This window comes from Neofelis nebulosa, chromosome 12 (assembly GCF_028018385.1).
Source record: "Neofelis nebulosa isolate mNeoNeb1 chromosome 12, mNeoNeb1.pri, whole genome shotgun sequence".
NCBI lineage: Eukaryota > Metazoa > Chordata > Mammalia > Carnivora > Felidae > Neofelis > Neofelis nebulosa.
In genome coordinates, this window is record NC_080793.1 from 47,501,466 (window position 1) to 47,573,554 (window position 72,089).

The 72,089-nt window shown below is 41.7% G+C and overlaps 1 long non-coding RNA gene across 1 annotated transcript; it reads left to right on the forward strand.

The window, feature by feature from the left end:
* Positions 1–33,463: 33,463 nt before the first annotated feature.
* LOC131491826 (uncharacterized) lies at positions 33,464–50,728 on the forward strand. The gene is made up of 5 exons (XR_009251668.1): positions 33,464–33,603; positions 35,671–35,857; positions 36,552–36,737; positions 48,865–48,956; positions 50,171–50,728. It is a non-coding gene; the product is annotated as an uncharacterized LOC131491826 (long non-coding RNA).
* The last annotated feature ends 21,361 nt before the right edge of the window (positions 50,729–72,089 follow it).

Consider the following 72,089-nt stretch of genomic DNA (forward strand, 5'->3'; position numbering starts at 1 on the left):
ATCGTCACCTGACCCTGAAACCTGGGATCTTCAGAGTGAGCTCACGAAAGTGGTATTGCTTTACAGTGTGGTAGCTCTTCTGGGCTCACACCTGGCTGTGCCATTATTTCTCACCCTCAAGGGTGAAAAGTACATAAAATGAGAATATTTGCATCATAAATTATTACTATTAAATCCCAGAGTCAGTTTGGGCTGGCGACATTGCTGACTCTTCACTGTGTACCAAGCTCCATGCCGTTAAGGCCAGTATGTGGGAAGGTTTCTACCTCTTTCATTGGAGTTTACAATCTTCAGAGAAATACAGGACAGCTATTTATTTTTGTATTTATGCAAATTATATATACATATACAACGTTAAAACATAAAAACAACATATGGTTTAGAAAATTTCCATCAGTGCTCCAGGCACCTCCTGACACAGAAATAGCATGGTTGCTAATAACATGGGTTCATCAGCGAGCAGATCTCATAGCCTCAGCCACACTCAGAACATTGGAAGTGAGGGCCTCTTCTGGGGATGGGTCCAATTTCTGTACTCACACTCTAGTTTCCAGCTTCATTCATGATAAACAATTGGATTTTAAAGAAGGTTGATCAGTGGTTAAGGAGAGAAACCTAGTCAGAGGAAAACTCACTTGTAGGACCCAGCCTGGCCTTTTGGGTTGAAACCAGCCAAAAGCACTGATCTATTTCATACAGCAGATTTGACACACCTAGCAAAAATTTAGGCTCGAGGTCCTAAATCAGAAACAGAGGACAGCATAGAGTCCTCTAATGAGCCTAATCCCCTCTCGTGCTAATCAGGCAGAAAGGAGAAGGCATTAAAGAAAACTGAAGAGGGAAGATAAGAAGGAAGAAAGGAACAGAGTTCTCTATGTGCCAGGGTTGTGGTTTCCTACAGTCTTCGCAACAACTAGGTGGAGCAGATACTGTGCTTAATTCCGTGTTTGTTGGTGGGGAAACCGAGGTTTCAGAGTTTAAGGGATTTGCCCAAGATCATGCAGCCAGGAGATGGTATACTCAGAATCTGTATCCAGCTCTTTCTGACACAAGGAAAAGCTTGTTCTTTTTCCACCCTGGCGAAAAGCTTTCCTGAAAAACTCCAAATCACTTCCAAATGGCATTTGCAGTCTTTGGGTACATCCTGCATTGATACTTGGCAGAAAGCGCGGAAAGCAAAGGTGAGCAGTGTGGCGAGAGCACAGCTGGGGACTCTTTAGTTGTCTCTCCTCCCAGGCTGCTGGACAGTAAGCACAGTCCTCGCTTTACACACCAGTCTTCATTTGTTCTTTGTGCCACAGTGCGGTCCTAGGGCCTATATGCAGGAGACAATTAATTTTCCCAATATCCTCTAATTTTTGGCCTGTACTGAATGCATCCAGAGAGACTAAGCCAGGATCGTATCAAGGACTTCTGCCTGTGTCTATGCAGAGGGATGTGCAGTTGCCATAGCAGCAATCAATCTGCTAAATAACTGGTAGCATAAACTGATTCAAAGGCAAAGACTGATTTGGGTCAGAGAATCGCACTCTGTAAAAGACAACTTCTCTGTGACTTCTGAGGATTTTTTTTTTTTTTAGCTTTTATGGATGACTGTAGAAATGCCTAGTGAGGGACCGCTCAGATGCAAGAGGGGTGTGTGCACCTCAAGAGATGAGCGATATGCTGTTCGCAGGCAGTTAGAATGGGAAGTTGCAGGGAACATGCCGTAACACTGCCCTGGCACATCAGTTCCCAGAGGCTTAGGATCAGTAGCAGAAATAATAGTATCCATTGATTGAGTTCGGTCCATGTCCTGGGATGCTTCTCTTTCTTGGTCTTTCATGAAAGGAAGGGATATTTCTGCTTGGCCACCTACATGGAAGGGATTGTGGTGTTCTGATTCTGTTTTATAAATTGTGGAATGCTGCTAATTATTTTTAACCCAACATCAAAACTAGGTATTGAGTCGAGTGGACTTGGCATTCCCAGAAGTAGCACTGACCAGTTTGTGATTCAGGTTATCGTGCTGAAAGAGGAAAAAACCCAAAAGCTGTTTTTTTCTTTTAGAACTGTACGAGGTAATCTATTGTCTCCGTTTTGGTCTAGCCTAGTTTTTGAGTAAACTTGGCTAGGGAAAAAGCAATTGTGGTCTATAGTAAGAGGTAGCATGTTATAAAGCAGAAGCACTCGCTTGACAATCTGTGTTCATTTATGGGCCCTGCCACTTTCTAGCTGTGTGATCTTGAGCATTTTACTTCTGTCCTTTTGGCCTCTGTTGTCAATACTATAAAATGGGAATGGTGATGATGGTGGTGGTGATGATGGTGGTGGTGATAATGGTGGTGGTGATGATGGTGGTGATGATGGTGGTGGTGATGATGGTGGTGGTGATGATGGTGGTGGTGGTGATGATGGTGGTGGTGATGATGGTGGTGGTGACACCACTTAACTTTCAGTTGCCTGAAATAGTTTCTGGAGTGAGACAGAGGTGAAACTTGCCTCGCAAGCTTAAAAAGTAAAGATGCCTGCAGATTCCTTTGCATAAGGGGGTGTATTCTCTAATTCATGTATCTTGATTTTTTATTTTGGTGATTACCCTTAGTGGCTCTGAATTCAATGTGTAACAGAGTACTTGGCATGTGGCTGTGGTTTAGTGACTATTAGTTTCCTGTTTAAACAAAGCCTGAAAATTATTAGATGATCCTTCACCTTTATATCTTGTTTTCAGTCACCATACTTGGTGCCGCAAAGGGGTTTAGGCCCCAGCAGCCTAAAAGAAGGAGATTCAGACTCCCCTCTATGTTTCCTGTTCCCTCTTTCTGACCCTGTGACTGAAAGTCAGGAGGCAAGGCAAGCACTGTGGGCTGAATTCCTGTCTAGAAGCCTCAACTTGCCAAAGTGCTCAGCCACAGAGCTGGGTCAGGAAGCTGGAAATGAACTGTATGCAGTGTGCAATTTGACTCAGCCGTGCCAGCTGGAACACACCTCTAGGAGCTGAGTAGGTGAGTTCATTTGGGGGATCCTACTGTTTTTCAGCCTTTCAGCGGAAAGGATGGTGATTTCTGATGAAAATGTAGTCTTCAAGCCAGCTCTTTTCGCATGGACAGTCAGTGGGTTATAAACATCATACAGGCAGGACTGGGCTGCATTTTGAGCTTGTGACCTGGAGGTGAAAGTTCTGCCCATCCCTTCCAATCATCCTTCCCCATGAGGTGGTATTTTTGCATTGACCTAGAGCCCCTCTACTGGTTTTCTGTGCATGGCACTGCTGTAATTTGTGGCTTCGAAATAAGTGCTCAATTTTTTCCTGTGTGTAGACATTGATTTTTCTTTTTAAACCTAGAATGCAGAGGGAACGGGTGCCTGCTATCTGAATATCTCTAATTAGACTACTTGTGCAAATCTACCAGTTGACTTTAATAGGTTGAATCCAGGTCTGCAACTGTTGGAGGGGAAAGGATTTTTCTTTGCCTCCCTAGTTATCTTCAGTACTTTGTCTAAATACAGACAGATTTCCCAAATTCGAGATACTATGGTAGGCAAGAGTTGCCGAGAGCCTGGAAGCAGGATTTAATCATAACACAGGTAAATTATCTCTGCCATGAGAGAATCAGAGCGGTAAATAAAACATTAGTCTACTTCACTAGGAGGTCATGTATGTTACAGTGCCACACCAGCCTGCTTCCCTGATTATAGTTACAGTCAAGTCTGACATTCAAGCCATCCTTTTTTTTTCTTTTCCTCTTTATATTCTGCTGAGCTTTGTTTACTTCAGCTTCTCTGCGTTCTACCAATTAAGCCCAAAATTGCCAGTGAAGACAAAATACATATGAAAGAGAGGAGGCGGTGAGAAAATGGACAAAAGCAATGGAGAATAAAGTTGAAAATTGCTCATTTCTTCCTCTATACCTCATTCTCCTGGCAGCTGTGTTAGTAAAGGAGAGACTGAGGGTTGCACGGTGGAGAACCAGTAATTTACCAGGCTTGAATCCCTGGGCAGTCTTAAGTACAGTAGCATCCCCCGGATCTGTGGTGCCACTGTCCATGGTTCTGTTTTCCTTTGTTCTGCTTTCCTTGGTTTCAGGCACCCCATCAACCACGGTCAGGAAGCAGATGATCCTCCTTCTGAGATATCGCCAGAAGGTCAGTAGTAGCCTAATGCTGTGTCACAGTGCTTATGTCATTCTCCTCACTTCATCTCATCATGTTAGGCATTTTATCATCTCACATCAACCTCAGAGGGAGGGTGAGTGCAGTGCAGTAAGATATTTTGTGAGACTGCACTCATATGACATAGTATATTGTAATTGTTGTATTTTTTTATTAGCTGTTGTTAATCTCTTACTGTGCCTAATTTATAAATTTGACTTTATCATAGGTATGTGAATCTAGGAAAAAAACATGGTGAATATAAGGTTCTGTAGTATCCTTGATTTGAGGCACCCACCAGGGGTCTTAAGAAATATACCTCGTAGATCAGTGGGTGGAGGGGGGGTCTTGTAAAAATGTGGGAGGCAAAGTTTACTGTTTGAGCGTATCCCCTTTGCATCTTACCTCAGTGCCTGCTTCTCAAGTTCTGGAGCACACCTGGGCTCCTCCTCAGGTAACATCACTGGATAACGGTTATCAGAGTTTACTCTACACCAGCCACTGTTCTAAGCTCTTTAGATGGATCATCTCATGATTATCTTGCAAAAACCCTAAAAGGAAACTCCTACCATTGTCATTTACAGGTGAGTAAGCTGAAGCAACAGCAAAGTATAATGCTTGTCTGAAGGTCACACGGTTTCCATAGGGAATAGGATTCAAATCTAGGCAGTCTGACTTGCGAGCATTCTTGCATTACTTTCTAATTATAAAAGTACTCTGTGTTCATTGTAGAAGACCTGGAAAATATTTTAGAAACCTAGAGAAGAAAATGAAACCATCCCTTTTTTCAACTAGTCTGATAAAACCACAATTACAACATTTTGTTGCATTTCATCCCATTGTTTCATCTAAGTGTTAAACTGTGCTTTATATACATTGCTGAGATCAGACTTCAGGTAAACAGCATCTTACTCTTTTTTTTTTTTTTTTTTTTGCAGTCAACATTCTAGTGAATGTTTTCCCATGCTATTGTTGTAAGTTCTTCTCTTAGAATTAACCCTGATGTAATTAACCATTCTTCTATTGTTGGACACATATAGAATCTCTAATATTTACATTTTAATGTTGGGATAAAGGCCTGTGTTGCTTAAGGGGAAAAATGTATCTTTTTAAAGTACCAAGGCAGGAAGGAGTGGCATTTGGCAGGGTCAACAAAGTCCTTTGATCCAGATTTATTTTCCTATTTCAGATGGTCATTTTCCATTTTTATTTGTATACATTTTCTAAAGCTTCTATTCAAGTCTGCATTCCTTTTACACCTGTACTTATGGACAAGTGTAATTCAGCCTTAAGATGGACCGACTGACCGTCTGTATAGCAAATCTTAATTCAAGGGCTGCAGTGGGCTTCTTTTGATGGCATATTTCTTGCTTTTCTGGAAAACCTTTAGGGTTCCACTGTCTCCAGTTACATTTGTGCTGTACACCCCAGGAAGCTCCTTATTTTCAACTAATCATGCACCTATTGTTTGATGTATGTGGGGGGTGGGGGGCTCCGGGTACTCGACTGGCCACAGGGAGTGAACCAAGTCACACATGGTTCTCATCACTGAGTACCTGTGAGTCTAGCCAAGGATGAGAATGAAGAGCCAGAATTATAACTTTGATGATTAAGTGCTGTGATACATACAGTCAGTGGTCATAAAGGGTTATGGGAACCTAGCTTAAGAAGCGGGCTTCCTAGGGAGAACAGATTTCAGCCAAAGCCATGAATAAGCAAGATGTCTTTAAGCTTAACCTGGAAGAATGATTATGAATTTTGGAGGCAGATGAGGCAGGCAAAGGGCATATATAGAGGAACAATTATGCATAAAGCCATGGAGGTGGGGCTTGTTTAGGATACACCTATAATGCAGGATGGGTCAGCAGAAGATGGATAGTGGTTGAAGATAAAGAGGGAGGCAGAAATGAATCATGGGGAGTTAAGTGCCAGCTTTAGAAGTTTTGATTGTATTCTGTAGATGCTGGTACGTGAATGAAACATTTAAGCTGAGGGCGTGATCTCAACTCTCGCGAACTCACAAGCTTGGAAGGGGCATCTTAGGTACCAGTTGGGCTACCCATGCTCATATTTCCTTCTGTCCTCCTCCTGTTTTAGAACCTGATTCCTTTTAAATGCCCTGGCCTCTGGAAGGTCATTTGAAAACTTTACAATATCAGAACATGAAGCTTCTCAACTCTCAGTGGCTGGTGGAACCATTTAGGACACCTGCAGTTAACCCATTCATGGCCTGCAACATTATAGTCTAGTCTAGAGGACCATTTCATTTCTGCCTTTGGTGTGTATTAGGTTCGATCAGCTGCTGTTAAAACAACACCCAAAGCTCAGTCACTTAATGCATTTGCTCCCATTTTAGTCTCAAGCAGATCAGGGCAGATGTGTGTGGAAGAGTAGCATGACTATGTTCCATGCAGTTGTTCATGGTCCCAGGCTTCCCTCGGAATTCCACTCGTGTTGCATTGGCCAAAACTCTGTCGTAAGGCCAAGCCTGCTCTAGGGGAGGCTGGGAATGTGGAGAGGGAAGGTGGCCCCCAGGAGAAAAGAAATGTGGTTTGGCGAACACCCAGTTACAGTGAACATGGATAGGACTATAGTTACGAAAAGGTTTTGCTTTGAAAGAAGGCGTCACCAGTACTACAAGTGGGGCTTTCTGGCTTGGGGAAAGCCCATGGTTACAGCTATTTAATCATTTATGAAATTTAGCTAATTCGGTTTGGGCTTATAGTCTGGCTTATGTGCCCAGATTTTCTATTTCTGCTTTTTATCTAGAATTTGTTTTTCATCTTTGTCTCTACTTGGTAAAGCTCTTACAGAGTAAAAGTGTTTTTACCTTTTACTTTCCCTCTAATGTAGAACTGGTGATTGTGAATCAGCCTTCAAGTTGTAAATGCAAAATTGAATATTCTATCAAAATAGTTTTCTCTATTAATTTAGTGCTACCTTAGAAGGTAAATCAGAAGCCTCTGAAAGCCTGAAAAACAGTAAGACAGTGTGCTCAGGCGACATTTATAACAGAAGAAACTGAAAATTATTTTCAGTTTGATTTTATTTGTCTTTATAAAAGTGTGACTCTGTTGTACTTTTTGTCCTAATCTCCATATATAACATTTGCTGTTTTCACCCTGTCCCCCACCAGACGGATCAGTCTGTCATATAAGTCATACTCTGTTTTGTTCCGTCACCTCCACACCTGCCTTATTTAATTCTATGCAATCAGGAATATGTTATAGAGAACATAATTAGCACTGCCAACAGACCAGCAATGAGGCTGCACATGTGTGTTTGTGTGTGTGTGTGTGTGTGTGTGTGTGTGTAAGACAGAAGAGATGCTGCTGGGTAAGGAAGTACATTTTAGTTTCAAATTACACAGGAACTGTTGTAAGCCCCAAGGATAGGAGTTAGAACACAAAATATGTTTTGATAATATCATTGACGATTAATAGATTTTTTTCGGTTTCTCCCTTTATCCCTTCCACCTCACCTCTCTCTTGTTCCCTGACAGCCCGCCCATCAGTCTAGGACAGTGAGAGATGAGGCTCTGGGCAGCCCCCTTGCCATCAGGTTAACTTCCTCAATAACTTCCCCAACTTCAGGTCTCCACTCAAATGACATTGCCCTAAGGAAGTCTTCCTTGACCAGTGAGGCTAGGCTTGGGACTCCTACAGTCTGCTTCCTTAGCATTCACATGCCTTGTCCAACACTTATCATGCTTCATTGTATCATAGTTCTCTTAAAATTCTCTTCTGGTAAATTATCCACTGTAATCCTGACACTTTAGCACAATTCCTGGCACATAGTTGACACTCAACGACTATCTGTTTGGAGGGAGGGAGGGAGGGATAGATTTTTGTAAATGTAAATTTACAATGTAAATGTAAATTCTTGGGCCATACCCCAGACATACTGAATCAGAAACTTGGAGATATCTGTGTTTTAATAAGTCCTCCAAATGACTCTGATGGATGGATGGATGGATGGTATAAACAGGAGAGACTGTAGAAACAGGCACACCTGGATTTCTACTTTGACTCTGCTAGTTCCTAGCTTTAGGTTTGTGGGTAATTTATTTAATCTTTTTATGACCCAATTCCCATAGCTGCAAAATAAAGATGGTAGGTCCTAATTGCATGGTTGTTCTGAGGATTAAGCAAGACAACGTACATACAGCCCCAGGAGAATTCCCGTCACGTAGATGCAAATGCAGTGTCAGTTCTGTCATCCATTGGGAACAGCGGAGGACTTGAAACAGGGCAGTGACAGACTTGTGCGTTAAGAAAGAGGAATCTGGCGGTGTGGCACAGAAGAGCTGAGGAAGAGAGTGGAGAAACTGCTGCGTGACCCTTGGTGTGAGATGACAAGGTCTGAACTTGGTGCAGAGTATAGTTACAGTCCCAGATGCTGGGTCTGGGTGGAGTGGAACACTTTGTGGCACTATTTCAGTGGTGTACAAATGTGGCAACTACTCACTCTTGGCCATTTTGCCAGCAGGTGCTGGCTTGGGTTAGTCAGGCTCCCGACCAAGTAAGGAACAGTGACTCATTTAGACCCTCTTAAAAAATGAGTTTATTTTAAGGATATCCTTCAAATGAAACAGGACGGCTGTGGGGATCCAAGACAGTTCTTCTCTCCTTAATGCTCACCACTTCACTGTTGTGATTTGCTTTTTCTTTCTCCCTGATGACTTTCTCAACTCCTTTAGTCCAAATCCCACAGGGCAGCTCTGTGTTTGTCTTAGTCACCACAACCCCATGTAGAGTGTGTTTCGCGCTAGACCAGCTCATGGGTCCTCAGCCTTGCTGGGAAAGAACATCCTTTGGGCCTTTTCCCTCCCTGAAAATGAAGGCCACTGGGGGGGTAAACTAGAAAGGGACTCAGGGATGGTACATACCATGACTGGCATGCCCAGGATGGAGCAGTTGAGAGGGCAGCACACCTTCTCTAGTGCTAGTGGAAAAACCCATCCTGTCTGTTGGCATAAACAGGCGCCTGGTGTAATGACAGGGGCCCCGTGACACGAGCAAGAAAAGAAACACGGCTTCAGGATCACCTGAAAGAGGAGGTAATAGATCATTGGACAGAATACTCCATGAAAAGTGCATTTAGCAATTCAGGAAGTAATTGGTGGTGACTTCCATGTGCCAAGCACTGTGTCAGGTGGTAAAGATGCAATGGTGGACAAGACAGAGTTCCTGCCCTTGGGAAGCTTATACTCTGGGATGGGAAGATAATGAAAAGGCAAGCAAATGAATACGTGATGTAATTTGAGGTGGGGATAAACCTATGAAGACAAATGTAGTAGTGTAAGGGGCCACTGGATATAGTGGATCACCAATCCCGTTTACTCTTCCACGTGAATGCAAAGATAGACTGTATTTTCCAACCTCCCTTGCACTTCAGCTGTGACTATTTGCCTACGTTCTGGGAAGAAACGAAACATTGAAATGTGGGAAGGAGTGATATGTGCCCCTTCCAGGCCTGACCCATAAACACTTCCCGCATGCGGTGCTTTGAGCTTTTCCCATTTTGGCTTTGGACCAGGCTGGCTTGGAAGAAGACCACTCCTGGCTTGAAAATAACAGAGCCGTGCATAGGATGGGGTACCTGAATCGCTGCATGGAGGAAAGCTGCCTGCTAGGAATGCCTAGCTGCCTGCTAGGAACAACATTTGTTGTTATATGAGTGAGAAACCAACTTTATTTTGTTAAGCCAGGGATTCCCTTAACCGGCAGTTTCGGCGTCACATGAGATCTTGTTATAGGGGTGCCTGGGTGGCTCAGTCGGTTAAGCTTCTGAGATCTTATTGTAAATGTAAATTCTTGGGCCATACCCCAGACATACTGAATCAGAAACTTGGAGATATCTGTGTTTTAATAAGTCCTCCAAATGACTCTGATGAATGCTCAAGTTTAGAACTGTTCTAAGCTGGGGAGATTCTGGGGTTTATGTGTTACATCTGCTAGCATTATCTTAACTAATTTGAGTGATGTAATTTGAGTGATGGGGTGGGGTTAGCAATTTGAAGTTTATTCATTTTCTTATTTTCTGCACTGTTACCACAGAGCCTGATGTGGGGCTCGAACTCAGGAACCATGAAATCATGACCTGAGCAAAATCTGACCAAAATCAAGAGTTGGACACTTAACCGACTGAGCCACCCAGGCACCCCAGGGTTAGCAATTTGAAATGGAGTGACCCTGGAAAGCAATTCTTTGAGCATGCCATTTTAATTAAAGGGAGGAGGGAGCCACATGAAGATGTGGGGAAGATCCTTTAAAGCACAGGAAAGCAATTGAAGTGAACTGGAGGAGGGAACAAGTCTAGTGTAGTCACGTAATGAAAAGGAGACCAATCTGGTCAGGGAAGAATGACTATGGGAAAAAGGCAGGAGATGAGCTTAGAACAGAAAACTGGGACCAGATCACGTTGGGTCCAAGAGACCATGGATAGCTTTGGATCTCTTCTAAGTGCAATGCGATTTATTTATTCAACAAGCTTTTTTTATTGTCGTACAATATACATAACATAAAGTTCACTACTTTAAGCCATTTTACGTGTACGAGTTAGTATAAGCATTAAGTGCATCCACAGTGCTGGGCAACCATCATCACTATTCATTTCCAGAACTTTTTCATCGTCCCAAATAGAAACTGTACCCATTAAGCAGTACTTCCCCATTCCCTGCTCCCTTCCAGCCCCTGTCATCTCTTTTCTACTTTCTGACTCTATAAATTTGCCTCTATGAAGTTCCTCATATAAGTAGAATCTTGTAACATTTGTCCTTTTGTATCTGCTTATTTCGCTTAACACTAGTGTTTTCTTCTCTTTTTTTAAATTTTTTTAAATGTTTTTATTTACTTTTGAGAGAGAGAAAAAGAGAACTAGCAAGGGAAGGGCAGAGAGAGAGGGAGACACAGGATCCAAGGCAGGCTCCAGGCTCCGAGCTTGTCAGCACAGAGCCCAATGTGGGGCTCAAACTCGCAAACTGTGAGATCATGACCTGAGCTGAAGTCGGACGCTTAACCGACTGAGCCACCCAGGCACCCCAACACTAGTGTTTTCAAGGTTTCTCCGTGTTGTAGCATGTGTCAGAATTTCCTTCCTTAAGGCCAAATAACATTCCACTGTATGGCTATAGCACATTCTGTTAATCCATTCATCTAGCGGTGGACACTTGGGTTCCAACCCCCTCCCTTTTGGCGATTATGAATAATGCCGCGGTGAACGTCAATGCACAGGTATCTCTGTGAGACTGTGCTTTCAGTTGTTCCAGGCCAACAAACTTTGTGAGTGTTCTGCTATTGTGTACTGGGGGTGAGGAGACGCAGAGGGTCTGACCTGGGCAAGGCACTCATTCCAGTCAATGGGAGTCAAGCAAAGATCAGTTGTGATCTGTTGGAGTGATAAAGTCGGCTCAGCAGCACACTGAAGAGGATCACCACATAGTGTCTGGGAAGGTTTCCTAGAGGAGGCGGTGCTGACTCAGTCTGAACGAAAAAATAGAAATTAGGCAGGTGCAGAAGAGAGGGAGGGGTGTTGTAGGTAGAGGGCTGAACCCGGAAGCAGGGGCAGGAGTGTGTAACCCACTAGAGCAGCCCAAACTGGGGCAGAGTGGATGACTGGCGGAGGTGATAGGAGATGAGGCTGAAGAGGTAAGCAGGGGCCTGCCCGCCAAGCACCTGGCAAGAGATGTTAAGGAGCCTGACGCTCATCCCTCAGGGCAGTGGTTCTTTATCTTCACTGCACTTGAGAATCGCTCACCAGCTTTCAAAAGCCTCCAGTGTGGAGCTTGAGTTCCACCCCCATACATTCTGGCTTAATTGGTCTGGGCTGGGGCCAGGACATTGGCATTTCTGAAATTTCCCCAGGTATTTCCAGTGTGCAGCCAGGGTTGAGAAGTATCGCCTCAGGCAGTGGGAAAGCTTGCGGAAGGTTTTGAGCAAGGGAGTAGCAAGATCAGATTCTTTCTTAGCCACCTGCACATATTTCAGCATAAAGTGAATTTTATGGCTGATGAGGCCTCCTTGGGGAAAGAGGCCCTTCTCTGTTCTCCGAGACTCAGTTTGTTCCACTAAACTTCACGAAAATGAAGATACTGCTCACATACCTCAAGGGCTGTTGTAAAGATTGCGTTTCATCCCTGCTCAGAGTGGACGGAGGAGACCACGTTTTCTGCTCAGAGGCGAAGGCAGCTGAGGAACCGGAGGCAGGGGCCCCTAGTTCGCAGGGTTCTGAGTGGCCACGGCTGCGGCCTTGGCATTCACCTGAGAAAGGCAAAGGCAGCCTCCCATGTGCGCGGCTGTCTCCTCCCGGGGCCGAGAGAGCTGGCTGGGGGTGCATAGCCTCTCTGGCCTTGGCGCTCTGCTGGGATCAGCCAGAGTCTCATTTCCTTAACGGGAGACTTCCTGATGAGCGCGATGAATTTACAGTTTGTTTGACTGGAATGAAAAGTAAAAGCTGATGCAGCTGTGCGTGGTACGGATGAGGGAGAGAGCGCGGGGCACCTGCCTGCTGACTTCATCGCCGGCTCCGTGCTGTGGCAGCAGAGTCCTGTGGTGTTTGCTTGTTTCCATCTCTTTCTGGAGCAAAAAATCCTATAGCAGAGCCCTTCACCTGCTCCCTTCCACCCCTTCCCAGGAGGGAGGTGCGTGACTGGGTTCAGACAACAAAGAATAAGAAACCGGATTCTGAGCGGTATCTTTTCTTAGGGCACAACAAGCCCTTAATTTTCAGGAGCGGGGGTTGTCTTTTCCTTCGCCTTTACCATCCCTGAGGGCCTGAACCATGCCTTTGGTCATTTGGAGCCTTGAGCACATTAGGTGGACCAAAAAAAAAAAAAAAAGTGTGTTCAGTTGCCTGAGGGTCAGTTAGGATGGATTGTGCTAGGAAGTGGGGGAATGAGGGTGACTTGTGTAGCCTTGAGACCTAGAGAGAAATGCAGGGGGCAGTGGGTCTCTGTGTATCTCTTTTCTTCTAATGCAAGTAAGCAGAAAGATCTGACCACTGTCCTATGTGCGTGACCATTATATGAAAGTTGCTCCCAGAGAAGTGAAATCCCAAGCCTCTCCTACCCCATTGATAGTAGAGCCACACCTGATGTGAGGTGGGGCCCCCAGGAACCCCCGCACATTGGAAAGAGTACACCAAAGTCTTGTTTGCATATCCTTGACGCTCTGCATTGTGATGTGACATGTAGAATTGAAGTCATTGCACATCTCTGCTCTCTTCCATTCTTGTCGGTAATTTGAGTAGTTGATGTCAATTTGGGGGGATTCTAGATCCAATGGCCCGAATGTTAAAGGGTGCAGTGTTTTTGTTCTCCCCTGATGGGAAGCCTCACCTTCTTAGCTAGATTTATTTTTTGGTTTGGTACTACTCTTTCCCAATAAGCTGGTCCTCCGTTATTTTAAAATAACACCATGGGGTTAATAGTGCATTCAGGGCAAGTGTTCCAGCCTATGGCTGTCTGTGGGACTGTCCTGGAGCCTGGGCCCAGCAGGGGGCCCTGTGATTCCTAACCTCAGTAACAGGGCCTGGCCATGCATGCATGCTCAGATGACGGGCCATCTGTGCCCTGCCTTGCGCCAGCTCGTAAAGGACCTCACTTGACAAATTAAAGGTGAGGAAGCCTTAGGCTTCCTCCCTCCTTGTGAATGTGGAAATCATCCCCTTTTAAGTCAGGAGAGGGTGAAAAATAAAAGAAAGGACCCTCCTGAAAATGTACTGACATGTCTCACAAATTACTTTATTGAACGCTCACTAACCTTGTGAGGCAGGTATTTGTATCTTTATTTTATAGATGGAGAAATTAAAACTTCAAATGACTGAGCGACCTGCCCAAGATCACACAGCTAGACTGGTGGCACCCAGAATTCAAAGCCAGGCATGATGTGCTGGGCTCTATGCCCGGGTTTCTCAAAATGTCAACTATTAACATTTTGGGATGATAATTCTTCATTATCTGCTCTGTGCCTTGTAGGGTGTCTAGCAGCATTCCTGGCTACTATTCTAGGTGACAGTAGTACCCCATTCCCCCCCCCCACCCCAAATGTAACAGCCAAAAATGTCCCTAGACATTGCCTTTTGTGAGCAGTTGATGGGCAAAATCATCCCATCCCCAGGTGAGAGCCACTGTTTGATATCAATTGTATGTTTTCTCAGTTCTTACAACAACCCTATATATAATGTACCATTTCCTCCTTGTCTTGCAGATAAATATTCAGAACCTAGAGAAAGCATGAGTTGAACAAGGTCATACAGATTGTATGAATAGGTTGGGAATATAGCATCTCTGAGTCTCTCATTTTTTCCTGGTACAGAATGGTGGATCCTGTATTAAGACCAGGCAAGTGTAACACCAAAGTCGTTTTCTTTGCCACTTTACCAGACATTTGGAAAGTATAGTGTTTTTGAAAATAAACCAGAGAGCTTGTTAAAATTCATATTCACAATAGATTCAAATCTAGAGGATCTGTGGGGGGCACAGGAGTGTGTATTATAAAACACACCCACCATGACTTGAGGGCGCCATAGTTTAGAGAACCTGAATTGAGATACACTGAACACTGTACTTTGCTGTGTTTGAAGGGACTCTAAGATAAAAATTTAGGAAAAAGAATGGAGGTGATGACCTAATGTGTAAGTACTTTACAGAATCCGGTTGAATTGCCAGACGTAGAGGGTGATGAATGTGCATGGTACCAAGTGACCAGCGATGCTGGCTGGGATAAGGGATATCTTCTAGCCCTTGGGATGATACGTCCAATGCTTCGAATCATATCCACCCCCTCATGTTGAATCCTAAGGTTGAGTGGGCCGCCTCGTTTGGAAGCAGTGCATCCTGAAATTCTAAAAATGGTTACAGTTAAACAAAAACAGCTGTGTCAATTTCCAATTTCCGCTCTATTCAGATTCACACCCTGCCTCCTCTCTTCTCTCAGAGGCTCTGGGAGGGACACAGGCTCACATGCACACGCACACGCATGTGCACACGCACACACACACACACACACACACACACACACATTCTGTAGCCCTTCTCTCACTCACCCTCGACTTCATTTCTCCATGGTGAGAGAACATTTCTAGTTTTCCAAAAAGGAATCACAATCAAGAGAAGCCACAAGAGCCCAGACTACAATAAAATGCTACAATATGCTTTCAAGCTGGAGCAGCTACAAAGCTGGGAAGGGAAGGCGGCAGTATAATGCCTATTTTTATCTTCAACTATAATCTACCCACTTGTGGTTTCATAGCTGTCAGGAGCCAGGGAAGGACACGTAATCAGCCCACCGTTCTCCGCTCACATCCTCCAGCCGTGTGACACAGATGTGGGTGTGTGTGCACATACACAGACATTTTAAAACAACTGTCAGAGAGCTCGATTGAACTCATACCTGAGGCCAGTCTGGGTTTTGGGGTTTTTTTAGAACCTGTCTTTTTGTCCATTATTTCTTGCCAACCAGAAGGTGAAAAGCAGGTGATTAAAACCCATGTTCTAGATGTCAAGGAATAGTGGTTACTAATAGAAGGAATAGAAGGAACTAATAGAATAGAAGAAAAGATCTCTCTAGTCTTTTTCAGCCTTGGCCAGACTGGGTTATGGGCATGTCCTAATCTCCTGGACACTACACACTAATCTGGAGATTGCCTGTCTCCTTTAGAGAAGGTGAATATGGACCAGAGGAAATAGCCTTGAAATCAAGAGAATGCCATGTATAAGCTCTGTGACCTCCAGCAAGTTACTCAACCTCTGTGGACCTCAGAATCTTCATCTGTACAAATAGGATCAAAACACCTATAGAATGGGTTGTTGAGAGAATCCAGAAATGAATGTAAACACCGAGTGTTAGTTATCACATGGCAGAGGCTAAGAAAATGCTACCTATTAATAGTATTATTTGTGTGACTTCTGTCTTATTTGTATTATTGCCTTAGTCGTAGTAGAAGAAGAGGTCGTAGTTTAGGGTGTGGTTTCTGTGTCCCTTCTGTATTCTTTGGTGTTTTCAGGGGCTACTCTCCTGTATCGCTAGCATAGGGTATTGATGAGGCTACACAGTGTTCCTGCAGCAACGTCCCAGGCAAGTCACAGGAGGGCCCTCCTTTATGGTGTGATGGTAAGACTTTTTGCAAGTCTGTGATGCCCTAGCATTTTCCCTTGACTTCCTGGCAGATAAGAGACTTAAAATCCTCATGGAGAAGCCCAGTCCCTCGATAGCTCCTTCTCTCAGAGGCTTCCTCTTTAGCTGTTGCGGTGACATCTGTGTGGAACTGGAGGAGCTGGGAGTAAGTTTGGTGATGATTCCTCAGTGAGTCGTGACACCGGCAGTCACAGAGAGCCCGATCGCGTGCTGCCCTGCCTTTTATTAGCCTCGCGAACTTGTGATTGTTGTTCAGCCTTTCAAGGACTCCATTTTGTCATCTGTGAAATAATAACTTTATTGGGTCAGGGTAAGGTTGAAGGTGTGGAAACAGTCTATAAGCTCTATGGGGCCGAGAACCGCTAGCTAGTGATCGTCGTCATTAAAGGCGGCAGAGAGATGATCCCGCCTTTCCAAGAGCTGAAGTCTCAAGGATCATATTAGCTCATTTGGGCGCCAGACCGATTTTTGTAAATGAAGCCCTGTGATTTTCGAGTGTGGTTTTTGCTCTGTGCTTTTACCCACAGCCTGCACGCAGAATCCAAGCCATACGCCACATAGTCAGTTCTTTGTCTGGAAGCTCATTAATGCAGCCACAGCTTCCACAGAAGAGCAGCTGTTTGGTGGCATCTAGCTCACTGAGAGGGACACACAGGTACTGCTGCTGCTATTAAGCACTTGCGGGATGACAGATTGCCTCAGTGAAGTGTCCATGTGCTTCTCCATTATAATGCCTCAGGTTGAGGAAAAAAAAAAAAAAAAGCCTGGACCCTCCAAAAAGCTTTCACAGATTGGAAAGTGCACAGTTTGGGGGTGTTTAGCACTTCAGCACATGCTCTGTGACTGTGCATTCAAGGCAGCATGTCAGAAGAAATTAGTCTGCAGCAGGCCACATATGTCAGCCAGCCGGTGGGAGCATGTGCCCGACACCCGGGCGAGGGACTCCGAAGAAAAGGCTGCTTACCTTAAAACCCCCTCGAGTTTAGCATGTTGGAGAGATGGGCCAGACTCTCCAGCTCCAGTCAGGTATTGCTGAGAAGCGTGAGTTTGGGCATGGAAGAACCAGGCAGTACCAAGAAAGAAAAAAGGAATCTCTTGTCATTTACTGTGAGCTAGGCAGAGAGAGATTGCACCTACTAACACGCTTAATACGACAATGCTGCCAGGTGGGCAGTACTGATACCTGAATTTATCCATGGGCAGATCAAAGCTCCAGGAGGTCACGTGGCCTACGAGTCATCTAATGAGAGAGTCTCCAAGAAGATGTCTTAGCCTCGGACACTCCTCCCTTTATATGGAGCATGTGCCTGGAAGGGCCATGAGGTTGATTTTCTTTTTGAACACACACACTAGCACTTACGTATTTGACTGTCGTGTTCAAAGCAAGAACTCTGGCAAGCCCTACTCCATAACCGGTGCTCATGTGCAGACCTTGTTGTATTCCTATTTGGGAATCTCTTTCATTCTTTTCAAGAGACTTAAGAACAGTGAGTTATAGCCTCTTGCAGGTGGGTTTGACCAGTAGTCCAGAGAATGATTAGGATTCTGTTGTTAAAGTCTAGGCAGGAGATGAGCAAAAGTCAAGGGCAGCAGTGGTAGAGGCAAGGGCAGGCATGAGAGAGAGCTGAAAAGGTGCGGTGAGCAATTTAAAGGTGTGGGGAGCAGCGTTTCCAGCTTGGGATGTTGAAAAGACAGTGGTGCAGGTTCCTAACCAATTTCCTTGAAGGAATTGGGCAGTCAGACTGGGAAGGGATCAGGCAGAACGTGATCCCTTAAGACTTCAGGCATGCAGCTCTAGGTTTGGAAGTCAGCTGTTAGGGTTTTTGCAGTTGGCAAATGAGTGATCAGAGGAACCATGTGTGATGGTTAATTTTATGTGTCCGTTTGACTGGGCAGAGGGATGCCCAGATTGCTGGGTTGCTCTGTGAAGGTGTTTCTGGTAGAGATTAGCGTTTGAATCAGTAGCCTGAGTAATGCTCACCCTCACCAGTGTGGGTGGGCCTCATCTAATGTGTTCAGGGCCTGAATGGAACAAAAAGGTGGAGAAAGTGCAAATTCTCTCTCTCTTTCCCTCTCCCTCTCTCTCTGCCTCTCTCTCTCCGCCTCTCTCTCTCCCTCTCTCTCTCCCTTTACTTCCTGACCTCGGATGTGCATCTTCTCCTGTTCCCAGGCATTGGAGCCCCTGGTTTTCTGGCCTTCAGATTCCAGAACTTATACCAGCTGCTTGTACCCCCACCACACACAGTCCTCCTGTGCAGGTTCTAGGTTTGTAGCCTCAGACTGGGAGTAACGTATTAGCAATCTAGTTCATGGGCCTTTGGACTCAGAATAAATTACACCACCGGCTTTCCTGGCTCTCCAGCTTGCAGACGGCAGAACGTGGGTCTTCTCAGCCTCTGTAATCACATGAGGCAATTCCTAGAATAAATCTCCTCTTACCCATATCTATATCTATATGTATATCTACATCTATATCTATATCTATATCTATATCTATATCTATATCTATATCATATCTATATCTATCCTGTTGCTCTGATAGAGTGAAAAGTGAAGAGGAAAGACCACTGGAACTTAATGATGTATAAAGGGTGTGAAGAAGCGGAAGGATGTTAGGGACTCCTGAAGTAGCATCACCTCTGTTTCACCCGTATCCTTGCTGATAGCCAGATTCACATTGACTTAAATGTGTGAGAAGAGGAAGAAGAATGTGATCATATTGTTTAGGGCGATTATCTCCTCCAGGCTTGACCTAAGACTGTCAAAGGAGGCAGGCTGATGCTAAGTGACAAGTCAGATGCTGACAGGCCTGTGTGCACAACACAGGCACATGCACAGTGCACCCCTCAGCCACACTAGATGACTTGGGCTACACTGGATGAACTTTGCTTTGAAGGATAAATTTGGGAGAGAAAAATTCAAGCAAATATTCCATCCTGCTTTGCCTGGTTCCTGACTAACCTCAAAGTGTGGAAGGAAGGAAGGGTGTGGTATAGGGCAACAGGAATAAGACACCAGCCCTTGCACACGGTCCTCCTCTTTGGTTCCCTGGTACCAAGGCAACAGCTCAAAGAGTTCTTCCTCATGCTGAATTAACTGTCTCTTCCTTGGATGCGGATGTCATTTGCCTAGACTATGTGGATTGTTTACGTTCTCAGGGGCCAGTGCTGAAGGAGCTCAGATGGGGGAAGACAAAGACAGAACAAGACCTCGACTCTTAACCACCTTTGCACACTTAGTCCCGAAGTGACTTTGCTTCTCTGCGCCCTAGTTTCCTCCGTGTAAAATGAAGGCTCTGGTGTAGATTCTACATTTGTTGCCTCTGAGGTGTCAGAAAATACCTGTGAGGCTTACCAGAGTGTGTCCACACGTGCACACATACAACCTGGTCATATATCTATTTCACAAATAACCAGTTCTCACTGATCTTAGGTGACCTACACAAGGTCACAATAAGGCCGTGGTTTCTTTAGTCCTGGAGTCATACAGCATATTACCTCCACCTGTCTTCTTTCCCAGATTTCCACGGGGTTTCCCCAGGCTTGCAACTTTTGTAGAAGGAGTTCTTCTCCTTGACTATTTACTGCCTCTTCCCAGGAGAATGAAAAACTTGATGCAGCCCTTAAGGCTGCCTGCCATATATGTGGTCATCTGGGCAAGTGATGAGACTCAGACCAAACCCCAGAAAGTACCAGAGATTGAGGTTAGCCAGGCTTCATGCTCCTGGTTTCCCAGGGCCTTGCTTGAGTCCCCAGAGACCTAAGCATAAGCCTCTACAGCTTCTCTCTGGGGTTCTTGCCCTTTTAACCATCCCGCATCATTTCCAACCTCTGACCCATTCACTGTACCTCAGCTACCCTGGCCTCCTCTTGCTGTTCCTTGACCATGCCAAGCATACTCTCACCGCAGGGCCTTTGGACTTCCTATATATTCTACATGGAGCATTAACTATTCTTGTCTGGTATCACATAGTAGCTCCTTGATTTCTTTTAGGTCTCGGTTTAAATGTCACTTCCTTAGAGAAGCCTTTGCTGAACACCCCATATACAATACCAACTTAAGTATCTTTTTTGCATACCTGGCTTTATTTTCTTCATCGTATACCTGACGTTATATTTGCTTATTGACTATGTCTGCATACTGGAATATAAGCTCCAGGAGTTCAGGGATTCTCTTCATTGCTCTATCCTCAGCACCTAGAATGATACCTGGCCCAGGGCAGGTGATTAATAAAAGTTTTTCGAATGAATGAGAGAATAAATGAACCAATAGTTGAGGGTGCATGTGTGGCTCCAAGAGTCCTCTCTCTTGGTGGTACGTTCTTCCAACTGATTCATGTCATACTTGAGAAAGAAAACATTGCCATTTTCTTTTTGTTTTTAAATTTTTTTTAATGTTTATTCATTTTTGAGAGAGAGACAGAGCATGAGCAGAGGAGGGGCAGAGAGAGAGGGAGACACAGTATCTGAACCAGGCTCCAGGCTATAATTTGTCAGCACAGAGCCTGAGGCAGGGCTTGAACTCAGGAACTGTGAGATCATGACCTGAGCCGAAGTTGGACATTTAACCAACTGACTCAGGTGCCCTGAAAAGATTCCCATTTTCATGGAGTTTATATTCTAGTGGTGGAGGCAGATTTTAAAAGTGTGTACATTCTTTAATTTCAGATGTTGGTAAGTGCTTTGAAGGAAATGAAAGAGAGAAATGGGAAAGAGTGGTTGCGTTAGGATGACCAAAATACTTTCACATAAATTGGTGGGAAACGGTCTCTGGACAGGTGAAAAACTGAGGAAATAGCAGGTGTTAAGCTGCTGATGTTGGAATGAGGCTGGTGTATATGAGCAACAAGAAGCCAGTGTGCCTGGAGCTTAGTGAGTAGGAAGGAAAACAGTAGGAGCCTGGACTAGTGGGTGGAGGTCCAATCGCGTAGGATCTTGCAGGCCATGGTCAGGGTAACCCTGGACCCAGGTTGTCAGGTCGGAGATGGCTCCCCTTTCAGTATGCATAGTATATACCTTGCCACTCAACTCCACATAATCAAGAGCCCTGCCCCCTGGAGAATTTCCTTTTTGAGGGTGCATGATGTCCTTCTCCATCGTCTGCTTTTGGTTACTAACAAGATAATCCACACAGGTTTTTTGTTTTTTGTTTTTTTTTAATTTTTTTTTTTTAACGTTTATTTATTTTTGAGACAGACAGAGACAGAGCATGAATGGGGGAGGGTCAGAGAGAGGGAGACACAGAATCTGAAACAGGCTCCAGGCTCAGAGCTGTCAGCACAGAGCCCGACGTGGGGCTCGAACTCACAGACCGCAAGATCATGACCTGAGCCGAAGTCGGCTGCTTAACCGACTGAGCCACCCAGGCGCCCCTCCACACAGGTTTTTAAATGTGTATTTTTGACATTCACCTGAGAAGAGTCAAGGTCCCATTCCTCCTTGCCCCCTTAATGCCAATAGATAAGGAAGGGGATGATACTTGAGTGTCTTCACTCCAGACCACGCCCTTGAACTGCTAAAAATGTTAGTGCATGCTCGTATAAAATGTTCTGTCTCTCTGTCTCTCTCTTGCTCTCTCAGCTCTAAATGTCTGTACTTTTTCTGCTTTTCTGGTAGAAGATCCTTTTTGTTTCCTGCATTGGGTTTCTAGTGTAGGATGGCTTACATTTGTCTACTAGTTCAGCAATTTTCTGCGATTTCGAGCCACTGAAAAGAACTTTCTGGCACAGGAATTCTAGAGAGGCACAGTTTATGGAATCGCAGGTTTAAAAAAAACTCCATAAAGATTTCCACCTTTAAATGTTGTTTTTAGTAGGAACAGGTTATTGGGATAACTGGGCGGCAAGCTATTACCATTTTGCTTACTTCTTAAAATCTTGTTAGGCCTGTGCTCTAATACTCTTTTGCACCGTTGATCCAAATCCATTGCGTATTAGCCGACTGCTCAGTGGATCATTGGGCTGAGGTGGCCTGGCATTAATCCAGAATAGCCGCAACTCATCCAAAATCTGCAGGGGAACAATTGTCATTTTGAAGAAAATAATTTCCTCCCAGAATTCCTTCTTAAACTTTGATGCCCCCCCACCACGGATCTCGTAGCAAGCTCTAGCAGATGACCAAAGAAAGGAACAAACAGCAAATGAATATTAATGGGGAGATTCTGAAACAGTTGATCTTGCCTGCTTTGACAGCTTGTTTTTTTTTGCGGACATGTGGGCTCCCAGTTCCACATATAGAATTTTTCTCCTAGTAAAATTGTGCGTGCTTCCTCTGATGGAGCTCTCACTACGGTGATATTTTAAGGTGGTTGGCAGAGCACGGCATTTTGCAAAGAGCATTCTTTATTCCGGGTTCTTCCCTTTCATAACTTTGAGAGCCATTCAGTTTCAGGGATCAGCTGAGGTCTTTTAGGATGTCCCCAAATAGGATTCTGTCCCTTTGCCACCAGAACTTTAGAATGTTCCTGCCTGGTGTGTAAAAAGCTGTATGTGTGAAGATGTAGCCACTTGACAGTAGTCAGGGGTGGAAGTCCATGTTCGTTTATTCAGCAAGCATGACCTCCACTGTGTCGTGCTGAGCCTTCTGTTGTCAGCTTGAAATCACCTCCGTCCACATCTGCCGTCGTGCAGAGGAGACGCTAGGAGCCGTAAGTCCCAGGATCCCCTTCCTTACCCGGTTCCAAGTTGGAGTCTGCCAGTGAGAACTACTCATGTGAGATTTAGGAGGTGGATAGAGAAAGAGGCCATTACACTCCAGAGGCAGTTTAGGCAGATGTGTGGACAGATGGTAGACTCAAGGCTTACAGAAGCTTCTGGCAAGCTCCTGTGAATTACCTGCTTTGTGCTCTAGGCGGTGGAAATAGTCAGTGCGGCTCTTTCTGAGTCCTCAATCGAGTGTTGCCAGCTGATCTAGGCAGCGGGGGCTTCCAAGAGGTTCTTGACTTTTGCAACGGCTTCTGGGGAACCACCTGTTTTCACTGCTGCAGGCAGAGATCTTCAGCGATGCTTATCTGTTCTTTGCCAGTCGTTCCAATGACTGTGCAAGCCTTTGAACCTCTGTGTTCAAACCCTGCATATTTGGAAGACTTAGAAGTTGGAAGTTTAGAAACTGGAGTGTGGGGTTGGTCCTGTCAGCCACTTTGACTGCAGCTGACCTCCACAATCCCATAGGGTATCATCAGATGGGTCAGATTCATCCCTCAGCCAGCCTAATAATCCCCTTTGACAGCACCATCTTTGTGAAAGACCGTTTCTCTCTATCACATAAATCTCAGAGGACTTGAGAAGACACTAATCTGCTCAGATTTGACATCCTTGGACTTACCAGACCCTCCTTGAACCTGTTTACATCTTCAGTGTTACCAGCGCTTGGGAAATAGTTCCACTTGCCTTGTTTTTCCTTATAACTATCAGCTTTAATATAAAACATGGCGGGTATCACTCTAACGGTCCTTCTGAGACTCCCAAGTTAAATATACAAGGCATGGGCGAATCAAACTTTTTCCTAAGAATATACTCTTGCCCAATATCTGGGTCAATTATGGGACTTAAACCTGATGTAACAGACATCCACTACTGCCTCCACATTTGCTCAACATGCACTTGATCATATAAAAGTGTTTTCATCTTAGCCGTTTCACAGAGAAAAAGCAGCATAGAAGTTCAAACAAAATAAATTTTAAAATAGATAGAAGCAGAGTGAGGGATTAGCTCTGTAGCTTAAATGTTTAATGGGATGTAGGTAGGCTCAGAGAGCCAGCTGGGTCCATCTCCGCCATCGATTAATCCTGCTGAGTAGACCAAGGTCTCTTCTGGATCAGCATCAGGACGGGCACTGATGTGGGTATTTGCCTCCGTAGTCCATGCTCTGTGACTGACAAACCCCCCCCCCCCCCCACACTCTTCTGATCAACACACTCTTCTTGACATGTTAAAACATTCAGTCAGGTTGTAGTCAAGTTATGCTTTATTCCAGATATAGGGCCAAGGCTCCACTGTTGTATCACTTTTATGGCCCTGCCAGTTTTAACCTTTCTTCCTAGTGAGTGTTCACTGCTCTGAGTCTTTGTTGTGACAGCTGACTTGATCTCAATCCTCTTTTGGCCACTTCAGGCACCGTGACTGTGGGCACTTTCGTCTCATCGGGTCTACGTGCACTCATTTAAAAATGGGGATAACTCTTAGGGTGTTTGTGGGGATAAAATGAGCTAAGCATGTAGGCAGAACACATTACCCTGAATTGACAGCTAAACCCAAGACCACAAAATTTCATATTCTAGGCAGTGTGAAGAAAAGGCAGAGAAGATGCTCCGGCACTTTTTATGTTGTGGTATTTTTCTGTTAGTTTCTGTGATGGACTTTTTTTTCTTTTTTTTTAATGTATTAGCATCCTGACTGAGGGTCTTCATATGTTATGAATGTCATGGCCCAGGAGAAAGGAAATGAGATCCAGTGCTTTTCTGTACCACTTCTAGGAAGAGATGGCCAAGGAGAATGGACTTTTTCTTCCTATCCTGTGGCCCGGGAAACCACTTCCCTGGAAATCGTCCTGGGCCTCCTCAGTTTCCCCAAGGCAGCTGAACCCTTGCCAGTACCACAGAGACACATAGTAGGGCAAGTGCGAGTTTACCAAGTTGCCACCTCTGCAAAAATTCTCCCTTCCGTTGATGACCCCCTACCCCAATTCCACAAGCTGTATTCCGTGGCTTCTTAGAGAACTCAGCCGTGGTAAGCAATGCCCTTTTAATAGTAAAGGTTGCATCATGTGGTCTTCTAAGTGCTTCTTGAACAATGAGGCTCATTTCCCTATACTTAAATGCTTAGAATATATGATTCTTGTCTTTAAAGTCAAAGTGACAAATCAGAGTAACCTCAAGTAGCAGCACAGATACCTTGGTAGAAGCTGCTGATCTGTCATACTTTATTAGGGTTTTGAGGCGACAATCAAGGCCTTGATTGATTAACAATATCTGTAAGTGGGTATGGGAAGGGGTAAGTGCAGCGTACCTATAACGCATTTTCCTATCCTGTTTTACAGTCCCTTTGATTCTTGTTTAAACAATAACTTTTTTTGTAAAGGTGCAAAATGGCAGACTGAATGGATTAGAGGAGGTTTTCTCAGGAAAATGATAGGACACAAACTAAAGAGTTACCCATTCCTAAGCAGAGTGTTTTATGATTTCAAATTGGAGGGTGCATTGTTGTATGTGCAAGATGGCTTTTCTGGTGCTTATGTCTACAGGCAATGAAAAGAAAAATATGTGTTCAAGTGTACATAATCAATATGTCATAGCTTTTACCTCTGTCTGCTAAAGTAGGGGATGTAAGCTTAAAATTTTCAATGTTTTACTTTCCGTGGGGGTGTTTGCACAGTGTCCTCTCCCACAATGGGATGCATTCATTTCCTCCTTTCCTTTTCTCTCCAGCCCTCCACCAACATTGATGTGCTGGGAAGCCACTTAATGGTGTCTTGCTGCTACAGGTACCCACAGAAGAAATTTGATATTGGTACCAAGGATCCCATATCCTGATGCTCCAAAAGTGTAAAGCCTCCAGGGCCAGTAGCGGTGCTGTTCGGTGGGGAAATGGCCCCTTCTGTCTGTGTCATATTTTATATCCTGGGCATTAAGGCAGCACTGAACTTACTGAACCCATAACTTCTGCTTCCAAGTGAAGACCCTGTCACACAGGGGATTGATCACCCATGGGACTGGGTGTGGTCTAGAGGCCACTCGAGGCTCCTGTCCCATGGGTATGCCCACTGTATTTCTCGCAAACCTACTTGTGCAAATTTCCAGTTGATGGGTCTGTCTCCACGGGACATTAGCCCTTGGATAGTTAGAGTCCTTTGATGTTTTGGATCATGAGTATTTAGTGATTTCAGGTTTTCTAATTCCTCACAGCCATTTTACTTTCAAGTAAAATGTAGTTTTTATATAGCATACTGGAATATCTGGAATAGCTGGGGTATGGAGAAAGGTTTGGCATTTAGGTTAGACAGTCTTCTTTCAGATTTCACTATATTCCCTTTTGTTAATTTCTACCATTTGTTAATTTTTTATTCATGCATGTATTCCGCATTTATTGAGCTGCTGTGATGTATCAGGGAGTAATATTGAATCCTGAACTGATAAATATGAATAGTACAATCTTTGCCTTCAGAAGGCTTTCACAATTTGGCAGAGAACGGGAGATAAACGTGAACTTGAAATTCTATCGATGAGTGAAAAATGAAACATGAAAGCATCTGTGTCTAGAGAACAGCCCTAGGGAGGAAAAGATTAATCTCAGGCAGAGGAGGAGGGGGAATAAATGACTTTAACTTTGCCACCCAGCCCCGGACACCAGTCTCTCTGGGCTGGTGTTGACTTTTCCCAGCTCACAGAGACATCATTAGCAGGCACCGGACTGCCAGGATGGTTTAAAAACTAAAACAAATTTAACAACATCCTGAGCTGGAGGAAATCTTAACTGAAAACTGCAAGGAATAGCATAAGCTGTGCAGAATCTTAAAAGGGAGCAGGTTTTGAGGCCAAGATTTATGTTCAACAGCTAATGCTTTAGAGACAGAGTTATATGTAGAAAAGCTGACTCTGTGTTTGTCCCTTATGGATGCAAATAAGAGGCGCATCTGTAATCCATGCTTTATTTATTTATTTATTTTTTTAGATCCTGACATGTTATAAAAGGTGAGCATAAGGTAAACCAAAGGCCTGTCTGCTCACCCAGGACTGAAATACAGGGAAACGAGGAACAAGGACCATCAAAGTCAGTTACCACATCGCCCCTAACTGTAGGGGTTGGTTAGCTGTAAATGTCAATAGTCCTAATGAGGACTGTGGAGTAATTTGTTAAATAACTGAGTGAGCCTGCCAGTCAGAAGCTGCTGGGTGAGCGTGCAGCATCAGTTAGAGACAAAGGAAGTCTTGCTTTTCTCTGCATCAAGTGGGCCCTTGGAGGCTCAGAACGAGCTGGTCCAGGAAACACAGAGAAAGCAGAAGAAGGAGTGGGGGTGGGGTGAGACAACTCAGCCTCCTGAAGTCTGCAGGGTGGTGAAGAAAGAGACCCCTCACTCACACTGGGAAAACACACAGGACCTGAGCTGAGGGTGGAAAGAAAGGCCCACGGTCCCTGGGGAACTTGATAGAGCGCGTCTGACAGCCAGACTGAGTGACCAGCCTCACCATCTGCTCCCACACGTCTCCCCCCAACAATGGGGACTCGGGCAGACCTTCTGCCCCTTCCCCTCCCCCACCTTCAGCATGCATTTAAATGAGGCCCCACGACCGGGAGGTGGCTGCTCCCGTGGTGATCCCTCACACGGGGAGGGAGCCAGCCCCGAGCCCAGAATGGGAGGCCTGAGGGGAGAGGTTAAAATCTCAGCTGCCCAGAGAGATGATTACGGAGCTGCTCCCAAATTAAGCTGCTTCACTGCTGGTACTTGGGCATGTGTTGGGATAATTGTGCTTGAATACTTAATGCTTGATTGACTTGGCTGTTTTGTGTTTGACCATATTTTGAAATGCGATCTCACTGTTGGGGTAGGCAATTAGCATCGAGCCCACGGGGTTGGAAAGAGTGAAACTGAGTTGCTTCTATGGTGATTTCTGCTTCTTTCCTGGATGCAGCACAGAAAGCTGAGTGTTCTGCTGGGGCTCATTTGCCTATATTTGGATCATCTGGAATTTTGATCTTAAAGAGGAAGTCTCTTAATCCTGAACTTCAGTGTAGCTGCCAGCTTTGATCTTTGCGCCTGTGGTTACAGCTAAGCTTTGCTTCCATTCCAAGTGACCTTTGTTCCAGTTCAGCAGGGGAGGAAGAGAATAGGAGAGGAGAGGTCAGGGCTCTGAAAAGGGAGATTCATGCCTGGTATCAGAGAGGCTGGGACAGAATGTGAGTGATAAATTATGACACAGAATCCAGAATTTCTAGATGGCAGTCAGCTGAGTGGCTTTCGTGCTCTGTCTTGTTCAGTTCTTTGTAACTATGTCTTAATCATCTTCGTATCCCCAGCGCATAGCACAAAGCCTGGGCTTTTAGTAAGCATTTAGTAGTTATGTTTGCGAAACATGTATATTAAAGCTAGCACAATTTCTAGGAAAACAGAGAAAGGGCAATTAGCTAATTTTTACAAATCTGTTTAATTTTATTTTCAAATGCCAACTTTGAGCACCGCTCAGACAGTGTGTCCCGCTTTATTGGAATAAAGTGTTCCAGTTAAGAATGATAAAAGGCAGACAACAGATCTCACAGATTCAAGAACACTTTTGGGATATCTGAAACTACTGACTCCCTATTATAAAGGAAGGCCAGGCTTCTACTCATTTAACCTCATTAACAGCTGCATAAGCAGGTACCGATTTATTTAAAGAGAAGAAGAAAGTTAACTATGGAATAGTCAGATAACTTAATGTGTATCACTTATCCCTCAGAGGAATGTGCCCAGGCCATACATGAATGTATCACAACCCATTTATTGAGTCTTAGGAGAAAAAATAAGAACCAGGGACTGATCACATTTATAATGAAACCTAGGTGATAGGTCTCATAAAATAATTCCAGAAATACAGAAATGTGTGGGCCAGGTCTAAGGCCAAATGTTGATATATGCATGCGGCCGCAATGTCTTTGTTACCTTGCAGGCCAGGCAGTAGCAAAATAGGCCTCTGCGGACTAGGTATGAACACAATAAGAGCGGTCGTGGACTTTGGCTCAGCGATGTGAAGTTCAACATATGTGGCATATACAAACTTAATTTATTTCTAAATTGGTTATGAACACTCCTTAATCAAGGCACAACTCTTATATTCTCATTGTTGTCACTGTTTTGAATTAAACATTAAGAAAGATTCTTGGATTTGCATTTGCTCTGTGCTCTTCACTCTTGAAAGCCTTTTTGCTTTCCTGGATATTTTAATCAACTCTTTCAAAATTAGTTACTGATACTGCTTCTCTTTTTGTTTCCTCATCTGGAAATGGGGATTTTAATAGCACCTACTGTGTAGAATTGTTGTGAAGAGTAATAAATTAAATAATATATCGAAAATGTTTATAATTGTGTCTATCATGTAATTTTTACATATATTTGTGGTGATAGTATTTGCAATTATGATGTAATTTGAGCACCTTCTTGTTTGTCAAGGATATAGCCTCATTCATATTTTCTTCTCTTGAAGTACGTGTGACTCTGCTTAAGAAGACTACAGCCTTCTCCAAAAGATGGTGCAGACACATTTATTATAGTAAATACTTTTGTAAGGTCACATAATGAAGTATAATAATTCTCAGTCACTGCCCTAAATTTGAAATTCTAATTATACAATTATCATAAATTCCTAGCAGCTGGGGAGTCTGGGTTAAGTATTAACAAGGCTAAGTATTTTAGTGCATCACGTACGGCAGAATAGAGTAGTGAATAAGCAAGTGGGTTTGAGTCTTGGCTCTTTGAGTTATTAACCTCTTTGTGCCTTGAGATTCTTATCTTTTAATGGAACAATCATATCTACCTCACAAAATTGACGAAAAGATTAAATAATATATGTAAAGGACTTAGCACAGTGTTTGGCTTATATGGAAAGGACCCAATAAATGAATAAGTGATAATGCTGCTGGTGGTAGTGATGAAGAAGATGGTGATGTTGAAGAAGATGATGGTGGTGGTGATCATCATCGTAGGTCACAGAAATTGAAACGTGGGCTTTTGTTTTTTTACTCCTCACGAAGAAACAGTCAAGAGAAGCTTAAGGGGGACAATTTGGCATCTTAGAAAGCATGTTATGGTTTATTGCAAAGAAGCCAGAGGACATGGATTGGAATTCTCAAAATGAATGCCAGGCTTCCAGTCCCTCTTGGAAGGTTCGACAGAGCTGAGGATGGCTTTGCTGCTATAGCAGCAAAGGATGATCTCCTTCTACCCCTTCTCCCTGTCCTCAGTAATCCCAACTACCATCAGAATAAAGGCACCATTTATTGACTTCCTTATAGGTGCAAGGACTTTATTTGCATCATTTTTTTTTAATTTTTTTTTTTTTTTACATTTTTATTTATTTTTGAGAGACAGAGACAGAGCACACGTGGGGGAGGAGGAGGAGGAGAGAGAATGAGACACAGAATCCGAAGCAGGCTCCAGGCTCTGAGCTGTCAGCACAGAGCCCCATGCGGGGCTTGAACTCACAAACTGAGACCATGACCTGAGCCGAAGTCAGATGCCCAACTGACTGAGCCACCCAGGTGCCCCTATTTGCGTTATTTTTAATCGCCGTAGAAAATCCTATCTGCAAGTTAGATGTTATCCCAATTTACAATTGTAAAAAAGTCACTTAGCCAGTGGGGTGGCAGAACCAAGGATTTAGCCGGGGTCTTGCTGACTGCTGACCCTGAGATTTTACCATTGTTTTCTGGCACACGTTACCACTTTAGCACCATCTCAAATGTTACCCTTAACAAAGGTCTCTAAAAACAGTTATAAAGAAACATTTTTGAGGATAATTTTTTTTTTCTCAACTTGAGTTGTGTTTCTCTTCCTCCCCTACAGAGTACAAAATTATCAGAATCCACACATATACACACTTGTGAAACTATAGTGTGAGTCACTACTCTGAGTGGTGTTACATGTAGTTTGGCTGCAAGAAAATGAAACTATCAGGAAACAGTTCCTAAGACCAGTATTTCTATTTTTTACTATTTTGTATAAAAGCAGATGCCAACGAAAGAGTGAATCTGAACAAAGTATCCTAGCCCCAGATAGTAAATACATATAATATTAGTTCAGTGTTCTAAAGAGGTTGCTCAAGGTTGGTCCCACAGTAAGTTAGTAATGGAATCAAATTAGAATCCACCCTTGGGGTATTCTTTCCAGCACTCTTTCATGACACCTCTGCAGCTGTTCGCGTATTGGAGTTCTAGAACAGAGAACTTTTTAACAAAAGCGGATTGTGCGGGGAAAGTGTTTAACACACTACAGGAATGTGTTAACTAAAGAGAGTGTCTAATTTTTGAGCACTTTTGGAGGTTGCCCACATCTTTGGATATGTGTATCATGTGCATAAACAGCATGTTTACCTCCAGGCCACCACTACACTGGGCATGTTGCAAGGACCATTCATTCCAACTAAACATCTCTGCAGGTGTCAGATGTAGCATACTGTCCCTGGTGGCCTCTCTCTTTTTCTCTCATGGTCTTCTAACTCCTTTTGATATGTCTACTAGCCACCCACCCCCCCCCCCCACCCCCCGCCCCGGCAGCCTCTGAATTCCTATTTGTATGTTTTGTTATTGAACAGTTTGTTCTGACATGAGAACTATTTTTAATGAAATTCTACAAAAACTTATCTGCTAATAGTAATCACTTGTATTTGTATAGCTCGTTACACTGTATGAAGTATCCACATATGCATTATTATTATTTTTTAAATTTTTTTTTTTCAACATTTTTTATTTTATTTTTGGGACAGAGAGAGACAGAGCATGAACGGGGGAGGGGCAGAGAGAGAGGGAGACACAGAATCGGAAACAGGCTCCAGGCTCCGAACCATCAGCCCAGAGCCTGAGGCGGGGCTCGAACTCACGGACCGCGAGATCGTGACCTGACTGAAGTCGGACGCTCAACTGACTGCGCCACCCAGGCGCCCCAACATATGCATTATTTTATTTGTCTTGTTAACTCTGCCAAGTGGACCAGATAACATGGGTTATCCACATTTTACTGCCAATGAAACAGGGTTGGAGAAGCTTTTTAAGACTTACCAAAAGTCACACTGGGTAGTCACCAGTGGAGTTGATCACACTCCTGTCTTCTGAGACCTAACAGGACATTCATCACTGAGATGCATAAGAGTATTTTCACTTCTAGAAAAAATGCCTGAGAAGATTGAAAAGTGCTTAATGTAAAGACTTCAGGCTTTATGGCAGAAATTGGGCAAAGATACTTTGGTGGGTGTCACCTCTTGATTCATACCAGGGAAACCTTAGTGAAGGAAGGTCATAGGAAGCATTTCTCTAAGATCTTATCCTGCAGTAAATAACTGATAAATTTTTTGTTCAGAGAAAAGGAAGTACATTTTTATCAGTGTCAAGGTTAAACAGAAGTCAGTATCAAGTCAAAAATACTCAGTATTTCTTCCAGTTATGTTCTAGAGCATCTTTATTAGAGGTTTTTAAGTTCTGAAATAGATGTTAACTAAATGAATAGGAACAATGAAATTTATGGGAAATTCAGATGCAACTAACATGACATGATGAAATTAACTACTGGCCATATGTTGTGTATCTATTGGGTCACAAACTCAGGAATTTCCTGGGTGAAATCTGTACTCGCCCTGGTACACGAGGGCATGGAGAGACTCTAAAGAAAGAGGCAGGTGAGTCCAGATTGGTAGGTGGCAGTTTTAATAAGCAAAGGAACTTGTCTTCCCTTCAGCAGCCACAAAAGTTTTGTCTTCAGCAACCACAAGATGAGTAGATCTCTATAGCTGCCTGCCTCAATCTTAAAAGTCTATGTAGAAGCCTTAACTGTGGCCAGTCCTTATGGTTTCAACAGTACCTTACTGTCAAAGATTATGTCCTTGAAACAGCTCCTAGTGGGGGAATGGTGAGTGGAACATACATTCCAAGGATAGGGGAGGGGGTGAGGAGCCCCCACCTGCCTGGATCCAGCAGTCAGGTCAACTGACAGTCATGTCCTCTCAGTGACCTCTTCACCAGCATCATGTTGGCCGTGGATCCCTCGCAAGATTCAGTGGCATCATAATTTCTTAGGTTCTTTAGAAAATGAGGGCAAGCACTATAAATACTTTGAGGTGATAGCTGTATTATTATGGAGCTGTTTGCTTGTATACCCTGAGGAAGAAAAGGTGGCATAGCCATAGTTACCAGTTATATAAAGCTATTAACAGAAGAGATAACGTTGTTGTTAATTGTTATTTTTTCATTTGAATTGAGAATTTGGAATTGTTTGTAGGTGCATTTTTATGATGGTTGCTTTAAAATTATAAGATAATTCTAATATCTGATTAATCTTAGTATTGGTAGGTGATTGCCTTCCACAGATACAAGGCAACTTACAACTTATTTAAGTTGTAATATACCTGGTTCTCAGTATGACGATTTTTTTTTTTAATTGTATCCGGGACATTTTGGTTATATTTTATGATACTTTGGATCCTATTTAATCTTTTTTTTTTTTTTTTTCAGTAGGGAGTCTCCCTGTTGAGATGTATCTTGAGGGCTGGATTGGTATCTATGTCTGGCTTCCTGATGCTCTGCCAATACCTCTCTTGCAAGAGCGTGGGGTGGAAATTCAGCTCACCATTTAGTCCTACTGATCGCTTCCTGAAGAAGGTGGGACATCAGCTTGTACTGCCTGCGTTGTCTCCATGTGGTGTCGTAAGATTGTACCCTGCTGACACCACAGAGGGGGAAAGCAGAGGCCTGACTTGCCTACTTTGTGCTGCAGGGCAGGGCAGAAACTCCCTGCTGGCACCCAGAGACAGGAAGCAGGGAAGACTGCTGAGTGCTAACTATCCACCCGCATCCCCCTTATACTTCCTGCCACCACCTCACTGATGCTGGGTGGGCATAGAGGTTCAGCTGCCCTCTGGGCTCCACTGACATGGGGGCGAAGGGTGCTGGATTCACTACCCAGTAGGGATGGGAGGCTTTGCAGGCCACTGGACCTCACAGACTATCCTGGCAGGGGAATCCGTGTGGCACCAATTACTGATGTGGGGAGGAGAGTGGGGTGCGGCAGAACATCTGCTCCCTACTCAGCCCCCTGAAACCATGGGGGTGGGAGGAATGCAGTTTTTCTTTTCCAATTTCCTGGAGTACGGCAGTATTGCCAAAAAGGTTTTCTGCTGATAGGCTACCCTTTTCCTAGTTTGGCTGGGAAGAATAGGCTTTTCTTAGAGTGCTTCCCCCCACCCACCCCCCGGTCTGTGCATGTTGGTGGTTTCTAGTTACAGGCTTCTGCAGCGCCATATCTGGTGTGTATGGGGGAGCGGGGGTGCCATGTGGTTCCTCAAATCTGGAGATTCCTAGGAAGTCTGTCTTCTTCTTCTCACCTTTTGGAGTTTTTCAGCTTGTCTGTGCTCTTACGTTCATGAATTCTTACCTGTGAGAGAGCGGACCTTTGCCTTTGTAAAAGGGAGAAATGGGACTACTCCACCTTAGAACTAGAGGTCCTGTAACCGTTTTTGAAGAACTCTCTGACATTCAGTTTGGTCAGAATATCTGCATGACCTTGTCAAAGGAGTCGTGTGTGTGTATGTATGCTCACAAAGACATATGTGAATGACTAAAATTGTCCTTCTTCTAATACCCATTATATTTTGCCTTCCTTTCTCACACACACACACACACACACACACACACACACACACACATTTTGTGGTGTTCTTATTGATCTGTCTTGAAAGTTTACTTGCACTTTTCTTTTACCCAAACTCCAAGCTCTTTCCATATCTTTCCCTGTGATTCCTTGCCTTTGGTTTGATGTGAAAAGTCAAGAGTAATCCCAAGTATCTACCTATTATTTTGCATCTGTTTGCTCATGTTGCGGGTATTATAATTTGTCTTAGTGGCCGTGCGTGGAGCTTAAGCTCAGAACTCTGACTATTCACCTTTGTATCTGTAGCATCTGGGCTCAGTACCTGAGACCTCACAGATTCTCAGTGACTATTTGTTGAATAAAGTACCAATATAAGCACATCATCTATTCACACTTGTATCTCTATGGAAACGCTTCTTTGCATAGCCTTATTTGTAGCTTCTTAATTTATTTGAGAGTGAAAGGTATGGCCTCCCTGATATTGGGCCATCTCACTGTGTAACCTTGGGTAGTTCAGTATTTCAGTTATCTATTGTTGTGTAATAAGATACCTTATCAAAAACTTAATAGCTTTTGGTGCGCCTGAGTGGCTCAGTCAGTTAAGTGCCCAACTTTGGCTCGGGTCATGATCTTGTGGTCTGTGGGTTCGAGCCCTGCACAGAGCCTGGAGCCTGCTTTGGATTCTGTGTCTCTCTCTCTCTCTCTCTCTCTCTCTCTCTCTCTCTGCCCCTCCCTGGTGGGCACTCTGTCTTGCTCTGTCTCTTAAAAAGAAATAAACATTAAAAAAATTTTTTAAATACCTAATAGCTGTTGTGTTTTGTTTTGTTTTTAAGGGAGAGAGAAAATGCGTGAGGAGGGGAAAGGGGCAAAGGAAGATAGAGAATCCTAAGCAGGCTCTCTGCTTAGTGTGGAGCCCAATACACAGTTCAATCCCACAGGGTCATGACCCTGAGATTATGACCTGAACTGAAGTCAAGAGTTGGATGCTTAACTAATTGAGCCAGCCAGGTGCCCCAATGATTTTGCAATTTGAGTAGAGCTTGTTGGAAACACCTTATCTCTGTTCCATTTGCCATCAGCTGGAGTGTTGTGACTTGCTCTAGAGGATATACTTCCAAGATAGCTCACTCACATAACAAGTCGGTGCTGACTGTTTGCTGGGAACTCAACTGAACCTGTCAGCCAGGGGTCTTGATTATTCTCCACATGAGCCTCTCCACATGGTTGCTTGGGCTTCGTCACAACATGGTGGCTGGATTTCAAGAGGTAGAAGCTGCCTTATTAATCCATGGCTTAGAAGACTCGTAATATTTCTTTCTTTGCACAATATTGCACAAATCGTTCTTAGATCTAGCATAGAGTCAATGTAAGGTGGGAATGTAAGCTCCATCTCTTTATGGGAGTTGCAGTTTGTATGTAGAGGGAGAAACTGAATTATTTGGGGCCATCTTTGGAGACTAACTCTCTTCCTTCAGTTTCTTTATCTGTAGAGTGTCAAATGGGCAACAATAATACGTATATCATAGACTAACTTTGAATGTTCTAGGAGAAAATGTATGTATCAAGTTTAGAATGATTCTTGGCACGTGGTAAGTGGTCAATACATTTTAGCTACTAAGGCTAATTTTTCTTGGTATGAGAATGGAGAATTGCAATAAAATGCTAAGTTAGAGAAGAACATACCTTTTCCTCCATGGAATTTGTGACATCTTCTCATGAAGTCCAGTTAGACAAGTTTAATATTTCCTTTGATCGCTTCAATTAATGCATTTTCTTTGATTTGCTTCTATTTCTCAAAAAACCAATAGAGGTTAAAAAAAAGAGACCTCAAATCAGTAGCCATCAAGTGGAAGGAATAACCCACAATTTTGTTGTCTAATAACTTTTGGTGTCTTTGTTGGAATCCTTTTTCTTTTCATACTCACTTGCGGGTATTTTTGTTCTTGATATCACTTTCCAGTCCCTCCACATTGCACTTTGAAAAAGCAGTTCTCTCAAGAGATATAATGAAGGATATTGGAATGGCATGCCCTGGGAAGCTGCTCTTGGCCCGGTCTTCGGAAGCACTCATGTGCAGAGTTATTCCTTTAGGAAAGTTACATATCAGCAGAGGTCATCAGCCAGATAAAATCCAAGGCATAACCAGGTAACTTCCAAGTCACGTAATCTCTACGTTTTAGTAATTCCAGCAAAGTAATTTCTTGTTACTATAGACAGGGAGTGATGCAGAGTGCTGCTAAAATTCTTAAGTTCATTATTTTTAGCAGTTGAAATGTCAGCCAGGTCAAAGTGCATGGTGTCTTTGTAACTATCTTGATTTTGTATAAAAAGATCTATCATGTTTGTGCTAGGTTCTAATAGCACTGCTCTTCTCTATTCTCGTATTTTGATTCTGTGTCTATACCTGTAATTTTTCCAAGTGATTAAGACCACGAGTTATTCCTTCTACAGCTGACATTTCCTTATGTGATTATTCATCTCTTTAGTTCTTTTAACAGCCACGTTTTATTAATGATCATTTACTGTGCAGTAATAAACTCTGTATCATTTAGTCCTTCTGGAATTTCCTGATCCTTGATTACAGTGTAACATATCGCCTGATTAATTGCTCATCATTGCTGTTTTCAGCTTCTGCATGAACTAGTTAAGTTTATTTTTTCCCTTTTTGGTTTTACCATCCCCTGAAGATTTTCATTTTCAACAAATGTATTAGTTGTCTTCAACTTCTATCACTTACTTTTTTGCATTCCCTGATAGCACAGAGCATATACTGACTCCTTGCAAATGGTTACCATTTACTCGTGTTTCAGTCGAGCACAGTGATTCTCAGATTTTAGTGTACCTTAGAAGTACTTGGAGGGCTTGTTAAAACATAGATTGCTGGGTCCCACTCCCACAGTAGGTCTGGGTATGGCCAGAGAATTTGTATTTCTAGCAAATTCCCAGGGGTGCCCATGCTGCCTGTCTAGGACCAAGAGTGGAGAACGACTAGCATAGCAGGTTAGAATGGTGGTTAAGGGCCTAAGTTCTGGGTTCAGCTAATATGGGTTCAGACAACAGCTCCCAATCTTGGGAAAGCTAAGGTCTTACAAAACTTTAGTTTCTGCATTAGTAAAATCGGAAAAGGGCCAACCTTTTAGACTCCTTGTAAGGATTAGATGAGATAATCCCCATAAAGCACTTAGTACTGTGGCAAGATGTCGATGCTCAATAAATGTTAGTATTGGTATATTTTACAAGATATAAGGAATTAATGTTCAAGTTTAATTACCAAAATTAAGAAAATGTGCCTCCTTTCACAAATCGGTCACTCTTCTTTGGATCTTGATTTTCTATATTGCTGAGTTAGAAATGCTATTTAAAAAAAAAAAAAAGATTAGCCATGTGGACAGAAAGATGCAGTAGAGAGATCATGAGATTTGGAATCAGGAAAACGCCTGGGTTCTAGTCTAGACTCTGCTATTCCTGGCTTTGTGACTCACAGCAATTTTCTTCTCTCTCTGATCCAAGTTTCCTGTAAATATCTTCTAAAGTGGTGACATAAATGGTAAGGATTGTTATATGGATCAAATGAGCTAGATCATTTGGTAAGTTTATTTGAGTTTAATGTTCTATAATATTATTGTCATTTTTATTGAGAATAAGGGGCTAGCACAATTTTTTATTCCACTGATTCATTATCATTGTGGAAAGTCATGCATCTATGGAGTAACAATTATTGAAAAAATTTTTTCATTAGAATTGTTTTGAGGTGGTATTGACTCTAACTGGGAATTGCTAAACGCTTATATATGTGAGATGTTATTTTCTATTAGTAACCTAGTTAGATCTCTTTCTTATTGGCTGAAATGCTGGCTCATCTTCTGAACTTTTTACCTGGAGGGAATTGACATCTGAATGACCATATTTTCAAATGATGCTGAGGGAGAGAGAAATAATTATGCTGTATCTGATAATGATTGGACCAAAAATGCACTTAGAGAAAGCTTTGTTCTCATGGTGTGAGTTGCTGAGTTTTGATAATAGATTTTAGAAAAAAAATCAGGGACTTCTTTGCATTGGATACTACAAGATTCTTTCAGAAGAGGAAAGAAGTTACACGTAATCAAAAATTTTAAATGTAGTGTTAAACACTGTGTTTAAAGATACCAAAATGAACCACTCACATTTCATGCTTTCAATGCATTTTTCTGTTGAAGAAAGCAGAACGACATGTAAAAGTCACGACATACGTTCCAAAGAAGGCCGAGTCAGGGGGCAGGGGCGATGCTGAGGGAGACAAAGGCAGGGAGGTTGTTTCTGGCTGGGAAACCAGCACCCTCCCATTTTCAGGCTGCGTGCTGAGCCACATTAAGCCGGTGTGTCTGAGTATCATAAGGAGCCTGAAAAGGACTTTGTGAGCCCAATTTATTGACCTTCACAAAGGATTATATTTAAACCATCTCTGACAGATGAGAATCTATCCTCCATTGGGGGAAGAAATCCTTCCCTTGAAGGAGATTTTATAACCTTCCTTATTAACTCATTTCAGTATTTACCATCCTTTGCTTGCTGCAGAGAAACCTGTTTCAGCTGCCACAGGAACATCAGGATTTGTCCTCTCTGGACTTGCTGAACACAAACTTACATCTTTATGTAACCAAGCATCGTCATCTCTCAGGGGCCGCCATGTCACCGTCTCATCAGTCGATTACACAATTAAACAATTCTCTAGGAATCAGGATATAGTCATGGGTAAGAGCATCAAGGGTCAGACAGTTCCAGATTAGAGTATTGGTTCCGTCACTTTCTCGTTCCTGTGACCTTGGGAAAAGTTACTTAAAACCTCCAAGCCTCAATTTTCTTACCCATACAACTAGGGTAATAAACACAACATGTCTACCTCCTAGGGTTATTGTGAAAATGAGATTAGAAAATGCATGTTTTAGGTTGGGCTACATGAAATCATTAATATGTGCCCATTTTGACCACAAAAATAGCAATCTCAAGTGGTTCACACTAATAAGTGGCTTAGCAAGGTACCTGAATTTTATCAAAGATTTGACATTAATAACAATTTTTAGAAACACAAAACTTTAATAATATATTAACATATATGATGTTAATCTAGTATATATAGCATAATATAATAATCATATTATTGGCATCATTGTTACTGCCGTCGTGTGCAATATTCAGTGTAGGTGCTAGAGGATATTCCTGCAAACAAACCATTCTGATTCCTGGTGCTGTGTGTGATGCCATAAATGTGTGGAAGATAGAGCATCTAGGTCGGCCTGCAGAGGTAAGGGAAGGTGCCCGAGAGGCAGCAGCACTTGAACTGGGTTTTCTAGGGTCAGTTGGAGATTTCTGGATAGACAAACCTAGGAAGGAAGATAGAGCAGAAGAAAGATCATGGGCCTAAGCCACAGAGGTGGGAGGGGATAGGGGACACTCAGTGACTCACGGTGATTCTGTGCGGTGAGAACATAAACTGGGACGTGGGGGTGGAAAGAATTGAGAACGGAGGAAGGAGAAAGAAATGTCTTGAAAGAGAGGTAGATTTTACTGGGGAAGTGTCATGCCTGGTTTTGCCAGTTTGGAAGCTTCCTCTGGAGGTTTTTTGGAGTGTGACTGGCCTGGAGCAAGGGTGGACGCAGAGGGATGTGGAAGGAGGCTACTGCAGTAGTCCAGCTGAGCAGTAACGTCAGCCGAACCCAGGGCGGTAGCAGTGTGCTTGGAGAGGAGTGGATGCAAATGATATGTTTATGTTTTAAAGGTCCTAGTGATATGTGGGCTCAGTCAAGAGGGTGACATACAAGTTGACTTGTGCGTGTGTGGCTTGGGCCCTGGTCACACTGTTCCTGAGACACAGGACATAGGAGGAGCAGGAGGAGAAGACTGGGGCATGGAAACAGGGTGGGAGAGCGCTGAGGACATAATGAGATGAGCTTTGGGCCTGTTGTGTTCAGAGTGTGTGAGCATTCCATCCATGTCCTCTGACTTTCCTAGGGACTGATGTCTCTGATCTTACTGCCACATAAGGTGTCCTTGAGTGCGTACCAAGGGACTCATGAGGCTTTTGCCTGGGCAGTTTGGGAAGATTTCACATTAGATCTGTTTCGCTGGAGTCTTGCCTCCCTGAGGACATTGGTCATATACCTGTGCTTAGATAACGGTTGAGTACAAAAGGTAGCTAACACTAATAAATAGAACATTTACTATGTGTTAGGCACTATTTCAAGTGCTTTCTGTTAAAACATCATTTAATTTTAGCAACAGCTGTATAAGGTGGGTAGTGCTCTTTTTTTAAAGTTTATTTATTTTGGGGTGGGGGGATGGGAAGAGAGAGAGGGAGAGAGAGAATCCTGGGCGGGCTCTGCACTGTCAGCACAGAATCCGACACAGGGCTTCATCTCACAAACCATGAGATCATGACCTGAGCCAAAATCAAGAGTCGGACACTTCATGAACAGAGCAGCCCAGGTGCCCCAAGGTAAGTGGTAACCTCATTTTATAAACGAGGAAATTGAGGCTCGTGGTGGTGGAATGACCTATCCAAGGTCCTATAACTAATGAGTGGTAAAGCCGGGGTGCACACTGAGATGGAGGTCTCCAGGGATTGTGTTCCTAGAAAAATGCCTAGGTGTATAATTTGGCCTAGGCTGGAGAATTGAATTGTAAGTTCCCTGTCTGTCGGGGTGATTACAATTGGATTTTAGTGTTGTTAAAGCAAGCCTTATTTGGTCCAAATTACTTCACATAGTGCTCTAAGGTTTGTAGATTCCAAAATCTAGTGTAGGGGTTAAAATTTCCTCTGTCTAACCCACATTCTCCAATGGGAATGATTCTAGGTTTTGGTCCTAATCTTACTGTATCTGGTGTATTATTTCATTTTGCATTCTAGTTTGGGGCTTCTAGTCTTAGGAGTCAGAGAGGAGTTACAATTCCAGGTGATATTTAGTCTGTGTGGTAATTTAAGTTCATTGCTTATTTTTAATTTTGATGGAAATAGAGATTTTTGTCTTCTGTTTTCTTTTCTTCTTCCCTGAGCCACCTGTACGATGTGCTGGTGTCCAGCATTGTTACAATCCCTCCATTCATCCTTGCTGTGAACTACGTGTTTGTGTTTCCCCAAAATTCATATGTTGAAGCCCTAAAGGTGGGAGGTGGGGTTTTGGGGGAGGTAATTAAGTTTCGATGAGGTCATGAGTAGAGAGCCCTCATGATGGAATTATACCCTTAGAAAGAGAAGGATGCCAGAACTTCCATTTTGCCATGTGAGTACACAACAAGAAGGCAGTATCTGCAAGAGGACCTCACCAGTCCCCAGAACCATGAGAAACATGTTTGTTTGGAGCTGGACACTGCAGCATTTACAGAATGGTACACACAGCTTCTGCAACTCCTTCTACTATGGTCAAATAAGTAGTTAGCTTTTCTGACTACCAAGATAAGAGTGTGTAGGAACCATCTCTGCTTTTCTAGGTGAGAAAGGTGGCTGGTGTTAAATGGTTCCAGGTCTTTTGTAATGACTCCTAAAAGTTTGATAGTAGTAGAAAACTTTGGGAGAATCTTCTAAGTGAGAAGCTGTTAAGAGCCTAAGGGGCATGAACGGGTCTGGGAGAATTAGCCATGGAAGACTTACCCATTCCTAGAATCCATGTTGATCAGTAACATTGGTTCTGAAAATGGCTTAGAGATAAAAATATCTTTCATAGAAAGATGAAGGTCTCCTTTTATGAGAAAAGGAAGATGCCACGTTTTTCTACAAGCTTTGTAGTGGCCTCAGCTAATATAAATCATGGGTGGGTGTGGGAATAGGAATAAAAAAGGCATGGTTGCTAGATTCCTTTCAAAGAACAATCTTCATGAGTCATAGTGACTGATTACTATGTGTAATGAAAGATAGGAATGTCAGTGATGATGGAGTTTTCAAGCCTGCCTAAGTGGGGAAATGTTGGTGTTATTGATGAAGGAAAGGAATTAAGCATGCTGAGCCCAGTGTGGATGGAAGGAAAAGGACGAGATCAGTTTGGCAAGTGTTCATTTGAGGGGAGAAAATGGAACAGCCAACTAGGCATGTTCAGCAGGAATCAAAGACAACACAGCAGGAACTCGAGTGAGAGAACAAGGTGGAAGGTATAAATTTGGGTGTCATTTATACAGGCATGATCCAAGAAGCAGACAGAACATTTGCAGCAGAAGAAAGAGCTCAGCACCGAGGCTGAATTTTCAGAAATGCTGAGAATTCAGAGTTAGGGGACAGCAAGGAGAAGAAAATCCGGGGGTGGAAACAGATCAAGCAAGGAGGTAGAATGACTTACCTTGGAAGTGGGTGGAGGCCATTTCAAGGCTTCAAGACAGGTGATCAATATGTCCTTGAGCTTCTTATTCAAGAAAGGTGTCAGTAAAGGAGGAGTAATAAAAGGTGGCTAGAGCAGACACCAAGATAATACTGAAATTTTCTTTCAAGGTGAAGGAGAAACACACAGGTTGGGTTGGAAGTCTACGCAGACGGAAAGTTTGAAGATGCCAGTGAGGGGGAATAAATATAGCAACAGTATCTCTCAGATGGGATCTAGCTTTAGAGAAAAAGGACATAGATTCCTTTGAGCTGGAGAGAAGGACAAGAAGGGTAAAAATGAAGGTTGAAAAAGATCTTTTTAAAATGAAAGTGTTAAAGAAGGGACTCTCTAAAGTTGCTCCTTAAAAATAGAATGCGGAGTTATTTATCAAGTAAGAATGTGGATTTCAGAAGAAGTAAGAGATTTTGGAGTAGCTATTGGTAGATGTTAACTAATCACCCACAAATGAGGAAAGAACTTTCAGCTAAGTAGTGAGTTGCTGAATTTGAGTAGCAATCACAAAATAAATATTTGTTGAGTTCCTTCTAAGTACCAGGCACGTGTTCTTGAAGCCAGAATATAGGCTTACATCTTTTACTAGCAATTCTCTGTGACCAAGGCTCAGGGATACAGAGAATCAAGGGAGAGGACTCTAGAGTAGAAGGAAGGACCATCCCGAAGAACATGGTGGGCAGGCATCCAGAGTGCCAGGCCACTCATAACGTATTCTTCCAGATTCTGATACTGTTTCTTCTTGTATACGGACAAAACTCATCACCTTCAACATTCCTTAGAAAATTACATCTGGATGTGGGGTCCCTGGGTGGCTCAGTCAGTTAAGCATCCTACTTCAGCTCAGGTCATGATCCCACGGTTTGTGAATTCAAGCCCCCACATCAGACTCTCTGCTGTCAGCACAGAGCCCACTTTGAATCCTCTGCTCCCCTCTCTCTCTGTCCCTCCCCCACTCTCTCTCTTAAAAAAATGAATATTAAAAAAAATTACATCTGGATGTTAATAAGCTGGAGTCAGGAATAAGGAATAGTTCCCAGAAAGGGGGGAGAAAATTAGCATTCTTTGGAAAAACAAATAAATGAATAATTTTTAATAGTGATGTTTGATCTTTTCAGCAGTTTTATTAGGACTCACTAGGTATGGCTTTCTTTGTACTTGTCCAAAATATTCATGAATGGTAGAATGGATAAGTAAAGTGTAGTCTGTTTACACAGTGGAATACTATACAGCTAGGAAAATGAATAAACTACAGTTATACACAACAGCATGGGTGAAGTTCACAAACATTCCGTCGAGTGAGAGAAGACTTACACAAAAGAATACATATTTTCTTCATTTATTAGGAAGTTGACATGTGATGTTAGAAGTCAGGAGAGCTTTACATTTGACTAGGAGTGATAGTATGAGAAGTCTGCTAATGTTCTATTTCTTCATCTAGGTGGTTTCATTTGATCTAGCTGGTTTCACCTAAACTAGGTATTTACCTTGTGATAATTCATCGAGTTATATACTTCGAGTTTGTATGCTCTCTGTAGTATGTTACACTTAAAAGGTTTGTTTTTTTTTCCTACAGATAAGCTTGTTATCAATGGGAAGAAAAAAAGAAACCCATTTGCATTTAGTTTGAAGAAAGCAAACTGAAAATCTATTGAATATCACAGATATAATATTCCACTCTTCATTTTACAGACTAGGAAACAAACATTTAGATCTAGTAAATGCCCGATTCTAGGTCTCAGAGATAGTACAGGGTTAGAACTGAAGGCCGCTCTTGAATTCCAAATCAAAATCCAGAGCTTTTCACCAATCTCCCATAATATACACATAATATACATAGATCCTTTTAGCTCTCGAACCAAAGACTGCATTCATTCATTCATTCGTTCGTTCGGCATCTACTGTGGGCCAGTCATTGTGCTAGGCTCAGGGTCTCTTGTCTGCTTCCCTGTAGCCCAGTGAGCGTTGTAATACAAAAATAAACAGCTTCTAAGGAACACATGTCGGGAGCTGTTAGAGCCCAAGTAGATCAGGGATGTTGTCCTAGAGGTGTATTTCATGTGTGTTAGATATTCTGAGAGGCATGTGTTCAGTGGTTAGGTGGGTAAACTGGGGTAACACTGCCTGGGTTGAAGCTTTGGCCATATCACTTACCTGCTAGGCATTATGACCAAGCTGCATAACTGCAGCTTAGTCACACAATCTCTCTGCGCTTCAGTCCTCTCAGCTTTAAATTGGGGTCAAATTCTAGAAGTTAATATACATAAGTGCTTAGGAAGGTTCTGGGCACATAACAGCAGGTACCAAGGATGAAGGGAGGCTCATTGGGAAAAGTCTGCCTCAGTGGATAGGAGCATTTTCTTACTGACATTGTTTAGAATTGTCAACACATGGTTGTCAAAAAAGCAGACTTGTTTTTGTTTGGGGGGGGGGTGGTATTACTGTTTTTTAAATTCTCTATAGATGATTCAACTCCTTATTGCTTGCATCTGAAGCAGATCCTCCCACTACCCACCCCTCCCCCCCACTCCCAGCCTCTATATCACCAGGTACATAGTAAGCACTACATAAATGCGTGCTAGTATTCTTTAGGTTTGGAAGGCCACGGAGCAATTCCCCCAGAAGAACTGGGGGGTGGGGGGGTGGTAGGATGGGAGGAGGAGGCCATCCTGACAGAGGGAAACAGCACTTGCAAAGGCAAGTAGGTGAAAAGATTGTGTTCATTCAGACCATCAGTTAATACTCAAACCAGGAAGAGAACAGGGCTTTCCTGAGGATAGTAGTTCCATTATTGGAAAGGAAAGCGAATCACTGTGAATTTTACTTTGACAGGCATCAATGAAGGCCACTCACAGTTTCACATGAGATCCTTTTGCCTTCAGTTCAACATTTTCCCCACTCCTCAGCATTGTACTTGGTTGCCTTTCTGCTCTAGAGAGTCAAGGATGGCTTGAAGATACTCACCCTTGAGAGCGTAATTCTGCCAACAAGCTGTTTCTGTGCAGTGCTTCTTACTGCACCCAATGTGAGAGCCTACTTTGACGATAAGAATAATCAACTGCTTTGTCTTCTAGAGGGTTCTTAATGCCAACAGTCCGTACTTCTCTATGAGTGCAATTAAATAAAGGGGGGTACAAAGCCCAGTTAGATAATTCATAAAAGCACAACTATAGAGAGAGAAATTTAGCTTGGTTTTTCCATCAGTCAGTGACTGGGCCACTACCAAGGTAAGGGACTCCTCTACACTGAGGACTGTCATACCATCGTGGGAGCCCGCAGCGGCAATTGAAGTCATCTTACTGAAGAGCCCTAGGGAGGAAGGTCTTACCCTGCCTGAGCTGCTATAACAGAATACCACGGGCCATAACAAACAAGAAAGCACCTCATACCTGTTAGAATGGTTATCATCAAAAAGATAAGAGAAAACAAATATTGGTGAGAAGGTGGAGGGGAGAAAACCCTGTGCACCATCGGTGGGGATGTAAATTGGTGCAGCTGCTATGGAAAACAGTATAGGTGTTTCTCAGGAAATTAAAAATAAACTTACCATATGACCCGGAAATTCCACTTGTGGGTATAGATCCAACGGAAAGGAAAGCAGGATTTAGAAGAGATATCTGCACCCCAAGTTCACTGCAGCATATTAGTCACAATAGCAAAAATATGCAAACAGCCTAATAGTATATAGAGTATTGCTGAGCTGTGAGAAGGAAGTACATTCTGCCACTTGTGACAACATGGATGGAACTTGAGGGCATTATGCTAAATGAAATAAATCAGGTAAAGACAAATACTGTGTATGTGGAAGCTAAAAAAAGCTGAACTCCTAGAAACAGTGACTAGAATAGTAGTTACCAGGGGCTGGGGTGGGAGTGGTATAGGGAAAAGTGGAGATGTTGGTCAAACAGTACCAACTTCCAGTTATAAGATGGATGAATTCTGGGGTGCCTGGGTGGCTCAGTCGGTTAAGCAGTGACTCTTGATTTCAGTTCAGGTCATGATCTCACGGTTCATGAGATCGAGCCCCGCTTAGGGCATGGAACCTGCTTGAGATTCTCTCTCTCCCTCTCCCTTTCCCTCTCCTTCCCCCTCTCAAAAAAATAAATAAATAAACTTAAAAAAATACGAATACATTCTGGGGTTTAATGTACAGGATAGTGCTTATAGGCACTAATACTCTGTTATTTACTTGAAAGTTACTAAAATAGTAGATTTTAAATGTTCTCACCACAAAAAAAGAATAATTAGGTGACATGAGGCAGGTGTTAGCAACAATATGGTGGTAATTACTTTACAGTGTATACAAGTGTATCAAGTCAACACATTATATACCTTAAACATACAGTGTTAGATGTCAATTGTATCTCAGTAAATGTGGGAAAATATGTAGGGGGTTGATAAAATTGACGTATTTATTAGAGAAATTGTAGAGAGTGCAGTTGTTCCAAATAATTGGTACACAGCACCTGAATCTACCTGGAACTTTTTGGAACATCTGGAAAGGAAGCAAAGTGCCATTTGCATAATGTCAGCGCATTCCCTCTGGAAAGTGCCCCTGCTCTCCCATCATTGGATGTGGGATATTATCACAGTGAGGGCTACTGTTTGAGGATACCATGAAATCTTTGCAAGTGTAGGAAGAGGTTTTTGTCTTTAAAAGGTTGTGTCAAGATACCGTTCTCTGGTCTGGGCTTTGGCTCTTGTCTTGCCAGCTTCTGTGATCATTGGCAGGTACTGTGAGGCCTCTCCACCTTCCTAAGGTTTTATGAGTCCAGCAGGTCTCTGTCCTTATCTTTGTTACCGTGGTCCCCAAGGAGGCTGAGATTGTGTTTTGTTTTGGTGGTGGAGGGTCCTATGACATTTAATCTTCGGAACAACCCTGGCACCATAGGTATTATTAAGACCAGTTTTCACACTAAAGGAACAGATGTAGAGACAGTACACAACTTGGCCAGGGTCCTGCTGCCAGGAAGTGGTGGGCTCAGGATTTAAACCTCCATCTATCAGCTACTAAATCTTACATATGCTGTTATGTGGCAGCATTCCGCAGCATCCCCGTTTGTGGAGATGAGTTCACTATTTCTAATCTGTTATTGATTAGCTTAAATTGTTGGAAACCTATTTCAGATGCTGAACTAGAATCGGTTTCTTTTTATTTATTTCTATATAAAATTGCCCTGTAGGAGCTGTACAGAATGTCCACTTTTTTTTTTTTTTTTTCTGACAATCACTTTCAAATACTTGAAGGAAACTCTCATATATAGTTGGGGATGGATCCATAAAGAGGCGGAACATGAAGAAGAGCCATAGCATTTGAATTGATGGAAATGAGAGAGATGGACATTATATAGATAATTAAATATGATGACAATAGAATGATTTGTTGAATGTTCATCATGTCCAGTATTGTGGTAGTCACCTGCTATGCATCATCCTGAGTTATTCTCATGATGCTGTAGGTGGATGCTGTTGTCACTTTATAGATGCAAAAACATACTCAAGAGATGTGATGTAATCCAGTCCACCCAGGTATTAAGTGACAGAGGTTTGAAACTGGGCTTCTGTGATTCCAAAAACTGTTTTCTTCACTAGCCTGGGCTTGGGTCTTGGCTATGCAAATTAAGTTACAAAAACAATGTAATCTGTTTATCAGTCTGAATTCAGTGGAGTACAAGGCTGGGAAGGCCTTATTGTTTTTCAGTCACCAACTTAAACACGCTCTGCCAATTGACTCCATTCTTGTCCTCCATTAACATCTTAAGAGGATTCCATTGCTTTTTTAGGCCTTTTTAGTTAGGACAAAGCCCAGCCCATGTAAGTCTCAAGTTCCAGTCTCATTTCTTTCCCTTTGTCCAACACAGACCCAACAACCCAAGACAGGTAACCTGCAGTGCACTCATTTAATCTTTTTTTTTTTCTCTAACTCTTTCACAGGCACTTGAAGCAGAGAGCAGAGAAATGGTGAAGGTCAAGTGACTATTTACTGATGATGTTGGAAACGTCTTTGACAGTTGCTGCTTCTCAAGGTAACTCTGATCAGCTACTGGTGCTGTCAGTAAGGCCAGCGTCCACCAATGGGTTAGATGTCAGGAAATGAAGGAGAAAGGGGAAGCCAAGTTAAGGTTTGGATGACAGGAAAGATGGCGTTTACGGAAATGGGCAGGCTGGAAGGAAGTGAGCTGATTGAGGATAGGCATAATCCAAAGGGCATGGTAGAAGCTTCTACATGATGACTTAAATTGGAAAGACAGCTTTTGCTTTATGGAACTGGTGTGTTCCAGCTGTTGGTTCTAAAATGAATTCAACTGTTCTTGTTAACTGTTATTATAAAATCAAGGATGTATCCCCACAAGGAAAAAGGAATATTCTCAACAGACTCAATTAAAAACGTTTGGTGAGGGTGTAGTTGAAATGGTGGCCAGTTTTCCTAGCCCCTGTGGGACTATTGTCCCACTTAGTGGTTCACTTCTCCTTCGCTGTGATTTTTTGACTCCTCAGTCTCCCCTAGGCTGTCAAGCCCAATCCTGATCCCTTTGGGATAGAATGTAGTGTGGTGTCTATTACTGGACGAATGACTGCACAGTCTTAAAGCACCTGGAATTTTCTGGCTGGCTACAGAAGATGTCACATTTGCATTCAGGTTTTACATGCTTACTCCACTGCCATTTCTTACCTTTGGAACATCTCTAAAAATAAAACAACCTACTCAGAGCACCCATGAGGGTAACTCTGACCTGTATCCCTTTATCTTTACATGAACAAAAATCCTCCCAAAAAATGGTCTGTAGACATGGCATCTCATATTTCCTCAGACCCTTAGTTGTCGTGTAGATTTAACATTCTTTGTGTCTGTATAACATTTATTGGTCTATTATGAGAGAGCTCTCTTTTGAACCAGTTATAAGAAAACCCAATTTAGCAAATGGTAAGTTATGTCCCTATCTTTGCCCCCTGAGTGATTTGATCTCAGGCACCACAGGAAGTTATGGAGGTTTGGAAGGAGAGCATGAACAGGAGACGCCAGGAGATCGAAGAACTTAGGGACACCTTGGGAAAGAGAAGAGACATAAGGAGGGAGGAAAGGGCTACTGGCAAAGATGAAATTACTTTAGAAATATTTCTACACTGGTGTCTATGCGGGAAACCTATAATACCAATCCCATTGAAAAGACTGGGTCAATAGAGTTACCTCCTGAACTCTCAATTTATAGCACCAACATTTTCTCTAACTTTGTTACAGCTGAAGGCAGGAGTCATGTTGATACAAAACACTATTACAACTCTTCTTGAAAAGAAGAAAAAGATTTTCACAAATGCTTCCCTTCTCGTTTATTGTCACTACCGTTTTTCCCCAGACTACTCTCATTCTCGGCCCACGTAGGAAATCAGAAGATAATTTAAAATTAAATGATGATGGCTCAGAGCTTCAAGCACTTAAAAAGAGAGAGGAAAGAAACGCATCACATCTTGACAGGGCTGCGAGTGAGGGCTGGAAGACTGCCAAGGAAGCCCAGAAGCGCCATTGGCAAGAGGGGCTTTGGTACTTTGTGTGACCAGAGGGGACCTGTGCGACATTCTCCCTCATGCCCTGGGATGGGCATTTGAAGTCATGAAAACCTAGGGAAGAGTTGAGAAAGAATGGAAAGCAGGTGTACACAGAGCATTAGTGAGTTGGGAAAATCAGGTTGAACGCTTGATTTACTAGTTACCGTCTTGTAATATAAACTTTCTAGGCATTTCTTCCTGTACCTAAAATAGCCTCACAGAATATGAAGAAATAAAATAAAATTATATGTATGTATACACACATATACTTATATCCATATATATATCTATATCTATATATATATCCATACACACACATATATATATATATATATATATATATATATATATATATCCATACACCTATATATGTGCATGTGATGTGTATATATCACACACCCCACATGCAGATAATTTTTAATCAGTACAGGGGTTGACATATAAAACACTTCTTCTAGTAATGGTATTAACTATTTTTATTATAGGATATAAAGCCAGCTCTTCAGCTTACTTTAGCATGAGTTCTACTTGCCCATATGTGATGATATGCAAATCACAAAAAGGGCCCTCCCGTTTAGCATTTTCCATATCTTTGCAAGGTTCTCTGACTGTTAGAAGTAAAAAAAGCATAGGTGTCAGAGTCTGACAAGTCAGAATTCAAATTTGTGCTCTGCCACTCACGAGCCGTAAAACCTGGGACAAGTTACCTTTCTGGGTCTCAGAGTCCACATCTGGATAATGGCGTTATTTATTATTTCACAACGTGGCTGGGAAATTTAATGAGGTGAAAAGTATGTAACAGTGCTGAGCAGATTGCCTGGCATATAACATACACTAAATCAGGGGTTGGCAGACTTCTGCCCAGGACCAGATAGTAAATATTTTAGGCTGTGCAGGCCTAACTACTCAAGTTAGTCATCATAGCATGAAAGCAGCCAGAGACAATATGTAAAAGAATGAGTGTGGCTGTGTTCCAATAAAACTTTATTTAAAAAAGACCTGTGGGTCACTCTGGGCCTGTGATCTGTAATTTGCAAATCCAAGCACTTAACCAATATTAGTTTCTTCCTCTTTCCCCACTTGTCTTCTCGGAGATTTAGGTTTTCCATATGTGTAATGTTGAAAATGTTAGTTTATTTATTCAGCATCTGTTGTGTACCAAGGACCGCATAAAGCACAATGAAGAACAGAATGAATAAATTTTGCTTTTACCCGTGAGGGGCTTAAGCAATAACAGAAAATGTTTAACTTATCTAAGTTTGGTCTTTCTTCTTAGCCAGAAAGTGATTTAAAAGTATTTATTTCATGGAGCTTTCATGACAAAGAATTATGTTTAAGTGTAGATGCAGTGGCAGCCATTGTGGAGAAACGGTTATGGGACTTAGCCTTTCTTCTCTGAAGAACTGTAAAACTGGGCAAAGCGTATGAATAAACTGTTTTCAGACGTTGGACAACAGATAGCACAGGACTGCGATGCTTGAGATAGGGAAAACACCATATTTTACTACAGCTTTCTGCCTGGGGCCACCATCCAAACCTCAGCTCAAATAAGTGAAGCCCAAATGAAAACAAGTTGAGCCCAATTTTTTTAAAAAGTGTGTTTGTTTCTTTTTGAGCAGTGGTATCGCTGACTAGAGGCAGGAGAGAGTAGAGTTTGGGGCTGCTGATGTAGCAGGAAGTTACAGATCAGGTTACTGAGGAGTAGACAGATACATAAGATGGCTTCAGAAATCTGCATCCGGGTCTCCTTGAGTTTTGGGGTGAATAGAAAGCTGGGTATGCATAGATCAAGATTCAGTAAGATGAGGCAGAAAATAGCTATTGGATGACTGAACTGAGCAGAATCTTGGAGGTTGCATAGTACAGGAAGATGGAGTTACAACCATCCAACATGGAGGGACCTCCTAAACACCCTGGGCATTCAGTTGAGACCCCACAAAATTTATAACTGAAGAGTAGGGCTACTCTAGAGTCATCATTAAAAAAGCTTAAAACCAAACCCTGATAGAATAAAGCTGATCTGTCAATAAATTAAATGCCTGCCATAACAGAATATAATAGTCTTAAAATTCAGACTTATATAACAGCATAGAATCCATAATTGAGTATACATAATATATGAGAAGATATGCAAGGAAGTAGGAAAATGTGACACTTAAGTAGGAGAAAAATGAGTCAATAGCAACAGACCCAGAAATAAGCACAGATCTTGAAATCAGCCGATCTGTTGCTCTTTTTTTTTTTTTTTTGCCACACCCACCTCCCTTCCAGTCCCCGATCCCTAACCCCTAGCAACCACTAATCTGTTCTCTATTTCTATGATTTTTTTCATTGCAAGAATATAATAAATTAAATTACATAGTAGTCAACATTTGGGGATTTGCTTTTTGCACTTGATTTAATTCCCTGGAGATACATTCAAGTTGTTGCATGTATTGATAATTTGTTCCTTTTATTACTGAGTAATATTCCATGATGTGGATGTATCATTGTTTGTTTCACTGCTCATCCATTGAAGGGCCTCTGGATTGTCCCCACTTTTTGGCTATTACAAATAAATCTATGTACATATGTGGACAGGTTTTTTTGTACGGACATAAGTTTTCACTTCTCTGGGATAGATGCCCAACAGTACAACTGCTGAGTTCTATGGTAATCACAATGTTTAGTTTTGTAAGAAACTCTTCCAGAGTAGCTTTATCATTTTATAATCCACTAGCAGTATATGAGTGATCCAGTTTTACTAGTCTTTGTCAGTATTTAGTGTTGTCACTGTTTTTTTACTTCAGCCATTCCAATAGGTTACATGAGATGCATTTTAATTTTTTTAATGTTTATTATTATTTTTGAGAGAGAGAGAGACTGAGCACAAGTCGGGGAGGGGCAGAGGGAGAAGGAGACACAGAATCCAAATCAGGCTCCAGTCTCTGAGCTGTCAGCACAGAACCCCATGCGGGGCTTGAACTCACAAACTGTGAGATCACGACCTGAGCCAAAGTAGGACGCTTAACCAACTGAGCCACCCAGGGACCCCATATGAGATGTATTTTAAACATAAAGACATACACGGTTAAAAGAGAAAAAAAACCCATTGATCATGATAAAGATGCAATAATTACATCAAGGATAGACAAAGTAGAGTTCAAGGAAAAGAGTATTACCAGAGATAAAAAGGACTGTTTCATAATGATATAAATAATGAATTATTATTCATCAAGAAGACAAAACAATCTTAAATGTGAATGCAACTGTGACAGAGCCTCAAAACGTGTAAGTCAAAAAGTGATAGGACTGAAAGCAAAAATAGACACATCCAGTATCAGAGTTGGACATTTTAACACTTTTCTCAGTAACTGATTTGACAAATAGACTAGAAACTCTGAAGATATAGATTTAAACACTGCTATCAGCCAACTTGACCCAATAGATAATTATAGCACACTATTCAACAATTTAGGACATTTTCTTTTGAAGTGTACATCGGATATTTATCAAGAGAGACTATTTGCTGAACCATTAAAATGTGTTCACAAATTTAACATTATTGAAATCTTTTAGAGCATACTTTCTGTCAAAAAATTAAATTAGAAATCAATAACAAAATATTGACACAGTTCTCAAATATTTAGAATAAGAAACACACTTCTAAATAATATATTCACCAAATAAAAAATTACAAAGGTAATTAAGGAATATTTTAGTAAATGGTAAGAAAAACATAAAGTATCGAAGTTTGTGGGGTACAGGGAAAACATTGTTTCGATGGAAATTTATAATGGCAAATCTTAGAAAGAAGAATGATTTTAAATCAACCATACATATTTGTACCTTAGGAAGATAGAAGAAGCAAAGGAAATTATACCCAAAGTGAACAGAGGGAAGGAAATAATAAGGAATAGAAATTGATGAAACCTAAAATGAACAGACAATAAATCAATGAAATAAAAAATTGATTATCAGAAAAGATGAATAAAATTGAGAATTGATCTTTCTCAGCTGGGGTTCTGCAAGAGAATTAGACTTAATAGTACTAGATTGTCTATTTTCTCTATTCTAAGTTACACAGCCAATACATTTTAGATCAGTGGAAAAAAGTTTATTTCATATTATACAATAGATGCTTTAGAGCATTAGGGCTTAATTCTTTTATGCAGTCCTACTTGGGAAGAGTTGTCCCAGCTATACTGATAAAATTTTTAAAAGAAAATGGGAATTTCAAACTATCAATACCGTAAATATAAAAGGGGCCATCACTATAGATGATGTGGACATTAAAGATGAGGAAGAAAAATGCTATGAATGACTATGCCATGAAATTAAAAAACTTAATAACATTATAACTGTGTTGAATTTAGATAAGTTAAATTTATAACTTAAGGGTGTTTGGGTGGCTCACTTGGTTGAGCAACCAACTCTTGATTTCAGCTCAGGTCATGACCCCAGGGTTCTGGGGTAGAATCCCCATGTCAGGCTCCACTTAAGATTCTCTGTCTCCCTCTCACACACTCTCTTTCTCTAAAATTAAAATATAAATATATTTGAATTTAGAATAACTGAATTTAGAAATATATAATCAGATAGTATATATGACAAAGTGGGATTTGTCCAAGTGAATGCAATATTGTTTCAACATTTGAAAATCAATTAATTGAATCAATCTAATAAAATTAATGAAATCAATTAAGGTACAATATCACATTAACAGATTAAAAAGAAAAATTATGTGATTAGCTAAAACGCAGAAAAAATACAAAATTTAACACTTATGATAAAAACTTTCAGCATAGTAGGAATAGCAGGGAGTCTCTCAATCCAACAACACCTGCAGCAAATTAATGGTGAAATACTGAATGTTTTCCATATGATATTGGAACAAGACAAAGAAGGCTACATCTATTACTTCTATTCAACATTGTGCTCCAAGTAGTGGCTAGTGTAGTAAAGCAAAAATAAAAAACATACAAAAGGAAAAATGGCAATATAAATGTATACATAGAAAATTTTATGAGATTTATCAAAAAAGATCCTAGAACCAACATATGAATTTAATAAGGCCACAGAATACAGTGTTGATATACAAAAATTAATTGCATTTCTATGTAACAGCAACACAATTGAAGATTGAATTTTAAAAACCCATTGCTTGCACTAGCTTCAAAACATTAAATAAATATACCCAAGAACTCCTCATTGAAAACTAAAAAATACTACTGAGGACAACTAAAGATCTACATAAGGGAATAAATAAACAATATTCATGGATTGGAGGAATATGTCAATGTAAATTTAATGTAAGATGTAAAATTTCCAAAATTTATCTATAGATTTTCAATGCAATCTCAAAATCCCAAGGCTTTTTTCTTCTAAAAATTGGCAAGTTGATTCTAAGGTTACTTGGAAATGCAAAGGACCTACCTAGAACAGTTTAAAAAAAAAAATCTTGAAGAGGAGAAACAAATTAAAAGATATATACTAGCTGATTTCAGGAAACACCATGAAGTTACACTAATGAATTAAGTGTGATCATTGTGATAGTGACTAACAATAGATCTTTAAGCTTGATGAAACAGAATAGAGAGTTTGGAAATAGACAATTAGTTATATAGTCAATGTGATTTTTAACACAAGAGTCAAAGCTATATTCAGTGGGAAAAAAGAAATTCTTTTCAAGAAGTGATGCTCAATCACTGGATATTCACAGCAAGGAGGACAAAAACCTCCAAACCAACTCAGCCCTAACTTCACATTTCACTCAAAAATTATTTCAAGATGGGTTGTGGAGGGTGCCTGGGTGGCTCAGTAAGTTAAGCATCCTACTCTTAATTTTGGCTCAGGTCATGATCTCACAGTTGTGAGATCAAGCCCCACATCGGGCTTTACACTGAGCATGGAGCCTGCTTGGGATTCTCCTCTCTCCCCTTCTCTCTGCCCCTCCCCTGCTCATTCTCTCTCTCTCTCTCAACCCCTCCTCCCTCCCCCTCCCTCCCTCCCTCTCTCTCTCCCTCTCCCTCTCCCTCTTTCTCTCTCTCAAAATAGATAAACGTTAAAAAAAAAAAAAAAAAAGATGGGTTGTGGACCTGACACAAAAGCTGAAAGTACGAAGTTTCTAACACTATATAATGGAATATCTTCATAACCCTGAGATAGGTAAAGTCTTCTTGAAAAATAATAACCATAAAGGAAAGAATTGATACATTGTTATTCAAAATCATGAACTTCTGTTCATTAAGAGTATTCATTAAGAAAGTGAATAGGTTATTGTGGGAACAAATATTCATAATACTGTACAAGTATATGGCAAAGGACTTGTATGTAGAGTATATAAAGAACACCTTCAATTCAACAGTGAGAAGAGAGATCAATAATAGGCAAACTAGACACTTTGTAAAGGAAGATATATAAATGACCAATAAACACTTGAAAAATTATACATTATTGGTTATTGGGGAATGCAAATTAATATTAAAATATCACTATATTTATAGGATGGCTTAAATTTAAAAAGACTGACAACACTAAATGTTGGCTGGGATGTGAAGCAATTAGAGTCTCTCACATCACTGGTAAGAGTACAACTGGTACAACCAACTTGGAAACTGGCAATTTCTTATAAAATAAAACATGTTTCTACCTTATAACCAAATAATTCCACTCCTAAGTATTTTACCAAGATAAATATGTCCATATATTGGACATATGTCCACAAGAAGCCTTTTATATGAATATTCATTGCCACTCTATTAATGGCCCCAAACTGAAACAACCCAAATGGCCACCAACAAGAGAATGAAAAGACATATTATAGCCATCAAAGGAAACTGTACTTAGCAATTAAAAGGAGGGGATAGATTTAGACATCTCTAAGGTAGATTCAGCATCAGTTAGTGACTGAAGATGGCCTTGAGAGGATTAGGAGAAAGGAAAAAAATATATGAAGGGAAGAAAAGCCTTAGGGATGAGAATAAGTGTATAGATTAAGATTCTCTGAGATTTGCTTAGAAACATTTTTTTCCAGTGTGAAAATAAGTTTCTTTATTAATTGAATGTTCCAGGTGGTTAGAATTCATTTGTTGCCATGTTTCAACCTCTTTTGTCCCTTTCCTGAGCCAATTTTCAGTGACTTCAAAGGATGTTTTAGCACTGTGAGTGTACCAAGAATGGTCTTGAAGAGTACTTAGTGTGCTTTAGTACTCTCCTCTTTTCCTTTTTTCTACAGTAGGCTTCACGCCCAGCGCTAGCCCAATGAAGGGCTTGAACTCATCAAGCTGAGATCAAGAGTTGGACGCTTAACCGACTGAGCCTCCCAGGTGCCTTCCCCCCTTTTCTTTAAGATTTTATTTTTAAGCAGTCTCCACACTCAACTTGGGGCTCAAACTCACAACCCTAACATAAAGAGTCGTATCTTCCACCATCTGAGCCAGCCAGGTGCCTCTCCCTGTTCTTTCTGTTGATGTTTTTGAAGTTCGGGTACTTGTGGGACAGCGGTGGAGTGGATGCCTGCTTAGTTACCTTTCTCTTAGGTTGTGTTGCAGCTACAGGGATTTGGGGCTGAGATGCACTATTCTGAGTGTTCCAGAATGATGATAAGAAAGGAGGGGAAGAGCATACAATGCTCTTGTATGAGGAGTGTGTATACCTCAAGTCCTTCAGGAGTCGGTCATCACATTCCTTGAGTTATTTTCTGTAATAGGGTTGTTTTCTTCTTTACTAGTGGGTGAATTTCTTGAGGGTAATGGCTGCCTTATTCATCTTTTTCCTCCCTGAAGTTTATCATGAAGTGAGGTGGCATTCAATGAAAAGATGCTGACAGAGGGAGTAAATTTGCCTCTGGACATTTTATTATCACTACTTCTTCCGAGACACAAAGTTTTGTTATTAAAAACAACAACAATAAAAGTAAACGACAGTTACAAAGTGAATTTTTAAAGAACTTTCCTCTCACAGAAAGGGGAAATAAGACAAGCCCAGTATAAAAACAGAAAGACCCTTGACTAAAAGTGACATTTAAAAACTAGATTGGAAAGATAAGAGAGAAAAAGGAGAGGGAAATCAGATACTCAGGCTTTCTGAACTCAGAAAAGAAAAAAGCAGAAGAGATAGATCAAAAAATCAAAACTCCATTAAGGGAAACAAATGGGAAGTAAAGGGAATAGTATATCCCTGCAAGAGACAGAAGCATTTTGATTTAGCTGTTGAAACAGAGGAAGGTCGCACAAAAAGAGAGAGAGGTCACACAAAAACACAGGGAGGTTACGTGAAAACTGCCCACTGGTACTCGGGAGTGAAGCTGGGGTTGACATTCGCCTTGATCTCACCCTGTACTTAGTGATCTGCTCTCTAGATTATGTACCTCTTGATATTTACCCAAAGACGTGATAAGCAGCTTAGAATAATGCCTGCCCATGAAGGATCCCTGCTACCACAACTCAGCCACCTTGCATTTTTCTAGCCACTGTCCTGTCCTGTCAAACTCTTTGACCTTGAAACCACTTTGGCTTTACTGTTCAGTCAGTGTGTTCCATTCAAAACACGGTATAATTTCTGATATCTTCCACATCTAACAAAGGGGGTTAGTATGAAATGTATTCTTTTGAGTATACAAGAATGAATATGAAGAAGGAAAGTAAAATAATTACGTTAATAGCAGGATGTGTGGCTTTCTTCCTTGACTGTTATTGGGCATTTGAAATCCACAAAGTAGACACCGTGGTCTGAGAAGCAAGTTTCTTCTGGTCCAGTGTCACCTTCTACAAAACCAAAATAGGTTTAGATTTTATTTTTAAATATAAATATTCAAAGAGAGTTGATATTTGAGAATGAAGGAGGATACATTAACAGAGAATGCTTTCAGAATGAGGTTGTCATGAATTATATATTAGACACGCAAATGTTTCAACCAAAACATCGGCTGAACCTGGACAAGTCATTGAGTGTTTGCCTCCACGTTAAGCAAAACTTTGGGTGAAGAAAATCTGGGAAGAAAGCAGCAATAATTTTTATGCTTTGGGAGTTTGTTGGTCATTAGTTTCATATTTGCCGCTGTAAAAAACTGTCAAAAATGTAGTGGTTTCAAGACCCACCAATGCATTATCATATAGTTCTATAGGTCAGAAGTGCAGCATTAAGTGTCGTGGGTCTAACACCAGGTCAGCTGCAGGGCACCACTCCTTTCTGAAGGCTCCATGGGAGAAAGTGTTCCCTTGCCTTTTCAGCATCTAGAGGCTGCCCACACTCCTTAGGTCTTGGCCCCTCCCCATTTCCCTCTCTGAAGCCTGCTTGGTGGGTGAAGCCCTCCTACCTTCTCATCATTCTGACTTCCCCTTCTGTCTCCCTGGACTGCTTTTACGAACCCTTGTGATTCCATTGGGCCCACCTGGGTAATCTATTTTAAAGTCAGTTGATTAGCAATCTTAATTCCAGCTGCAGCCTTAATTTCCCTTGTCAAGTAATTTCCCTCGTCAGGTAGCATACTCACTGGGGATTAGGGTGGGGACATCTGTGGGGCATTCTTACTCTGTCACAGCTAGCTTTTGATTTCCGCCTCGGACACAGCATGCTATATGATGGCAGCCCTTCCTGAACTTGGACAGTCCCAGCTACTTTGCTTTTAAAAATGTAGAGGGGCTCCTGGGTGGCTCAGTCGGTTGAGTGTCTGACTTCTGCTCGGGTCATGGTCCCATGGTTCGTGGGTTCGTGCCCCGCGTCTGGCTCTGTGCTGACAGCTCAGAGCCTGGAGCCTGTTTCAGGTTCTGTGTCTCTGTCTTTCTCTCCCCCTCCCCAGCTTGCACTTTGTCTGTCTGTCTCTCTCTCTCTCTCTCTCTCTCTCTCTCTCTCAAGAATAAATAAACATTAAAAAAAAATTTTTAAATAAAAATATAGATGTCCTAGCCAGCCCATGTACACAATTGACCCCAACACATCATAGGAAAACATTTGAGGCTATTAAAATATGCACAGTGTTTGTGAGTTGCTTTTTCAAAAAGTTTTTTGGTCTTTTACCCACCAAAACTAAGATAAAAACTTGATAATCCTGCCAAGAGACTTCTGATAAACTATTTTGTAATTATGTTTATAGTTAGCGCAAGCAGGGGTCAGGTTCGCTTTTGTTAAACACTCCCTGTGATACTTTATTGATATTTTAGTTGCCTTTAAATGACATGTGATGCTTTCCTAAATTTCAACTGGATTCTCTCCTTCCATGGACAGCTGCGTATAAGAGTTTTCTAAAAAAAAAAAAGCTGTCTTGATCCAGGATCCAGTTTTGAGGCCCTGGTTACAGGCATGCCCCGTTCTTGAGCAGCTTTATGAAGTCTGTACCTCAATCACTTCCCTCGTCAGGTTCTCACACTCTGAGGCCCCTAGGCCATTATGCACTAGCCTTAATTACCCAGGGGCCCGGGTGCCAGACCACCAGTCCCTGTGACCTAGAGCCTCCGGAACTATTCAAATTAGCCAACCCGCAGGGAGTCCAGGACGCCTGGACGGAGCTGCGTTCCATTTGCCATCCATAAGCTGCTCCCTCTAGCCCCAGCTTGCTGTTACCTTGTCCTAGGTGGAACCCCCTGTTTGACCCTGCCTGACAGCCTTCTCTCATTTGGAACCCTAAGTTACAAAGAGTTCATCTCTCCGAGTGCCAGCATGTCATGTCCCACCATCAAAGAATCTTTAAATCTTATAAAACAGTGAGCTTTTCATCCATCTACCTATTCTTCCACACCACTACTATTTATGGCGCGTTCAGTGTGGGCAGGCCCTGTGCCAGGGCACAGGGGTGATTACCATGTGGCCCCTGTACCCAAAAGCTATTAAAGATGCAGATTTCTTTTCTACCTGGGCTCTAGCATATTGCCAAGAGTTTCCTGCCTTACCCCACTTTGGAAAATCATTTGCTGCGGAAATTAATAGCTATGCATTGCTTTTGCACAACCCAATCAAGGTAGTTGGAAATGTGTTTGCATAAGAATTTTAGGAATGAGACATTCCATCTCAGCTTACATGGATTTCATTTGCCACAACACTGATTGGATATACTCTTTTAAGCACTTAGGGCCACTTGAAGATACTGACTCTTGCCAACACTTCTCTGCAAGATGCCTTTGATGCATGAACTGCTGAGGAGAAGAAAAAACAGAAAACCTACCGTAGTTAACATTGTGAACCAGCTGTGTAAGAAAAGAAATTCAAGCAACATTTTACCAAATGGTGCCCTCTGTAAAGAGTTGTTGTTTTTTTTTTTTTTTTTTTTTTCTATCAGAGGCAGCAAGGATAGCATTTGTTTGAATGACCACTTCCTTATCTTGCTTTTGTAGGGCAGCCAGAGCCATTTTAGCAGGATGGGAGACATATCGCCAGCTCGTTTGAAACATGTCTCTGGTGGACAGGGAACCGTATGATTCACGCTTAAAGTTCTCTGTTGTTAGGAAGGGATGAAACCGCTTTGACTTCGGGAGGACCGGAGGTGTTAGGAGCTGCTTGGCATTTTGACTGTGTTTTTGAGACGAATGTGTATGTATGGCTGCCTCGGGAGAAACCACACACAACAGAACCTGCAGCGAGTTAACTCTGGGTGATATATTGCCCCTCGCCATTAGTCGTATCACATGCAAGGTAAACAGAGTGGAGTAATTTGCTACTTTCCTGGGTTCCATTAGGTATATGTGTTTATTTAATCAGAACTAAATGATATTACGTGAGGTTCCCCTTGCCCTCCTGAGGAATCCAGATTCAACACTTTCAGCGCTGTTCAGTGCTGGAGAGCGAAGAAAGTGTAACCATAGTGATGGAATGGAAATGATTTTCTTTGTTCAGAGGCTTCAATATCCAACAGACATTACAGTTTTCAAGGTCAAAAATATATTAGGATGAGATAAAAATTAAAGAAAAATGTGCTGGCTTAGCTACAAAAGCTAATTTAGTTTATGCATTATAAATTATGTTAAAATGAGTAAAATGAGATTTCTCAGCAAGAACTAAATGTGTGGTTTCACAAAACTAATTTCCAAAGATGAACATGATTACAGAATTTAGCTTTAAAAGCTTTTCAGGCCATCAGAAAAAACAGCAAAGCTATCAATTATCAGACTTTAGTGGTGCCTCTGTCAGAAATATAATGGTATTTTTAGCATTCTGCTCAGCATTTACTAAATTAAGAATGTCTACAAACAAATCAATTAATTGGGACATTATTTAATTAAGTAAAACATGTGATCTGCCAAAGAACCTTAAGCAGACAATTGTAACAAATATCCCAGTAGCCTTCTTCTCCTATTGAGGGAGATAGCAGGCCAGCAGTAAGAAGGTGGAAGCTACAGAAAATGAAATGTTGATCAAACAACTAAAGACAACCTCTTGCTTTTCTGATTCGTACTGCATACTTATGTAATTTTAAAAAGTGCTTGTTTTGAAAATCTGTGATTTCCTGGGAGAAGGTCAGTGCTATCTGCCAGTCATTCCTGTTCTGTTAGGTGGATGTGTGGCATTTTTTAGGTGTAGCAATGCGTATATAAACATAAAAGAATCCGCATTCTCACGCAGGGCACCCTGGATGCCAGGAAGTTACTGGGTTTCTAGTTTTTGATTCCATATTTCTGGAAAGCTAAAGAGTTCAGATCCAGTGAAAGTTTCTTTTGGGCCCCACTAGAAGCCAGGCACTTTCCAGCCAATCATCTCATTCTGCCTTTTAAGGGTCCTGTGAGTCAGGTATCCAGACCCCAGTTTTAAACGAGAGACTGAGGGTCAAGGAGGCTAAGTACTTTGGGGGCACCTGGGTGGCTCAGTCGTTTAAGTGTCCGACTTTGGGTCAGGTCACGATCTCGTGGTTCATGGGTTCAAGCCCCGTGCCGGGCTCTTTGCTGAAAGCTCAGAGCCGGGAGCCTCTCTCTCTGTCCCTACTGGGCTCAACGCTCTGCCTGTCTCCCTCTCAAAACTAAACATTGAAAAAAAAATTTTTTTTTAAAAAGAGGTTAAGTACTTTCCCTATACTCATACCCCTGGTAATTTCAGAGCTAGGATTTAGATCCATGGCATGTGATACCCAGTCCTGAACACTGTCCATTATTCCAGAAAACCTTCTCTTCAGGAAAGCCAGTGTGGACTAGCCTGGATTTAAATGCAGTTGCACAGTAAAATGCCACCTTGTTTGCCAACAGAGTCCTCTGAAATAACATTGTCTTAAAAGAGAGTTAAGCAATGATTTGGTTGGGGAAGGAGGGATCAGAGGCTGTCATCAAATACTGCTTGAACAAGTCAAAGTATCTAATTGCCTAATCCCATGAGGCAACATGGAAAAGATAAGACTGCCTCTTCACCTACAAACAACCCTAGTGAGACTAGAGTTCTCACCTTATGGGAAGTAATTGCAAGTATGGACCGAGAGTAAGTTAAATGCAGTGAGGTGGAAAGCAGTGACATGACACTGGGTGTTCTGTAGCAATGTTGTGACCTGTTAGAAACTTTAAAAAATCTAATTCCTCCCTTTTTGTTAATGAGCATTATCTCCTCACACATATCAGAAGAATGAGCTTGTGTGTTTGGGAATATCTCCTGAGCTCTATCAAATATCCTTTGAAATAATTTTCAGAAATCATTTGATCTGAGCCATTATTACTGGTTGTACCCAGGTAACTGTCACTATCCAGGCGAGTCGATCTCCTAGTGCCCTTTGTTCTTTCTTTGTTCCCTTTTCTCTTCTCAGATCAGGGTGTGTCCCTGCCACGATTCTACATCTGAGCTTTCTTACCCTGCTGGGTTTATCTTTCTGAAAACTTCTCAAATAAGACATGAATGTAAGTCTACAAATCATGGGATACCTGATAATCTGCAAATGATCAAGAAACCATGAGAACATGAAAGTGCTTCCAAATTATTGTCTCCCTAAATATTAATTTTTAAGTCAAAGCTTTGTTGTTAGTCTCCACATTTTTATTACTAAGTAATAGATTAAACTTTTAATGACATGCCGTGTGGGAAATTTATAACTTTTCCACTCAAGTCTAAAAATAACTTACTATGTTCATTGTCAAATTGTAGAGAAAACATCCTAATTCTCAACCCATACCTGATGACTGAGGTGGGTGCCAGATGCCACGGCTGGAGCTACCGGAAGGGACACAGACGGACTTTACTCTTGGCTCAGGATAGACAGCGGGTGAGCAAAATGCTTGGCTATAATTAGAGTCATTTTGTATGCGATGGGGAGAAACAACTCCTGAAATATCAGTGTGGGATTCAATAGCAAAATATGTCTAGACATCTGAAGTCTTCCACACTGAAAGAAGTTATTGAAAAATGATTCATTTTTACATCCTCCACCTGCTGCCTTATTCTTCATAATATTGATTTGTGAGAGAAAGAACTTTTCCAAATGATAGTACCGAGATGTGTTGCTAATAAGATACATAATTTAACCACTCAGCCTTATTGAGCATCAACTATGTGTTAGATGCTGTTTAGAAAAATCAGAGTAACTGTCTTTATCTTAATTCAATTTTCATAAAAATTTTCTTTTGTCATTCATATTATTCAGAGTTTAGGATCAACTGAACATGGATGATATTTGATTTTTTTTTTTCAGAGCAGGAAATTGTGACTTTGAAAATACGGTTTTCATGTACGGATAGATATTTATCATTATAAAATTAGAGTTGTTCTTCTCTGTTGGCTCACTAATCTGGATACTTTGGAGAGTGCTTTAGACATTCTCCTGCATCAGTTGTTGTTTTTACCTGTAAGTACAAGAATAAGGTCTAAGAGTACCTAAACAAGTAGTTTGGTTTTCTCACACATCAAGGAGTCAGAATACAGGTGGCTACTCTTGTTTGAGCAGCTTGGTGTCAAGGGCAGCATCTCTGTAATTTTCCTGATCGTATCAATATGGCTGCTGCTGCTCCAGACATCATGCCTGTATTCCTGAAGGATGTAGAGGGGCAGGCGTAGTGTTAGAGATATATGCTTCTTTTATCATAAAGCATAATTTTCTGTGTACTCCAGCAAACTTCAGCTTACAAATCGTTTGGCTAAAAGTCAGGTTTCCGGCCCTTCCTAGATGCAAGGAATGTGAGACAGTGGGTGTTCAGGTATTTGGGAATGGATCTCAGGTTACCTATGCAAAAGTCCCTGGCACCTCTTGCAACCAAATTTTATTTTAATGACTAGGATTGATACTGTGGCTGAGTTAATTCAGCTATAACTTGAGGCTTTTTGTATAGGAAAAGAAAATGGACTTAAAATATATCACTTGGATGTAAATCTCAACTCTTTAGTTCCCATGTTAGGATCCTAAGCAAGCTCCTTACTTTCTGTAAGCTTCAGTTTCCTCGTGTACAAAGGGAGAGAAGAATTCCCTTCTGTAGGCATGCTGAGGATTGAATGTATAAGATGTCTTAGGGTATCAAGTATAGATTTGAATAGATAGAAATTCACTGAATTGCCCATTTATTCATTATTTCTTTCATTCACATATTCAGTTGGCCAAAATAAATTTTATTTAGGAGAAGCAGTCAAGAAGAGGCCACCACTGGTCAGGTTTGCATCAATGAGGCCAAAGATGCAACAGTTGGTCATTTCAGGATCTTGTTCCTGAGGGGTGTGTGTGTGTGTGTGTGTGTGTGTATGTGTGTGAGTGTGTGCGTGCACATGAGCATGTTGTGCGTGTGTGTGTGCACACATGCATGCTTACGTGCATGTGTTTGTGGTTATTCCTGCCTCTAGAATGGCGATGAGGCAGAGAAGGAGGGAGAAAGGAAATTAAATTTTATTGACCGCCTCCTACATGCCTCTCTTATCCTCATATTGTTTTTACCTGATGAAGCTGATATTTCTTTTCTTCAATGTTCAACCAGGCCATTAAGCTACAAGCAGAATGGCTTTGACCTCTCATATTTCTAAGTTGCACATATTATACAGATTTTTCATCTTATTCAGTCTTTTATTTCCCTGGGAGTCCATCAGAAGTTCCTGGGGGCTGAGCAGAAACACAAAGACGATTTTGTTAAACAGTGCTCAAGGTCGCACCCCAAATCTTTCCTTACTTTCAACCTCCAACGAATATTCCACAAATAGATTGGTACCTAATTATCTCTCTCCTGAGAGTATATTCCTTTCCTATCTAGAATTCTTCCATCCAGTTCCTATCAGAGATAAAGAGTAGCCACTACTCAAGACTAATTTGGAGTCTGAACTTTAGGAACTACTGTCCGCTTTTTCAAGTATTGCGTCTTTTCTGAAGTTCACTGCACCATCTTTGCTTCCATGCCGGTCTGCCCAGATGTAGCCTACATGGCATATCCAGATTTGCTATGGGTTTATTCCCCAGACCCATGACCTGGAAACCTTGCCACATACAGATTATAGAACATTGTCACGTGCAGTAATTTCCAAATATGAACATGTGAACATATGAATAAATATGTCTTCTGAACAGGGAAACACATTCTCTTTTTTTCCTTTACTCATCCCTCTGTCCATTTATCCATTCTTCCTTTCCTTCCTCCCTCCATCCTTGTTTGTCTCTATTTTTCTCCTTTTCCCTCTCTCTCTGCCTCTACCTCTCTCTCATCAGAATAATCTGCAAAAGAGGGGCACTCTGAGGGATGACAAGCAATCTGTATGTAACACACTGATGTGTTCATCACAGATTGAGAAATGATCCCTCCTGAAGGATGGTCCATGGAATCAAACCAGTCATTGAATTGTTGCCAGAGATGCTCTGATCAGCCTCTGTAAAAGATAAAAACAGACATGATGATTAGAGTTAAGTAGTAATTCCTGACTTTCCTCTAGAGGGAGCTAATGGTCAGGCTAGAGAAAACCAACAGTGAGCTTGGTCAAAAACTAGTGAGAAAGCTCAAAGGGAGGCAGCATCACAAGACTGAGTGGAGCTGAGCAACTAATCCTAAACCTGTGGACTTAAAAGACATCAGACACTCAGGAAAATATCTGAGAAACAACTGTTGTGAACCTCATCTTAATGCTATTTGCTCATGCTATAGTGCTAATATCTTGATTTCAGTCCTAGAGACTAATTCAAAGACAGTATGAACTTTCAGCCACCTGTCTATTTATCTGTCAACTTCCTGTTAAAATTTGTTGAGCTCATATTATGTACCTAATGTTGTCCCAGATTCTGGCCATGCCAAATCAAATGGTCATTGTCCCTAACCTTAAGGAATTCACAATCTAATGGCCAAAATAAATATAGAAGCAGAGAGTTAGAGTTTAGTGCAAAAGTGCTCATTTGAAGATATACATGTTACATAATATTAGGGAAGAAAGCAGATGGGGGATTAGCATCAGGAATTGATCAACCTACCTATAGCCATCTCAGAAACCAGGAGATAGGCTGACAAGGCATGAGACAGGGTCATCGTAAAAACCCTCGGGTCAGGAGCTTCCCATCACCTACCATATAACTTCTTCACCTGACATGCAAGGCTCACCACTCCACAGTTGGCTCTCAACTCCCACTGGTGGTTTGCAGAACATGTCTTATTATTTTATATGTTCATTTCATTGTATATGCTGTTTCTACCACTTGATATCCTTTCTTCTTTCATTCTGCCCTCTTATCCATCTGATATTTAGACTGAACCACCCTAGTCAATTTTGGATTGACTTCATGCTTCATTGGGTGTCAGCTCAGTTATTACCTATTCAGAGATATCTTTCCTTCTCACTCAGTCTAAAGTGGCAACTCCATCCACATTCACCATCACATCACTCTTTTTTATTTTCCTCAAGGCACTTTTCTATGTCTGAATTTCTAGTTCATTTATTTCTTTACAGTCTGTGTAGATCTTGATTAAGAAGTAAATGCCATGAGACAGGGGCTTTGATGGTCTTAGTCACTTCTGTATCTTATGGTCTAGAATCAAGCCTGGTGCATAACAGGTGTTTGTTTACTAAACATATGTTGAATTGATGAAATAATTAACCAGTAGATCAATTTTTTCCACTAGGGTGCATGCCTCTTGGGAAAAGGGATCATCACTTATCTTTTTGTGTATTCTATGTCCTTGGTATATTCTCTGACACATAGTAGATAGTCAGTAAATATTTATTGACAATGAATGGGGGCCAAAAGAGTTCTTTCCATCACCAATGAATTCCATCATTTCCTCCCAAAACAATTAAATAAAGATTATTCAACACCACTTGGCACACAAATTATATGATTCCTATTGAAAATCAAATCAATATGTAGAGAATCTTGGGGCAAATCTATTTTGAGGAGCCATTTTTATTGTTAATAATTTTATCAAATAATTTTATCCTTGTATCTGAAGAGAGCTCACTTAGTATCAGATTTCCTGGTGGAAGAAGCTCCATTATTTAGTTCTCATTTCTCCAAAGGCTCAAGGGGAGAGTGGGTGGTGAGGAAGTCATTTTCTCTCTAAAACAATGCCTTCTGAAACTTTCCCTTGAACAGAAAGTAGTGAACATTTTTTTCCAAGTTAATCACACATTTTAATGTATAAGAACCTTGGAGATATTTTGAAAATATGTTATAAATCTGAATGGATCAAATTATCTGGACCTTAATTTATTCCAAACATTGCCTTGGGTCATTTGGAGGGAAAGAATACTGAATCTTTGCCCCCAGGCAGTGTATAATCTGTTGACGCAGACAGGATTATACCTTTATTACCTTTTAGTTTGCACATAAAAGGTAGTAAACTGCCCAATGAAGGGATCGCTTGTGAAATGATAGAGGAATTCAAAAAGAATGGCTGGCATGTCTAGGTCTCACGCTGAACAAAATTGAAGAATCACTCAGGGGGCCTTTGGGTAGCTCAGTCAGTTAAACTTCTGACTCTTGATTTTGGCTCTGGGTCATAATCTCAAGGTTACATGAGCCCAAACCCTGTGTTGGGCTCTGCACACTGACCTTGGAGCCTGCTTGAAATTCTCCCTCTCTCTGCCCCTCCCACTCTTGTGCTGTCTCTGTCTCTCTCCAAATAAATAAATGAACTTAAAAAAAAAAAAAAAAATCAGTCAGTACAACCTGCCTTTCCTTCAAACTTTTCACACATATTCCCATTTGGAGTAGAAGTGTTGGAATTGGAGAATGTATATTTCAACCTTTGGAATGATTTGAATTATCTAATGTTTCAATATATATTATTTTAAGCTAACATAAATGATTTTCCACAAGAAAATTGTATATTATGAGGATAGTGATGTTAAAAAGAAATATCCTGGAAAGAACCTACCCCAACTCCTTATATGTTCCAAAGGCTTGCAGTACCTCTCCCAAATCAACTTACAGTGACACATCATGAGTATTTATCTCCCTCACTTGGACAAAGCTGCATGGGGACCGTTTGTCCTCTTCTAATAAAGTGTTTGATGGAGTAGGAGGAGTGTTCATTAAAGTAAGGAACGAAAACTCTTTTATCCTCCCTTGTGCTACACTTGGCTTAAGCTATTGGATATCTCTGATCATGTTGGCTTCTCTTCAGTTTTTTGAATTTACCAATCTCTTTCCTGCCTCAGACTTTTGCAAATTCCTTCTCTTTTCTGAGAAAGTTTTCCATGTTCTCATTCTCTAGCCATGTCCTCTGGCACTATCACCTGCTCAGAAAGAACCACTCTATTTAAAGTAGGTACTCTTCTGCTACAGGGTGCCTGGGTGCTTCAGTCGGTTAAGCATCCGACTCTTGGTTTGGGCTCAGGTCAGGATCTCACTGCTTGTGGGTTCAAGCCTTGTGTCAGGCTCCAATGCTGGCAGTACAGAGCCTGCTTGGCATTCTCTCTCTCTCTCCTTGTCTCACTGCTCCCCACCCACGATGCTCGCTCTCGCTCTCTCTCTCTCTCTCTCTCTCTAAATAAACAAACAAACAAAAAAGTGGGTACTCTCTGATACTAGCTCAGCTCCTTGTTTTTTCCCCATAGTAATATAGCTAATGTTTCATTGTTATCTATTTCCTTCTCCACCCCACCCAGTACCTGCTGTTTTGTAACCTTCATGATGGCAGGCATATGTCTTATTGTCCATTCCTGCACTTCCGGCTCCTAGCACGGTGCTGGGTACACAGAAGTCACAAATCTTTGATTGAAGAAATAAGAAATGCTCCAGACCCACCTGTTAGTAACATTTTCTGTCAGGCTGCAGTACACATGTAAATGTAGTGGTTTGTGATTTAGGCATAGCTTCCTATGCACAGATGTAACCCCACATCTTTTTTCACTGATTTAGCAACGTGGTGTATTGACACAGCATGGTAGGAAATCATTTGGATGTAATGTACAGTTTCGGAAGGAACAGAAGGAGAGCATGAGTTCTTTGAGAGTGAATATCTCATTTGGGAAGGTGAAGTATGTGATAGGCTCTGGAAAGCACGTATGTTGATAACTTCCTATGGTTTACTGTTTGGGATTTCTTGGCCACCTGAATTCTTCATGCATTCTGTCTCTGTCTCTGTCTCTCTCTTTCTCTTTTTTTCTCAGAATGTGTTTCGTGGATCAGTAGAGTAGGCATTATCTGAAAGCTTGTTAGAAAGATGATTAGATTAGCTTCCTACCTTCTCCCTGTTATTACCACCAAATTAGCTTTTCCATCACCAGCCACTCTCTTTTGCCTCAGTGGTTATGCATAATGGAGTTTCTTAGTGTCTCAAAGGTCTTAGGTCTCTGGACAGCTATAAGCCCTCTGTGATGCGTGTGAGGCTTCCAGGTGCCCGTGAACTTGCCTGAATGTGAAACAGATCTTCTATGAGCCCTTGCATTGGAGCTTCGGCCACATAAATTGCAATCAAAAAGAAAGATAGTAACACCAGCAATAATACATGCGTCACATTTCCATGGTGTGTTTCTCTTTTTAAAGCACTTGAATTTGTTATATTCACTGTGTTCTCTAAAAACTCAGGGATGGGGTAGAACTTGTGTTATTACACCTGTTTTGCAGATGAAGAAACAAAGCTCATAGAGATGAATCTAATTCCCAGATAGCATACTTGGCACATCTTTGGACTTCACTTCTCTTTGCTCTGCGCAAATCAAATCAAGTAAAAACCGAATGTGGGGATGCCGTTATGACAAAACATGGCTGCTGTTTTAAAGATTTGTGAAGTCATCAGGAAAAGCTTAATATAAGCTTTAAGGCCCCAAGAATAGGTCTTCATGCCTTGTGGGCTTTTAATGCTAAAATATTTTATTAAACAGAAAAAACCTGAGAAAAATATTTCAGATGAGAGATGCCATTTGAAAGCAGCTGAAAGCCTTACCAGCAACATTTTGACAGGTTTGCTTGGGTTGAGGCCATCACTCTCTTCTTCTGTTGTGTTTGAAAATGCTCGAGGAATGCCAGCTCTGTGTTTGCATCTCTTCAATTTATGACCGCAAATGAATTTTAGTTCAAATGGGATTGTTTCGGGATCAGGTGTTTTATGCCAGCTTCGGAATAAATCCTTAGGTATACCTCTAAGATGGCTGCACTCTTTCGTGATGAGACTGACTGTTGACTAGTAACCATGGCATTTGAAATTCCTACTCAGAATAAGCAGAAGATGAATTGTTTTATTTAAAAAAAATTTTTTTTTCCCTTTCTCAAGGAGAGATTTGTTTCGCACCTTTGGAAAAGACTAAATGTGCTTTCTCATGTTCTCTTCAGGACACTT